This window comes from Staurois parvus, unplaced genomic scaffold, assembly GCF_062004578.1.
Source record: "Staurois parvus isolate SC_StPar_1 unplaced genomic scaffold, SC_StPar_1.0 ptg000199l, whole genome shotgun sequence".
Taxonomy (NCBI): Eukaryota; Metazoa; Chordata; class Amphibia; order Anura; family Ranidae; genus Staurois; species Staurois parvus.
The window spans coordinates 1,662,579-1,716,352 of NW_028317995.1; the positions used below are offsets into that span (position 1 = coordinate 1,662,579).

The following is a 53,774-nucleotide window of genomic DNA, read 5'->3' on the forward strand; positions in this document are numbered from 1 at the left end:
AACCAATCATCCTGTTTGGATTCAGTCAGACAAAGCCACAGCAGATGCTTAAAGAAAACATGGGGGGGGGGGTGGATTCAGGTGTTCCAATCACCTCCATGGCCACAGGTGTATAAAATCAAGCACCTAGACATGCAGACTGCTTCTACAAACATTTCTGAAAGAATGGGTCGCTCTCAGGAGCTCAGTAAATTCAAGTGTGGTACCGTGATAGGCATATGGGCAAGTAACTTAACCCTGTAATCTTCTTCCTAATTATCTCTTTGCTGTGTCTTTATATACATATATATATATTTTTGTGACATCTCTTTGTAAATATTTTATCGCACCTGTTTTGACCCTTTTAGTAATAAATCTTTCTTTCTGAAAGTGTTAAACTGTTTCTAAGCGCTTGCTTGCAATTCACGAATCCCTGCCTTTGAAGAGACGCTACTGTTTGGTCTATCTCTGTATAGCAGGTCCGCGGGCCGTGCTATATAGATCAATATTTCAATCATTATAGTGTATATTTGATAACGGGAGTTTCCCAGTCTCCGACAAAAGTGGTGGTGGCAGTAGAGGGTTAGTTGCGTAATTAACCCGACCCAGTAACAAGCGCATTTAGGCTGCAGGCACCGATTGTAGTCCATTAGCTGGGCAATCGCTGTGCTGGGTGCGGCTGAGTGTGGCCATGTTATGCGCGTCACACCGCGGTTTTAGATCGGCCGGTCCTTTGGTCACGAGTTTGGTGAGAAGGTCTGGGGTCTGACGCCGTGGGCGTGACGTATTACTGTTAGTCGCGGTCGTGCGATTGTCGCCTGTTGGTGGCGGCGATCGTGGATCCGTGACAACACCTATTAGATATTTATTGCTGTCTGTGTTCCCGTTAAGGAGTCTCTCTCTCTCCATTTGTCCTGTTTCCCATTATCCCCAAAAGTGAAAGAAAACCCCAAATTTTAGGTTGTGCCCAGAACAGTAATTGAGAGGAAATCTTCCAATGGGAACACTAGTTCTGGTGACGCCAAGATATTCCCTCATTCTGAAAGGATTTCCTCTTACTTACAGTTTTGGCTATGGGAGAAGGTGTATAAAATCAAGCACCTAGGCATGCAGATTGCTTTTACAAACGTTTCTGAAATAATGGATTGCTCTCAGGAGTTTAGTGAATTCAAGCGTGGTACCGCGATAGGTTGCCACCTGTGCAATAAGTCCATCCGTGAAATTTCCTTGTTACTAAATATTCCACGGTCAACTGTTAGTAGTATTATGACAAAGTGGAAGCAACTGGGAACAACAGCAACTCAGCCACAAAGTGGTAGGCCACGTAAATTGAGAGTGGGGTCAGCATATGCTGAAGCGCACATGGCCCAGAAGTCACCATCTGTGGGGGGTGCACCAGCAGTTGCAAAAGTAGAATCTATCCTATCCTGGACAGAGCTTCATATTTCAATGCTCTACCATGTACATTCCAGGGGTGGAAAGCTGGCAGGTGGATTTCCTCTGTTTTGGATGTAGGGAAATGGTCTCTCCATCAGGAAGTGTTTCATAAGCTCTGTGTTGGGTAAGGGGGATGTTGGACATGGATTTGCTAGCATCTCAGTTCAAAAAGGTGTACAGATTTGTCTCCAGGGAGAGGGTTCCATCACTGAATGTAGTATGGATATCTTGGCAGCTCGGCAGGATGATAATACGTGATATATACCTTTCCCACGCTGAAGCTGTTACCTTTGTCTGCTTAACAGGATCAAGAGCAAGGGCATGACTACCATTCTCATTGCTCTGAATTGGCCTCACAGAGTGTAGTAACCTCGCTCATCTGCTACCTGACTCTCTGGGGCCTCTGCCAGATTGTCGAAAGCTTTTATCTCAGGGACTCCTCTATAAGACTGATTCTTGTCACTAGCGTTAACAACTTGGCTATTAAAACCCTTGTTCTGAGAGACAGCAGCAATGTGTATTCTTATCCCTACAATGTCCAAAGGTAGCCATACACACTACCCTTGAATTGTAAAATGCCTGTACACTCCAGAACAATGTAATATGGGGGCAACCATATGCAATCCAATCAATTCCTATCCAGTCACAGGCCCATATATTATAAAATTATTATTCGATCTAAAAGGGGATTATATAATCAGACTGTATAGTGTATGGCTAGTGTAAAGCTTGGCAATTAACTTCCTGTAAGATTGGTTATTTTACAAAGAAGGCTTATTTACAAATAGTGGGTTTCCCGGTCTGGCTTTTCAATGAGCCATGCTCTAACCTTCAGTAGGTGGAGAAAATGTAGTTCTTAGCACCATCCATTTGAACTGTTGAGACATTTCTTTAAAAATACTATCCTGTTGCGTTTCTATGGGCTTTCACTTTGACTAAAAGAGTTTCTGAGTTATCAGCATTATCCTGTAAGAAACCTTTTTTAATCTCACAGAAAGGCAAAGTTGTTTTGAGACCATGGACCCCTGTTTGCCAAGTGTGGTCTCTACTTTTCCTTTTCAAATACAACTCAAAGGAAAAACTTTTTTTTTTTTAATTTTTGGACAGAGTGAAGAGGGATTATAACACCTGTAAACAAACTAGCTCATCAGAGCTGGAAGCAGAGTTCTTGTTTTTCTTGTTCCTTCTGTTATTTGAGGTATTCCTGGATCATTCCTCACATCCCCCCTTTCCAGTCCTGAGAGACCAACGTTATCTCCTGACAGATGGTGGGGGTCAGCCCAGGAGAAACATTCCTGGTGGGGCCAGCAGTCTGGGAAGCATTGACCCAAAACGGCGTAAGCCCACACATTATCAAACTGACCAGAATAATTGCACATTCCTCAGGTCAACCGTATGTTTCATGTCATGTATTATGAAGCTGTAGTTTAATTCAGTTTCCCACTGACCACTCCCAAAACGTGTAGTAAGAGCCCCCCTCCCCTTTGAGAGGGACTTCTAAGAAGAGACAAGTGAGTTAGAGCTTGACACACACAGAGATCTCCCAGCAACATCGTAACAAAAGGAGATCAAGAAATCACCTTGCTCTACAACTTGGATCTGCAAACCCAGGCATATGGGCAAGTAACTTAACCCTGTAATCTTCTTCCTAATTATCTCTTTGCTGTGTCTTTATATACATATATATATATTTTTGTGACATCTCTTTATAAATATTTTATCGCACCTGTTTTGACCCTTTTAGTAATAAATCTTTCTTTCTGAAAGTGTTAAACTGTTTCTAAGCGCTTACTTGCAATTCACGAATCCCTGCCTTTGAAGAGACGCTACTGTTTGGTCTATCTCTGTATAGCAGGTCCGCGGGCCGTGCTATATAGATCAATATTTCAATCATTATAGTGTATATTTGATAACGGGAGTTTCCCAGTCTCCGACAAAAGTGGTGGTGGCAGTAGAGGGTTAGTTGCGTAATTAACCCAACCCAGTAACAAGCGCATTTAGGCTGCAGGCACCGATTGTAGTCCATTAGCTGGGCAATCGCTGTGCTGGGTGCGGCTGAGTGTGGCCTTGTTATGCGCGTCACACCGCGGTTTTAGATCGGCCGGTCCTTCGGTCACGAGTTTGGTGAGAAGGTCTGGGGTCTGATGCCGTGGGCGTGACGTATTACTGTTAGTCACGGTCGTGCGATTGTCGCCTGTTGGTGGCGGCGATCGTGGATCCGTGACAACACCTATTAGGTATTTATTGCTGTCTGTGTTCCCGTTAAGGAGTCTCTCCCTCTCCATTTGTCCTGTTTCCCATTATCCCCAAAAGTGAAAGAAAACCCCAAATTTTAGGTTGTGCCCAGAACAGTAATTGAGAGGAAATCTTCCAATGGGAACACTAGTTCTGGTGACACCAAGATATTCCCTCATTCTGAAAGGATTTCCTCTTACTTACAGTTTTGGCTATGGGAGAAGGTGTATAAAATCAAGCACCTAGGCATGCAGATTGCTTCTACAAACATTTCTGAAATAATGGATTGCTCTCAGCTCAGTGAATTCAAGCGTGGTACCGCGATAGGTTGCCACCTGTGCAATAAGTCCACCCGTGAAATTTCCTTGCTACTAAATATTCCATGGTCAACTGTTAGTGGTATTACAACAAAGAGGAAGCAGCTGAGAACAGCATCAACTCAGCCACAAAGTGGTAGGCCACATAAAATGACAGAGTGGGGTCAGCACATGCTGAAGCGCACAGGGCCCAAGTCACCAACCATCTGCAGAGTCAATAGCTAAAGACCTTCAATCTTCGTGTAGCCTTCAGATTAGCACAACCGTGCGTAGAGAGCTTCATGGAATGGGTTTCCATGGCCGAGCAGCTGCATTCAAGCTTTACATCACCAAGTGCAACACAAAGCATCGGATGCAGTGGTATAAAGCACACCGCCACTGGACTCGAGCAGTGGAGACGTGTTCTCTGGAGTGACTTATCACGTGTCGCTGTCTGGCAATCTGATGGATATATTTAGGTTTGGCAGTTGCCAGGAGAACAATACTTGCCTCACTGTATTGTACCAAGTGTAAAGTTTGGTGGAGGGGGGATTATGGTGTGGGGTTGTTTTTCAGGGGTTGGGCTTGGCCCCTTCGTTTCAGTGAAGGGGATTCTTAAGACGTCAGCATACCAAGACATTTTGGACAATTTCATGCTCCCACCTTTGTGGGAACAGTTTGGGGATGGCCCCTTCCTGTTCCAACATGGTTGTGCACTAGTTCGCAAAGCAAAGTCCATAAAGACATGCATGAGCGATTTTGTGGTGGAGGAACATGACTGGCCTGCACAGAGTCCTGACCTCAACCTAACAGAACACCTTTTCTTTTCCCTACCCCTTTGCAAAAAGTATGGAAATTTGTAGCTGTATCTTTTAACAAACTTCAAAAGAGCCTCTTATTTTAATTAAAACACAAATAGATGCCAGCGTCCAGAGCTGTAAACAGCTAATTAGTCTTGGCAGGATGTCGGTCTCCACAAACCATGAAAAACACTTTCCTCTGCCCTATTGTAAAACAATAACTCAGTCAAGCAGTCCCATTGATCTGTAAGGCAAATTAGAGCTCTAGGAATGCAGAACGTGCCACAAAATGTCTATTCAACATGTAACAATTCCACATTCAATTCATAGAATTCAACAGGAACAGGGCACAATATTAGGTATACATTTGAATAGGGAATATCATACTGAGCAAATCAAGATCATACATGATGTTAATACATAGGAAAGGGGAGAAAGCAGTCTCTTCCCTCCTGGGTGACAAAGGTACACTGTGTTTGGTATCCCTGAGTTCGGAATATAATTCTGAATAATCTGCCAGTTGCTAGAATACCACCTGCACGTATTGGAAGTTGTTAATATTAGTATGAAACTGTAGTTGGGACTTGGTCATAAATTTAGTGACCTCCTAGCACCCATCCCCTAAACCGGATTATTGGTCAGTTGGTCTCTGTCCACACCCCCTTGATATCATAGAAAAGGGACTGACCAGACTTGTTAAGATTGAGCTCTTGTATAACATCAATCAAGGAACATCTTACCAGACATGAGAGCCAAGGCAACATTTTTGCTCAGACAACTGGGCTCTGCTAAAAGCAGGACTTTGCAAGTATTCTGCCTTCTTAACTCCTTTCATTTCTGTTGCTTTATTGTTCTCTTTATGTCTGTGTAACATCTTTTTCCGTAACTATTTTAATTGCACCATTTTGAACTTTTTAATAATAAACCCTATTTTGAAAAGTAAACTGTCTCTAAAGCTTTTCATGCAAACTAAAGAATCCCTGTCTCTTGAAGAGTGCTACTGTGTATAATAATCCTCTTAATATACTTGTCTGTGGTGACGGTGTGTGTCTTACAGACATTTATTGTTCACATTTGTTCTGGCTAACATTGTGAAGGGTTGATAGTCCCAATACTATCTGGTGGCGGTTTGGCATTCAAAGGGTTAACTGCGTAATTAATTAACCCAGTGACAATCACTCTCAGGCTGCTAACATATATTGTGGTCCTGCAAGCTGGAAAATCTTTGTGCAGGGTGCAGCTGAGAGTGGCATTGTTACGCAAGTGACAGCACAGTGTGAGATTGGCTGGTCCTTTGTCACAAGTTTGTGAGGAGGGCAGGGGTTGGGCACCACATTTGTCACAAGGCCTTCTCGTCTGCAGTCAGTGCCTGACCTCACAAATGCACTTCTGGAAGAATGGTCAAACATTCCCATAGGCACACTCCTAAACCTTGTGGACAGCCTTCCCAGAAGAGCTGAAGCTGTTATAGCTGTAATGGGTAGGCCAACTCAATATTGAACCCTACGGCCTAAGACTGGGATGTCATTAGAGTTCATGTGCATATAAAGGCAGGTGTCCTAATACTCTTGGCAACATAGTGGATGTTGTGAACAAAAAAATATAAACCTCATTAAGAATATGCAACTACCTCACACGAAGTCTAGCAGATAAACCATGTAAGATGAAGACTGTATGAAACAAAACCAGAAGCAAAGTGGAGCAGGCAGGATGGTTTCACTAGCAAAACAAAAAGTGCTTATAAGAAAAACTGGAAGCTGGTTTACAGTCTCTGAAAGAGAAGTATGGGCTAACACCCCCCCCCAAAAAAAAAAACCACCACACATTTATACTCACCTGTGTGGATACAGCATCTAATTGATGCTAAATCTGTCCCCTGCTGGCCCTGCAATGAAAACTAAGTTATCAGACACCAACTGCTCAGTTCTCTGCTCCTCCAGCATGCACTGGAGTTGCTGGGCTGTGGAGGTGACAGGAAGGCTGGCTTAGGCTCTTGACAGATTGCTGAGAGGATGAGCCAGGTGGCACCAGGTCCAGGCTTCTGGATGGATCCTGACCTTATGGTTTGGATCTTTTAGAGTCTGGACCGACTGACTTCAGCAGACAGCAGGCTTTAGCCCACTGTTAGCTGAAAATGGGTCACAGGAGTGCAGATTGAACTGCACTGCTGTGACCCATACGTATTGCAAAAATAGCTTTGGCTATACTATATGCACTATACTATGTGTAAATCAATTGTGAGTGCATTTTACTATACTTCAATAAATTGAACAATTTTGCAGCATACACAGTTTCTGCTCTATTCCATCACACTGGTTTATGTTGTTTCCACCTTAGTCCTCCATAATCAGTTAAACTGACATGATGTAGTGTTTAAATAAGACATCAGGGAAATCCCTGATGTAAAGTTAGAAAGCATGCCTGACCTAATATACATTAGCATACGTCCACACTAAAAAGGCAAGTGCGTGACCAAGGGGGCCATCAACAATTTTTTGTGAGCATCTGTGTTTGGACATTATTCACAGTGGTCATATATTGAAATGAGCTGTACAGAGGAGCAATAGCGAGTAGACTGACTAATTTACAGGTTGCACATCACCAATTGATGGCATTTATGGGATTTATATTTTTGGTCACAATATATGTTGAGATATTAGCAATTTATGTTATAGGATTGCATAATGTAAGAGCTGCACAATTTACATATTAAGCAATGAAAGCAGTTCAAACAAAGTAACATAAAAATGGGACAACTTTGAAATGGAGTTATCAGGCAAAATAAAATGTTCAACATACTGGAAAAAACTTTAAACAAATACAAGATTAAAACAGCGAGTACTGACAAGGAGCTTTGTGGTTGGGTAGATAGCTCAATGAAAAAAATGTACCCAGCTGTGGCCAATATGAATTCTGGGGGACAATTTTTCCAGCCAGCAAATGGAACCACAGCTGCAGACATCCAAACACAACTAGAGGTGCTTGAGGCTTCCTTTTGGAACAGAGCAAACAATTCAGAAGCTGGCAGCAGGACTGACAAGCATTTACAATGAGTCTTTAACATGTGTAACATTTATTTTTTTAAGGTATCAAAAGTTGCCTTAGGTTTCTGGGTGTCAAGCTGACCTCTCACAGGAAAAGCAATTTCAAGCAGCAGAATGTGTGTAGTTCTTTCCCCAACTATAGTGACCATATCAGAAACCAAACACTGGTTTCTGATCACCTTCCCATGTGCTAATACTGGTAACTGACCAGTAACTACAAGGCACTTCCAATCAAATCTGTAAACCTGCAGCTTGGATAGAGAAACTAAGCAGACTGTTAAACAGCCTATGGGCGCACAGGAACTGCATGGAATCCATTCCTTCACAAATACAGCGCTAGTATTTTCTATTTTACTTGTATTTAGAAGTGACAAGGTTTGCAGTTGTCTCCGCAGCAAAAAAAACAAAATTCACATATGTATATGAGCCCTTAATGTCTTCTCATGCAGGAACAATCCGCATAATTTCAAGACCACCACATTTCTCTTTTCTCCACAAGGTTGTCTGTCTCCAGACAGAGCGCATGACACATGGTGCAGATTAAATTTACAGAACTGGTGTTTATAGAGCTGCACCTATCTCAATGGGAGAGGAGGAGGGGGGAAATAGCAGAAATGGAAAATGCCTTTACATTTATGATGAAGTAACTGCATTCAGTTTATTAGTTATTTTTTCTATTAACATTTAATAAAAAAACAGTGCTAAGAATGAACCATATATCCTGTACTGCTGTATCTTCTAAATTCCACGGTCTTCCAGAGTAAGCTGTTTAAGGCACAGCATATTTCCACCCATGACATGCTCTGCATCAAACTACTTGCAGCAATAAATAGGATCAAGTAAAGTCTTGTGAGATGGCTTCCTACAGTCCTATGGTGTATGAACGGCCAGTGGGATTGTGAATAGCAGAGCAGACAGGAGATGTCACCGCCCACTCATACCAGACCTTTTTTCCATTGTTACAACGCCAGAACCGCACACACACGGTGTCACCCTCTCGAACAGGAATAGGTTGCTGTATAACAGAACACAACAATATTAAACACATAGCAAAATACTGTGTTAGCCTAGCAATTTAGGAAATTAAAAATTGAATACATAGCAATCCAGTTGTCGTCCACTTTCTCTACAAATACAAAAGGTCAAACAACACACACACACACACACACACACACACACACACACACACACACACACACACACACACACACGTAGCAGCAGAAGATCAGATAGCCAAAAGGTTACTAGGTAGCTATGGGTGGTCAGCAGAGACAGAACAGATCCATGTGTTGCTTCCAGCCAGTAGCAGCAGCAGGAAGGTGCTTCTTCAAAGCCAAATGTCTGGAAAGATGTCAAAATGCACGTGATACTCCATCCAGCTGACATCGGTGTTAAATCACTGGTAAACCTTCCACGGTAAGCAGGGATTTTAAAAGCTCCTAATGGCTCTGGTGAAAAGTTTGTTCCTGATGCTTGGCTTACACAATTTACAGAGAAGAGGGTCACACCTGGAACTGTGCTGCAACTCCAGACCTGGACAGGGCTCAGCAGCTAACATAGTAGGCAAAGCACTGTGTTGAAAAGGTCACATTTCCTGCATTCGTTCAGCCTAGCAGGGTGCAGGTATGGCCTCCAAAGAAAAGTACAGAAAAAATATCAATCTAGATAGTTGAATAGAGGCCAGCTCAAGCAGGGATGTAATCTATTAATAAAATAAATAAATAGCTAAAAACAAAAAAGGAGGCATGCTGGAATAGGAGGGGTTATACCATTACCAGCATGGCCACAATTTTGATTTGCCAGTGCCTCCTTATATGGCAGTATAACCCAACAGTCTTTGAATTCCTGTGTCCCTTAATGAACAAGAACAAAAACTTGGGCTTTGACTTCTGCACATTTTTGAACCAGGATAACCTGCATGGTTTTTGTATATATTCGCCCTATATTTTAGCATTTCATCTCTCTCAAAATAATGGTTGAGTCAACTTTCTCCCTCCTAAAATTGGTCCTACACTACAGGAGACTATAGTAATCTAGTAAGTGCATGACACTGTACACACTTTTGGGAGCAGAAATGAAATAAGCAATCCCTAAAGAATTTAAATATATATGTTGGAATCAAACTAATTTTAAAAGCCTGCAAGATACTAGATCATCATATAAACATTGGATAAATCCCTTTTGTTGCCCACCTATGCTACAACTTACCTTAATTGGAAACAGAATAGGAAACCATGAAAACATCCCTGGGGAATGCGTCTCGGGGCAGATACCTGCATAGGACACACAATGCAAAAGAAAAATGTAATGTAAAAAGCAAATGTAAAAGAAAGCCATGACACAGTCTGTCAAACAAGTTGTGTGTATGTAATAAAGAGTGGACTGCAATACTAACTCAAAGTAACATCTTTGTAGAGCACGGTCTGAAAATATCCTGCGAACCCATGCAGTACGGTATTCAGCTTTATAGAGTATTTAAGGCAGCAGTAACGATTATTATCGATCACGGCATCTGGAAAGAGAGGATACATTAGATAATTCCATGCATTTGTGACAGGATATTTATAGAGCTGCTTCCAGTCTTCTCTATCTCAAAAAAATCAGCCTAACAAGAACTAAAAGGTTTGCTCTGAGCCTTATTCTACACACAACACACCATCTCCCTGAAAACAGCTACATTTAAGAACACCAGACAATTTTCTTTTAGCTTTGGAGTGGAACTGGTCAGTCATTTGCAGTCTGTGTTCCCCATGGGAAGCTATCATCGCCTCACTTTGTTTCCACGATACCTGAACAAAAGTAATGAAGGTTTGGGGGTTGTTGGAACAGCAGGAAGGCACAGATAGCAAACCCCCCCCCAAAAAACCCACTGTCAGAGGGTTTACTTTTCCTCACGCACACTAAAATATGTTTCATGTGATCACCTGGAGAGATTTCCCATCACCCCAATAGGGACACACACGGCACACAAAAAAAACTTGACAAAGGCTCTAAACCCTTCTCTGCTACTGAAAACAATATGGGTTTTTGCCTGGAGCTGGGATTTAAATATTTCTTGGCAAAATGCAGCTATGACTTGCAAATAGTGTGTGTTAGTAAATTTTGATCACCTTTCTTTTGCCTGATGAAGGTGGACCACAAAACGTGTTGAGAGTACAGCCACCATCATAAGCCCTATATGTGAATTTTTTTTTCTATAAAAGTAAAATTTCAATGCCATTCCACCAGAAAGTTGGGGTCCAAAAATTATTTTCTGTTATATTCATATATTAGGTGCCTGAGAGGTAGAATGAGTTGTTGAAACCTATACCGGATTCTCTTATATAAACCATTTTGTGTTGAACACACAATTATTTAAGGATAATCCTGAGAGCATATATATATATATATATATATACACATATATACATATACATACACATATACACATATACACACACACACACACACACACACACACACACACACACACATATATACATACATATATATATATATATACATACACACACACACACACATCCATACACACTTCATGTTGTAATTAAGAACAATTGTAGTTTAAAAGTTTTTGATTGCTTGCATTCTGGTACCTATAAAGTCCCATCCTTTTTAGGAGACATAATAATATATGATTCTACTTTGGGGATGAAGTGCCCAATGATCACTCCCTGCACCACCAAGTTACATTATATACACACCAATATAAAATTAGAAACTAACACACACCAGTCCACTTCTGAATGTTTAAATATCCTCTTTGCCTTCAGAGTTCATAAAGAAATCACTTGTAGAACGGTTTTACTGACTAGTCAGCAAGATGTATACTTACAACCTCGGTCTGGAGCTGAACCAGGAAAGCTCCACTATAAGTAAAATAAACTGACTAGTTAAATATTTTGAACCCATTACAAGCAACATAATCCTGCTACTCTCTCTGTACAGTAGAGACCTCATTTCACTCACCTGTGTTTGGATGCTTGAATGTAAAACACTGTAATGGTTCTGCAAGCTGGTGGAAGTTGTGCAATCGAACAACATAGGGCATCTCAAACTGGGCCTACAATATAGGCAATAAAAGGTTATTAACTGATTCAGATGGCCCAAAAAAAAAAAAAAAAAAAAAAAGGAGTTTTTCAGCATTTTTGTATTAGCGTTTAGCCGCATTGTTTTTAGAGTTTGACGCAATTTACCATGTTTTACTGCGTTAGAGCGTTTTTACAGCTAAAATAAAAACTCCTCAGGAAACCCACTAGTTCTGGAAGTTTTTTTCCCCAGCCAAAAAACGCCCCTGCCAAAAAACACGGATTACAGTCTATTTCTGCATGGACACATAGGTTAACATACTTGGGAGCTTACTGGCAGTAGAAAAAAAAGTCAAAAGCCAAAACACAGCAGCTGTAATAAAGTCTAGTGTGCATGAGGTCTAAACAAAGTACAAGTTTCAAACCATAGAATATATTACTTGATTTTTTAAAGGTTTACAAAAAGTCACAAGATATTTTTCAATGCACGTATAAAATTAAGGCTTTGCAGACAACACATGCTGCTTATATGTTCTTACTGAAAATACATAGGGAACCCTCAGGGCAGAGAGGTGGGATGGTATGCGTTTCTCCTGGGACTTTAGCAGTGTGCATGAAACTAGCAGATCAAATGTTATACTATTCACAACAAAGAAGTAAAAGGACTCCATAAATGTTGTGGACTGATCTGACTGGAGCACTTTGAAAGATATTTTTGTTCTTGACCTAAAATCTCTTTCTTGGAGTCCATAAAAGGGACACTAGAATAAAAAAAAAAAAAAAAAGCTTATATTGCTGCCTACTGGAGAGTCGGGGCACTGGCAGAAGAGAAAAATAAGCAACACAAGGGCAAGGCAAAAACCATGATGGATGATACTGTTCCATCAAATGGACTCCCAAAAAACAAAAAAAAAACAAAAACAAAAAAAACACCAACACACACGATTTGAAAAGTTTACACACCCCTATGAAAATGTCAGGTTTCTGTGATGTACAAATTGAGACAAATCATTTCAGAACTTTTTCCACCTTCAACGTGACCTATAAGCTGTACAGCTTGATTGGGAAAAAAGAAAAAAAAAACACCTGAAATCTTTTGGGGGGTGTAAACATAAAAAACTAAAATAATGTGGTTGCATAAGTGTGCACACCCTCTTATAACTGGGGATGTAGCTGTATTCAGAATTAAACATATTCACATTCAAAATCATGTTAAAATAGGAGTCAGTACACACCTGCCATCATTTAAAGTGCCTCTGATTAACCCTAAATAAAAGTTCAGCTGTTCTAGCAGGTCTTTGATATTTTCTTAGTTGCATCCTACAGCAAAAGCCATGGTCCACAGAGAGTTTCCAAAGCATCAGATGGATCTCATTGTTAAAAAGGTGTCAGGAGAACTCCTGGGCAATTGCCCTCTCAATCTGACAGATTTGGAGTAAAGACTGTCAGGAAAGCGAGCGCTAAAATAACCAAAGCTGCTATAGCACCAAAAAGGCAACCAAATAAACCTTCTCAAAGACGTACTAATAAATATAAGGTGTAGCACTGAAAGTCTTAAATGACTTCTACATAAAAATCCATAGTGTTGTGCAAATATAATAAAATAAAAGATAAGCTCAAATATATACAATAATGGTGATTATAAAATATGCATAAATTATAATAAAGTGACTGTAAGTGCTGATAAAGTGACAAATGTGATCACATAAAATGGTGTACAATGATTCACCAGATACGCCTCTCTCTCTATCTATTCAAGATGGCCGCCAGACCTGCTCGAGGCTCCGGCGGTGTGACGTCACAACGTACAGCTCCTCCTAAAAGGAGCATAGTGCGGCGGACGGCAGAAGTACTGCAGAAGATCCAAGGAGGGATTCCAGACCAGGCTGTGGACATCCTTAAGGGGACCTCTGGCTGACCACTAATGGATATATATATATTCTATCATTTCCTCCGATTCCTCCACCCCCCTCTGCCAATCCCTCCACTGGCTTCCGATTGCGCAACGGATCAAATTCAAAATCCTAACACTGCCGTACAAAGCTGTCCACCATACTGCCCCGAACTACATCACCGACCTAATATCCAAATACCGCCCATCACGCACACTCTGCTCCTCACAAGACCTCCTTCTCTCTAGTTCCCTGGTCTCCTCCCATGCCCGCCTCCAGGACTTCTCCAGGGTGTCACCCATCCTCTGGAACTCCCTGCCCCAACCCATCAGATTATCACCTACTCTCCTCTCCTTTAGGCGCACCCTGAAAACCCACCTCTCCAGGGAAGCCTATCCCACCCCCTGCTAACTTGCCGACCTCCCCCACTCTTCCTACCACTCCATCCCCCACAGCTTTCTCCTCCTGTGCCACCATCCCCTCCCTCCTAGATTGTAAGCTGGAAAGAGCAGGGCCCTCGATCCCCTCATGTTTTGCACTGTATTGTTATTGTTCTGTCACATGTTCTATCCCCCTTTGTAATGTACAGCGCTGAGCGAACTATTGGCGCGTAATTGGCGAGTGCGTGATCTTACTACCTACCCGGCACATCGCCGAATCATTGTATATAGCATGTGGATCACCGAATTTAGAGATCAATTACCCAGATCTCCACTTTTTTTCACCTTATGGACAGCATATTGTCATTTGTGCAATTTATATCATTTTGGCTTATTGCATTGGACATTTTATTTTGACTTTTAGGTCACTTTGTGACACCATTTTATGTGATCACATTTATGTCACGTTAATCAGCACACAGTCACTTTATTGTAATTTATGTATATTTTATCTATCTACATACATACATACTGTACATACATACTTCTCCGCACTTTATTATATTTGCACAACACTACGGATTTTTTTTGTAGAAGTCATTTAAGATTTTCAGCATTGCACCTTATATTTATTAGTATGACAGATTTGGAGTGTTTTTGCAAGGAAGAGTGGGCAAATATTGCCAAGTCAAGAGGTGCCTTGCTGATAGACTCATACCCAAAAAGACTGAGTGCTGGAATAAAATCAAAAGATGTTTCAACAAAGTATTAGTTTAAGGGTGTGCACACTTATGCAACCATATTATTTTAGTTTATTTTATTTTTAGTTCCCTCCACCTAAAAGATTTCAGTTTTTTAGTTTACATTAAAAGGTGGAAAAGTTCTGAAATGATACATCTTTATCTCATTTGTTATATCACAGAAACCTGACATTAATTTCTCACTCACCTCCGGATCTCTGTCTTTTTCTCTGCATGCTCTCACTTCATTGTAAAGTTTAGATGAAGAGATTGGAGCCAGGTAAGAAGTGTATTCTCCTGGAATACTAACACCACCCTCTGTTAAAACAAGAAAGACTGAGTGAAGCAACAAGAATATGTCATAAAACAAAATGGAGATCATAGAAATTGATATTCAAGAACCTGAAAATGCTCACGCATGGCAAAAACATGCATTTTCTATTGAAATTAATAGATACAAATCAAAACAAGTAATCACAATCTATAACGTGTGTGCAATGGGGAGCATTATAATGCACACTGATGTAAACTGTAAGTCAATTAAAATGTGTGGCTATGCATGTTGATGTATGTTTCACTTGAATCCGTATTTGGCAGATGGCAAAACCAATGGAGTAGGCCTTAAACAAAGTTTAGGTAACAAACAAAACACCTTTAAGGAAATGCTGGGCTCCATCCAGACACTCAGGGGACAATTCGTTGTCTCCAAATGACCCCAAAAGTTCACTGACAACGATATCCGCTTTCTCTGGAGGATTCCACTCCCGCATGTCACTAGACACAACAGTCACTTGACTACCCCAATCTTCATAGCGCCACCCTTCCAACCTGTGAAACAGAACATCGGAAAAGGTAAAATGTTAGGAGGGGTGTCATGAGGTTAGTGATCAGTAGAGATATTTGTTTCTCAAACCCACGTGATTACTGCATTAGGATTCTTCTCCACAGCATATACTTTAATCTTGCGCTCTGCTTGCTTGGCAGCTCTCAGGGATGCATTTACCAAAGGTCCCCGGCCTGCTCCAAGAACCATCAAAATCCTAGGAACAAAAACAGAATTTAGGTGGTACTAAAAGCAAAACCATAAATGGCATATATGAAGCAGTCCGTCATTAGCACTCTAAGTCCTCCTGTAAAAGTAGTTTACCTGCTGATCCTACTGGTATGTTTCACCTTCCTTTAACATCAAGATGTGCAACAAAAGTAGATGTGAGAGGGGCGAGACAAACAATTTAACACTGACAGGGGTAATTACAATGCTCAGCTTTAATTCATTTATATAAAAACCTTAATTCTCAAAAAAAAAAAAAAAAAAAAAAAAAAAACCTGGGTAATTGCTTCAAGTGTGAGCTGGAAAAGTCCAGCGTCCACCTAACACTACCCTCTTCAGACAGTACTGCTGACCAAGTGTATCTCCCTTGCTCTAACAAAGACAGAAGCATAATCACCAGGTGAAGATAAAAGAAAGGCTAAAAAACTGAAAACTAATCCAAATCACAGCATCTAAGGATTGGCAATCTGAAATATTTTTGTTTTTGGATTTAGGTGCACTTTGAAAGTGGTTATAAACTGTCACATATACCCAGTGAAGTGATTGGCCTCAGGTGATACACAGATGAAACAAATCCTCCTACATAAGTTGTACCTGTCAGTCTTCTCTACATCCATTCAAAGTCCTGAATTGATAAGGGGGGGGAGGGCAAGGGGGTAGAGAGCTGCACTCTGCAGAGCTTGGTGTGCAGAGCTCTGAGAGCTGATTGGGAGGGAAAGGACACACTCCCCTTCACACAGGAACAGAGCTGAGGCCTGTCAATCTGCTGGAGCTCTCTCCCCTGTCACCATTTTACTCTTGGTATCAAAAACTTGTCCGAAGTATTTCATGCAGATAGAGGAACGAAAGACAGAAAATGGGACTTGTGGATATGTCTGAGGTTTACAACCACTTTAAAGTGCAAGAACACAGGGCAGACCCAAGATGGAATCTATTAAAAAGGTCAAGGTGGACTGCCTTCCCTCCTGTACTAATCTCACAGTTCACATTTAACTCAGATTTTTACATGCACAGTTTGCCAGGTATATTCTGACTATATTGTTAGATGTGCTTATGGTTCCAAAACATGTACACTTCCAAAATCCAACAGATTTATCAGATATACAATTTGTGAGAATAGAGGGGTCATGTCTCTCTGGGAACTAAAATATTCACCATTCTGCATGGATATCAGACTTTACATGAAGAGTATATTCCCATATATCACCTTAGGTGTTTTATCCTAACAGATTATAGTAACATGAACTTTCATTTTGCAAACAAAAAAAAACCCGAAAACTTCTATACAAACATTTAGTTTTGGGTTGTTTTTATGCTTTAATGGAAAATGAAAAAAGTGCTAATTTACAATCCATATTGTTTTAAAGAGTTATTTTATTTATTTTCATTTATTGAAATCACACCTTGGACCAAGCTGCTGGTGTTTAAGTGCTTGATTAACTTTTTATTTCTCAACAAACTATCACATAGGGTACAAAAATTCACCCATGCGATACGTCATTAGAGAACCTGTCACAAATAGTACTAAAGTTCTCATTAAACATAACTGCGGTGCTAGGAAGCAATCTGTACAGCAGTAGTCACCTGATCGCTTCCATCTGACAGTCAGTTTGTTAGATTTGTAATCGTTTGCAGCAGGAGGGGGTTCACATACACTCCTGGCTGCTAAGAGCTAAAGCCATGACATGTTATAGCAGCTTTTAGTGAATTTAACTGCCTTCCAAAACACAGAGTAAAAAGATACCAGCTGGACTGATCATCTGAATTACTATTTTCACATTGGCTTTATGACAAAAACAAATTCCCTGGCATTCTGGTCAATTTAAGCAAATAACACTTTTTTGTTATATTCCTTTACCCAAAGCTCAAGACTTGTGAAATTAAAGTGTAATTCAAGCCTAAAACCAACTAGTCTTAATGTCCCCTCCTAAATACCTATGCTGACTAACCTGTGCAAAAAGAAAAGATGTATATATCTACCGATTTTCAGCCTGCTCTGGTCACGTGATGTGGTTCCTGTGTCAGCCAGTGGCAGCTGCAGGGAAGAGGAGGGAGACAATGGCTTTGGACACAGAAACCTATGGCTGACGTCACCTCTTCCACATATTCCCAGCAACTGTCAAGTGCCATCTCCTCTACCCTGCAGGCAGAGGGATAACACAACTGGACCAGGCTGAAAAGACGAAAAAAAACAAAAACCACACAAAACCGAAAACATACAATATAAAGACTGATCTGATTGTAAAGGCAGTACAATCAGATAAATTCATACCACTCAACAGCACACTTACTGTATGTTAGTATCCTTTTCTTCCTCTGGGACTCTGTCCAGCAAACACTTATACACAGCCTGAATAGAAAACAAACTGTCAATCATAGATGTTACGCATTAAAGCTCCAATTCGGGCTAAAACTTTTTTTTTTTTTTTTTTTGTTACCTTCCCTCCTCCTTCCACCAACCCATTCTACTATGCATTTTCTTCTCTTTTCTGTAGCCATATGTACCCACCTAAGTACCCCATAGTATGGGTTACTTGTTGGCTGCACAAATGCCACCGATTCTATTGATATAGAACAAAGAGTAGAGACCTCTCTAAACTGTGACCCTCCCGATGTGTGTCTTAGAATACAAGAAAGTCCCTCTGGTTAAAAGTAATTTTGTAGCTGGGTCTTTTTGAGGGAGGGGGTCGTGTGAGGTGATAACATCCACATAACATGATTTCTAAGCCCTCCATTGACTACACATGTAGGGATGGGAATACCCAACCACACATTTACATAGGAGAAGAAAAAAACACCAGGATACAGGCAACATGGCAAAATATCTAGGTTATTGGTCTACTGCAGTTATGCGTAGCTGAAAAAGAAGCCCTCAGCAAGCAGGACATATTCCCTGAACACATTTTGTAGCCTCAGGAGTGTAACATTACATCCAGGAAAATAGAGGGTAAACACTGACGAGCGCGTCAGACCCCTAGCCCTTCTCACCAACTCGTGACCGAAGGGCTAGCCAATCTAAAACCGCGCTGTCACGTGCATAACAATGCAACGCTCAGCCACACCCTGCACAAAGATTTTCCAGCTCACTGGACCACAATATGTGCCGCAGCCTGAGAGCGATTGTTACTGGGTCAGGTTAATTACACAATTAACCCTCCACACTGCCACCACCGCCTTTTTGTACAGCGAAGGAGGAAACTTGCCAATAACACTATGATGTTTGAAAAAGCGTCTCTATACACACTGTCACCGCAGACAGATGTATGCAGAAGTTTAACACACAGTAGCACTCTAAAGAGACAGGGATTCTTAGTTTGCATTTAAGAGCTTTAGAAACAGTTCAACACTTTTCAGAAAATAGGATTACTAAAAAAGGTCAGGGGTGTCTTTGAAGCCAAGGACCAATCGCCTCATGTGGGGAAAGGGTGTAGGCGGAGACCCAGGCTAGTACCAAAAATACCTCCCAAGTTATACCATGGTCAATCACCTTCCATAGGTACATGCAGCATCCTATCCACTGTAGGATAATATGCAGAATGATATTCTGAACGTCCAGACACCAATTATGACATACTCGCTTGGGACGGTTAAGGAGATATCGCTTTCTGCTCTCGGGTAGACGTAATCTAGGGATGTAAGGTATCAGGTGACTCGCATCAAACTGATCTGTCTGAATATATGTTTTGTTTCATTGTACGTTTTTCCTGCGGAAAATTATAAAAGTGTATGAAAAAGTGGTTTTAAATGGGATGTAAGGTTTTACTGCTATTCCATAATGCTTTCAAGCCCAGTGACTGACTGGTTTATAGCTTTACGAGCAGCTCAGAGCAAGAGTCTGCCAGACACACTGGAATCAGCTAATTGCGTTTACAACCATGAAGTGTATCCAGCTGTGGCCGATGCACTCCTGAACTCAGCCACACCATTCAACAGGGAGAACGGATTTGGAGTGAGAATGATACAAAATGGAGGATCTTTAGCAACATGGACATCCGCGTCCATATCTCTAGGTACAATTGCTACAAAACAGAGCATACCAAATAATGTTCTTGAGCTAAGCAATTCATGTATGTTAATATGCAACTATACCTGTTGATACTGAGAGTATTTCACTGGATCTTTCTCAAATACTTCATATGTCTGAGATTCCAAATTATCCATCAAAGGCTATAGAAAAAAACAAAACAAAAACAAGTACATTTATTGTCTATCCATCAAATGACAAAATTTTGTTAAAGGAGAAGTTCACTTTTAGGAACAGATTACATGTTCCACCCATTTTTAGGGTATAACTTGTAACATGTCCCCAATGCTGCAGCCACTGCCCCCCCCCCCCCACCCTCCTCGTGACAGAAGTACGGGGAGAAGCTCCCCGTACTAGCTGTCACTTTCTAAAGACAGCACGGCCGTGCAGGGCTAAACTGATCACTGGCGCAATGCTTTACAGGCTCCTGCAACCAAAAGATAAATGCATATATTTTTACTGCCAAAAAAATGTGCATTTATTATTCTTTGTCAAAAAAGGTGAAACTTACCCTTAAAGGGTACAACTTTCTGAAAAGGCATAGGTGGGCTGCCATTACTGGCCAGCTTCTGAAAATGGTAGATGCTCAGCTTTCTGGCTTTAACCCCCTTTACAAAATCGCCTAACGCGTGGAGGCAAAAGGATTGGTTACAAAGCCCATACGCCACACATGAATTGCTGGGTCGCCGGTATTTCTGTGCTGAACTCACACTCACAGAGCTGTTAAAAGACAGCTCCTGTCCCCGCTAATGATCAGTAGCCAGTGGGACCAGTTCCCAATCATGTGACCACTGTGAAAGTTGATCACATGATCAGACCTTTTTAAAGGGAAACCAGGGCACGATGGGAGGGGTAAATACTTTGAGAACACGAGACCTGAAAAAGCATGTCACAAATAAAATTCAGAGTAAAGTCTGACCCTAGCCTTGCTCTGGGTTTGGGACTCAAAGTACTGAAGCCAAAAACACTAGCATGACACACTAATAACTAGCATTTCTGGAAGGAGAGGTCAGCATTTTTTTTAAAGGCATCATGCACACTGGACATTTTTACAACTGCTCCTAAGGGCATCCGGTCTCTAAACTCCCCTGCATATTATCTTGTGTTTATGCACACATAGGATTTTAGCAGCATTTTGTGGCAGGAGTTTGGTGGAAGAAAAAAAACCCACTGCCAGAGCATCCTGGAGCAAAGGTTTGGCTGAAAAGACGTTTGATGTGCTTGAACTTGTGCCTAACTTATTTATTCAGGCCAATTACATTAACACCCAAATGCTTGAAGGTGGTTAAACACGTGTAAATGTGGTACACACTTTTACAAGCGTCAAGCTTTTTTTTGGCCAAATGCTGCTGGCTTCTAGGGGAGTTTAAATAATTGGCAGTGTGCATGAGGCCTAATGAAAAAAATGAATTACCTGTAGTGGGGACTGCAAATAATCCTCATATCCTTTGGCAAACATCTCGTAAGCATTTGGAGGAGGTCGATTTTGACTTAAATACTCTAGATACTGTAAATATGAACAAAAATCTTTCTCCGAGTGATGATGTGAGCCCGAAATCACAAACTGCACCTCCAGCTGTAAAGCAGAGAAACAAAGGGTCAGTATAAGCAGTAGAAAATACTTATGCTTTCCATACATGACATGAATTTTTGCCGATCTCGGCAAACAGCCAAAATTCAAGCCTTAGGTGGCCCTGTCAGCAGCACCCAGCTTTACTAACTGCAAAAATTGAAGGAGCCAGATGAAAAACTGTCAGCAAAACAGAGACTGCATTCAATCGGATGCAGTCACCGTTTGGGTATTCAGACAGATGCAGGTGCCTACTGCCTAACTACAATAGGCATCAGTGGAGATTTCTCCATCCATGTGGTTCAGCATGGATATAGGAATCTAGATTTTGCTTATTTCACCTGTGAGCTGAAAAAAAAAAAAAAAAAATCTGTGCATGCACAGCTAACTTTATATTCACTCTCCTAAATAGTGTACAGTCTTACCTTAAATAATCTAAAAATAAGGCGCTGGTGCACTTTGGATAGAACAGGAAAACCTTTCTTGTTGGTTAGAAAAATGGTAGTGGGGAGAATGGCTGCCTTGATGGGTTCTCCCAACCATCGGTCAATAATACTGCCACTAGGTAGGTCAGCACCCACTTCAATAGCTAAGGGTATAAAGAATAAGAGCTGGTCAGAAAGGTTTTAAAACAAAAAAATTATGTACAGTTAAACAATTATAAGAAACGTGTCCATATACAAAATACTGAACATGGTCACTGCCAGCTAGTTTTGGAAGATGTAGAGTACACCTGAAAATGAAAAAAACTTTTCCTTTCCCATCTTGGATAGAGATGAGAGGGATTAGAAGACCTGTAGGGTTTTTATGGCTGTGTCCCAGCACATTTTGGGCTGTCCCCTGGAAATCTTGCAATGGGGATGCTAGTTCTGGTGACCTAGAGGAGCACCAAGGGATTCCCTTATTTTGAAGAGATTTTCACGTTCTGTTTTGGCTATAGGACAGAAGTGAAGATATATCTTCCCAATAAAGTCCGGTGATTGGGATAATACATGTCAAAGGGGTGGGGGCTGCGAGACCATCGATGTCACCAGGCTAACTTTGTGCTGCTGGAGGACAGGGAGAGCAGTGAGCTGAATACTGCTGTGCCGAGGTGGAGAGATCAGCTATGGTTGCTCTGTTATGCTCTTGTAGATTATACATCTATGAAGTGGTTAAAACACTCTCACCTTTAAAATTGCATGCTCGTGGAGTGGCAACAAAACTATGGTACTTAATCTCCATAGGCGATGCTTTAACTGCCTCCCGCCCGCCATACAGTACAATGACGGGCACAAGGCGGTTCTCTCGTTCTGGAAGGACGTCATATGACGTCCTCCCATTCTAACCGCGCATGCGCGGCTCCGGGAGTGCAGCGATCTGTGGTGCGCTGTTTCCCTCGGACACAGCGGATCACCGATCAACAGAAAGAGCTGAAGATGTCACCCAGAGGTGATTAAATACCACCAAAATAAAGCTGTCACAAAAAAAAAAAGATACAAATTTCATATGGGTAAAGTGTTGCATGACCGCGCAATTGTTATTCAAAGTGCAACAGCGCTGAAAGCTGGAAATTGGCCTGGGCAGGAAGGGGGTATAAGTACCCCATAGGCTAGTGGTTAAAGGCCTTTACAGGTTACCAGTTTACTACACAGAGAGTCTCATGCTAAAAGTATTGCCCTCACTCTCATTTGCAGCTATACCTCAAAATGTGTGCACAACCCATGGATATGTTCACCTTTGCATACGAGCAAGTTTGTTTTTAAAATGTATTATTTTTACACTGTGTCTATAAGACCCCAGATCTCTTCTGCAAAGCATCCGATTAAAAAAAAAAAAAAAAAAAATGAAAAAAAAAAAGGTCAGTTTGATCAGATGCTTTCTCATGCCAGATAATTGCTTGATTACATCTTACAGAAACCAGAAGTGACCAAAAAAAAAAAAAAAACTTGCACATCCGGTTTCTTATACCATAGAGATGACGGGGACGTTCTGGTACATGATCATCTCTATGGTATGCCTGCTTCAGTCCTGGGCTCCCTGGTGGAAAAAGGAGAACCTTGGAAGATGGTAACCTGTAGCTGTAGACATGGTGTCAGTTCTTCTGTTTTATATGTGCTGCACTTGGCTCATATTCAAGTCTGAATATTGGATGGCTCTGAGGAATCGCTGTAAAGGCTGCATTGGTTTCCTCTCTTTTTTATTTAAAGGGTATACAAGTGCTTTTGACCTTTTACATTTTGAGGTCTGAATTGAAGGCGAACAGCCTAATTTACCACCGGTGGCAACTGCACGAAGGATATATGTTCGAGGAGGTGGTTTGCGTCTAGCACACCAGAAGAATCACTTATTGTGGAAGTTTGGATAATTCACTTGGGATACATGGTTTATGGCACAAATGGGCTTTTAGTGACTGATGAACTTTAATGGGATACTCTAGTCCAAAACTTTTTTTTAATCTCATTTTGCATATAGTCCTACTTTAATTCAAAGCTTGGCAATTCGCTATCCCACTACAAGCTAGTAGTAGGTAAAGTAGAAATTCCTGACCTGCATGCTTGTTCCAACTTAATGTCTTCGTAAATAGCAAAGCAAAGATGATCACCTCAGAACTTCTGCCTTCTAATACAAGTCATCAAGATCATATTTCTAACATTACAGGTTACTTTTATAGACAATACAAAGATGCATAAAATTTTCTTGTGACAGGGTTTATAACTAAATGTACTTTGATATCTCACCTAAAGCAGTTCTTTTGTTGTAATCACATAGGGTCCGGAAATGATGCCACCTAGGAGATATGTTAAGTTTAGAAGCACCAATCACCTGGAATGTGCCATACATTGCTATTTATGCCAGCTTACCAAAGCCAAGTCCGTTCTTCCCCACTATTATCCTCCCCTTCAGACTGAGGTAATGGTTCATTGTCTATGAGGTCTTCTCGCAGATCATCTGGAGTCATTAATGGAACTCTCATCCAGAACTAGTAAGCAGACAATGATGGTCTTAGCAAGTGTAAAAGAGAGCAAGCACTATATAAAAAGGGACAGCATATTCTTACCATTGTGGAATGATGACCAGTGTGAATGTGATTTGTTAGGAGTCGAGCCAAGTTGCTGTTATCCTCACACGCAAGAGGTATAAGAAATGCAGGAAGTCCCAGGTATGCTGAAAAATTTAGCTCCTGTAGCAAAGCCTGTAACAAATAAGCAGTATACTTTTTTTTGTCAAGGAATGGACACACCCACCACATGTTTGCTATAATTTAGTGTTTCACATCATTTTGTTTCTTCTTGACGAATGATTTGGGGTTTTAGACCAGACAAAGAAGGTCACATATTATATACAGATATATTTTTATTGGTGGTTTTGTATGAAACAAAATAGGTTATATGACCACAGTTCTTTTCTTATTAAATGGCAAACAAAACATATTTCTCTAAAATCAATGATCACCTCTACAAGTGTTATGTTGAAAATTATTTCTGACAGAGCTTTTATCCCTCTAAAGAGGCACAAAAAATAAAACCAAGGACCAGGTCCACCAAGTACTAATCCATGGCAAGATGGGTTTGCTGTTAGGGATGATTCAGAGTAGGGAAGGGTTATAATGCTTCAGTCTTTTTGCTGTCTATACAGTTAAGGATATTTCCCTTCACTTCCTGTTCCCCGGACACACCAGGAAGCAAGATGAAATCTCATACAAAGCAAAGAAAAAACTACTCTCTTAGAAGAGTTGTCAGAGAAACACATGTCCCCATTGGAATAGTTACCCTATCATTGTAACAGTGACAACAACACAGGACAAAGAGGTGGTGACTCTTTAGCAGGGAAATATTAAAACGTGACAGGGGCCAAGCTCTTACCTACTCTCTAAACCCACCCAAATATTTCTGCGTATATGTATACTTTAACCGCCTTTATACATGCTACACACCATTACGGTTCAGGCCATTTTTAAATCAGTAAAACCCAAAAAGCAAACTTTTTTTGCAGCTTTCCAATTCCAGGATGTGATGGCTGCATTAGTTTTCTTTTATAGGCTCTCTTCTATATTATCTTATGACCCAGCCAGTAAACTGTTGTCCAAAAGAACAAGCTGTTTTGCAGATGTATCTGTTACAGAAATGAGACAATCCATTTAACACTGGCAGGGGTGCTTACAATGGTCAGCTTTTAATGTAAAACCGTTATCCCAAAATGAGAAAACAAAAAACTGCCGCTGTATACAAAGCAAAGGTTGGAGTTCAGCTTTAATTTGTTAGTGTATTTAAATATGCTAGTACATCTAAATAGTTCCCTTCCCCTAGACGGACAATGCTGCTGTCCAAAAGGTACACCCTGTGCTCCTTCATCCAGATTGGAGTCACTTTAATACAGTTGTGTTACTGTTCAAATCACCAGGTGAAAACAGAGGGGAAAAAAAAAAAAAGAAAAACACGAATGCAGCCACCACATCTAATGGATTGGTAAGCTGCAACAGATTACCTTTTTGGTTTAATACCGCTTTAAGTTTTCAGTGCAGTAAAAGCTTGACTAAAAACTAGCCATGCAACACTGAACCCAAAATTTTTCTATCTTGAGACAGAGCTTTCTTTTGGTGGTGTTTAATCACCACTGGATACAAAACACCCCCCAAAAAGCACACATGCTTGGAAAATAGACACCTGAAGGCGTTTGGTAAGAAGCAAGGTGAGTATTTAAAAGATTAAATTTTTTTGCCACAATTTTACAGAAAATGGAATTCATTGTCTAAGATTTCTCACACACAGTATATGCATACTTACAATTACACCACAGCACATTCTGCTACTCCTTCCGAGAATGGGGATACTACACGTGTGGTGTCTGAAGTGCCAGGACAATTGAAACACAAAATAAAATTTTTTAAAGCAGACGCCCCAAGGTGAAAAGGCAAACACTGGTTGCAATTAGCAACAACTGAAGCTCTGGCTGTAACCAGGCAAGGAGCTCTGGGATATTTGCACAGTGACCCTGACTGTAGTGCTGTGTGAAAGACAAATAAAAAGCTAGAAAAATCACTGGCAGTGTTTACACTTAACTGGTCAAAGAGATCACAAAGTACAGAGCGCCACTCTCACAAACTCAACTCGCAACACAAATATTCCAAAAGGCCATTTCATTACAATGGCCAGTCCTATAGGGAATAAGAAGCCAATCCTAAAATGACCAATACACAGGTGTACCTGTTTCAGATAACCCCATTAAGCATCATGGTCGGTCCCTTCCCTGATACTTTAAGACCTCATGCACACTGCTGCTTCTAAACTGACATAATTGGGGCTTTTGGCGGGTTTTTTTTTTTTACTAAGCCCCTGAACGAACCTCAAATGCATGTGTCCATGCACACATAGGCTTTTAGAGGAAGTAAAAGTTAATTTGCATAAACAAAGAATTGAGATCAGGAGAGGAGCTTTTGGGCATTAAAAAAAAAGCCAAATGCTAGGCGCGTTTAGCACTTCAGAGTTTATTAATTTCAATGGTCAGGATAAATTTAAATTCTAGCCTATGAAATAAACGCTCAAACACCAAACTCACCTAAACGTTTTTTTTTTTTTTTCCCTTCAAAGAACACATTTAGATGAGTTTTTAACATAGATTTTCTCCTATCAGGAGAAACTGTGTTTACATGTGTGCATGAGGTCCCAAGTTTGTTACCAGTTGTATTATGTTCAAGGTATATGAGTAAATAGAACCCCCATAACTTTCTTATACTTACAGCTTCGGAAGTTTTGCGGATTTCTGGAACCTCTGAGTCCACCTTTATCCATTCAGACAGCTTTCCTACAATAAGCGTATTCCAATCTGAGGAGAAAAAGTTATGCATTTTTTCACTTGTATTTATAGTAACAGCAGGGCAGCATAGACAATACTGAATGTTAGTATACTGTACATCACATTAGCAATGTTACTGTATTGTTTTCCCACCTCTTTACCAGTGTCTGGAAATATATTTATAAAAAGCAATATTTTTTCTTCTTGTAGCCTAAACCAGGGTTTGAAATGAAATTTCCACTCGCCTGCTCACCAATGGCGAGTGGAAATTATGGTGGGGGCGAGTGTGTCCCCCAGGGCCATCTTGCTGAGCAGGCTCGGAGCTCAGGCCGGATCTGTCATTGGCACTGGGAGCAGTCAGACTGCTCAATAGCTGAGTGCAGTGAAAGCAAAGGAAGGAGTGTGTGCTGTGCTCTCTGCCTCCGCCTAGAGTGCAGTACCCAGCTCTGTGAGTGAACAACGAAGTAATGCAACTTTTTATGGGTGTGGGGGTGTGTCTGCATGTATGTACATGTGTGTGTCTGCATGTATGTACATGTGTGTGTCTGCATGTATGTACATGTGTGTGTCTGCATGTATGTACATGTGTGTGTCTGCATGTATGTACATGTGTGTGTCTGCATGTATGTACATGTGTGTGTCTGCATGTATGTACATGTGTGTGTGTCTGCATGTATGTACATGTGTGTGTGTATGTATTTACGTGTGTGCACGCGCATGTTTGTGTATATGCATCTGTACGTGTGTGTGTGCGTACGTGTGTGTGTGCGTACGTGTGTGTGTGTGCGTACGTGTGTGTGTGCGTACGTGTGTGTGTGCGTACGTGTGTGTGTGCGTACGTGTGTGTGTGCGTACGTGTGTGTGTGCGTACGTGTGTGTGTGCGTACGTGTGTGTGTGCGTACGTGTGTGTGTGCGTACGTGTGTGTGTGCGTACGTGTGTGTGTGCGTACGTGTGTGTGTGCGTACGTGTGTGTGTACGTACGTGTGTGTACGTACGTGTGTGTACGTACGTGTGTGTGTGTGTGTTTGCTGGTCGCGAGTAACTCTTAAGGCCTGGCTAGTAGCTTGGGACTTGAAATTTTAAGCCCTGGATAAACGACTATCTATATACATGCTACAGATGAAAGATTATAATCTCTTGCAGTGATTATTAACTTGTGAACACAGGGTATACAGACAAAAGACAACTGTCACATGATCTTGCAGATTGCTGCGAGACTAGAATATTAAGACACACAATTTGCAAATTAGGACATAATGGCTTCCCGAAGTATTGTCTCCAGCGATGCAACACCCACACTGTCCATCGTCCAGTCCCCAACATCTTTAGCCAACCTTCTTCCTGGTTCAGCACCTTCATCTATCTTGATTGGCCAGCCTAGGATGTCTCAATCAAGCATGAGAACAGCAGTCACTTCATCCCAGTAACCAAGCATGCAGAGAATGTGCAGCTCTGTGTACAATTTGAAGAAAACTGCTAACAAGTAGAAAATAGCTTTTATTGCAGAGGAAACTGACTTCTGGCATAAAAGCCTACCTTCTACCAATTAAAACACTTTAGTGTCATTATAAATTAAATTTCGTGGACAATTTCTATTGCACTGGCATTTGATCATCCCACAGTCTGTCAAAGTTTCTCAACCCGGATCCCACGGAAGCCTAGGGTTCCTCCAAAGGTCACTAGGGGTTCCTTGAACATTGAGCAATTTCTGCATCTCAGATAAGTTCCCATTAATCTTTTTAGCTCTCTGTAAAAGGGTAATTCTTCCAAATGTCCACAAGTGTGAAGAGCATTCTTCCCACTGACCATCACACTAACTGAGTTGTAGATATAGTAACTTTTAGCAGGAGTTCCCTGAGAAAGGAAAGTTATTTAGAGTTCCTCTGTGTTGAGAAGGTTGACAAAAGGCTACAATATGTCTATAAGGAGAACGATTTCTCCTAGCAATAGAGGAACTGTAATCCCCCCCCAAAGCATCCATACCTCGTCCAGAAAGTAGGAGGTCTGAGCGAGTCTGGGGCCCACATCGAGACTTGGCAGGTTCTCTGTAAAATTCTCTTTTAAAACGTGGATGGAAGATGGGCATACACAAAAAATCAAACCTGCAGAAAAGTACAGGGGAAAAAAAGTTAATGGAGCCGGTTTTAGCTTTAGGTTCTTTGCAGTCAAGAATTAAAAACAAAAAAAATATCCCCAAGGTATTTCATCCTTTTCACAAGATTTCATTTGTGAGTAGATACTGGCAAGATGCATCAGCTTCCTATACCTCTTAGGGAAAATGAAGGAGACCTCAGTATTGTAGTTTTTAGCTGCATATTGCATAACTGAAAAAGGTTTTTTTAGGTCCCAGTGGACAGGTAACCAGAGTGTCTAAACCATTTCAGCTAGCATCTAACCCAGTTTAACATTTACATTTTTATCAACAGCATATGTTCTTCAGCTTTCAGTATCAGAAAGTAGTGCAAATGAGGCGATTATCCGCAAGGATTAAATCACTCAGCAAAACAAGATTAGAATTACTCTAACAGTTTAGCCCTTAAAGGAAACGAATGGTACTGGATGATTTTTTCTTTTAGTAAAGTTTGTACTTGGAATAGTTATATAGGTTTTGCATGTCATTTGCAAGTTTTGTCTGCTGACATACACATTACTATAGGACACAGTAGGGACATAGAGGACAGCAGTAGGAAGGAGAGTACAGGGGGAGCCAGACATCCAACAAACCCAGAAGTATGCTGAATTTTGAAGATCCAATAGAATTTTCTCTGAAAGACAGCAGAATTTGGTGGTGCAGATGAAGAGAAGGGTATGTGTTAAACCTTTTCCTTAAACTTTGGCTTAGCTTTACTTTTTTAAATAAAAAAATATTGTTAACAGTTATAATTCTCAAATAGTGATTGTATTTGCTTATACCTGTGCATGCAGCACAACTGTCATCTTTGAGGTCCATACTTTTAAGAGTGCTGCTTCACACCACGTGGTGCGGGAAAGGCATTTCCAGCACCTCATTCAAAAGGCACTGCCTTAGCAATCTACTGAGGGTGCCAATACATAGTTAAGGGTCATTCCAATAGCTGCAGTGGGAAATTGGCCCATATGTGCTGTGTAGCGCAAATGGAGGAATCTTATTTTATTAGTTCAATCAACAGGCTGAACAGATGAAATCTGAGTATAACTAGCTTTAGAAAGAGCCCCATCAAAATTATAGTACCGTATTTGCCGGCGTATAAGACGACTTTTTACCCCTTGAAAATCTTCTCAAAAGTTGGGGGTCGTCTTATACGCCGGTATTATACGGCATACTGACACTTTTCAGGGGGCGGCGCGGTGCCGCCGCAGCCACCCCCCCCCCCCTTCCAACGGAAGAGGCACTAAGTACAGGGATGGGCAGGGGCTGTTTCTTACCTGGCTCCGGTCCCACGACGATCCGGTCCAGGAAGCGCGGCTGCTCCTTCAGTTCGGCCACTGGATGTTGGCGCGGCTGCTCGGCTCCGCGTCCTCACCGGTGATTGGCCGCCAGAACTGTAGCTCAGGAAAGGCACACAGGCGGCCAATCACCGGCGAGGGGGCGGAGCCGAGCGGCCCCGCGAAAATCGAGTGCAGGACCAGCAGGTAAGTGTTCAGTGTAGAGGTGCTGCTGCAACCACATATGCTGGCTGCAGCAGCACCATACGAGAACAGGGTCAGCAAGTGTCAGTGGGAGGAATAGTGCCCCATCATTGGTGTCACTGATACCAATGATGGGGCACTATTTCTCCCACTGATACCAACGATGGGGCACTATTCCCCCCCTCCACTGACACCAACGATGGGGCACTATTCCCCCCCCCCCACTGACACCAACGATGGGGCACTATTCCCCCCCCCCCCCACTGACACCAACGATGGGGCACTATTCCCCCCCCCCCCCCACTGACACCAACGATGGGGCACTATTCCCCCCCCCCCCCCACTGACACCAACGATGGGGCGCTATTCCCCCCCCCCCCCACTGACACCAACGATGGGGCGCTATTCCCCCCCCCCCCCCCACTGACACCAACGATGGGGCGCTATTCCCCCCCCCCCCACTGACACCAACGATGGGGCGCTATTCCCCCCCCCACTGACACCAACGATGGGGCGCTATTCCCCCCCCCCACTGACACCAACGTTGGGGCGCTATTCCCCCCCCCCCACTGACACCAACGTTGGGGCGCTATTCCACCCCCCACTGACACCAACGATGGGGCACTATTCCACCCCCCACTGACACCAACGATGGGGCACTATTCCACCCCCCACTGACACCAACGATGGGGCACTATTCCACCCCCCACTGACACCAACGATGGGGCACTATTCCACCCCCCACTGACACCAACGATGGGGCACTATTCCACCCCCCACTGACACCAACGATGGGGCACTATTCCACCCCCCACTGACACCAACGATGGGGCACTATTCCACCCCCCACTGACACCAACGATGGGGCACTATTCCACCCCCCACTGACACCAACGATGGGGCACTATTCCACCCCCCACTGACACCAACGATGGGGCACTATTCCACCCCCCACTGACACCAACGATGGGGCACTATTCCACCCCCCACTGACACCAACGATGGGGCACTATTCCACCCCCCACTGACACCAACGATGGGGCACTATTCCACCCCCCACTGACACCAACGATGGGGCACTATTCCACCCCCCACTGACACCAACGATGGGGCACTATTCCACCCCCCACTGACACCAACGATGGGGCACTATTCCACCCCCCACTGACACCAACGATGGGGCACTATTCCACCCCCCACTGACACCAACGATGGGGCACTATTCCCCCCACTGATACCAACGATGGGGCACTATTCCCCCCACTGATACCAACGATGGGGCACTATTCCCCCCACTGATACCAACGATGGGGCACTATTCCCCCCACTGATACCAACGATGGGGCACTATTCCCCCCACTGATACCAACGATGGGGCACTATTCCCGCCACTGATACCAACGATGGGGCACTATTCCCGCCACTGATACCAACGATGGGGCACTATTCCCGCCACTGATACCAACGATGGGGCACTATTCCCGCCACTGATACCAACGATGGGGCACTATTCCCGCCACTGATACCAACGATGGGGCACTATTCCCGCCACTGATACCAACGATGGGGCACTATTCCCGCCACTGATACCAACGATGGGGCACTATTCCCGCCACTGATACCAACGATGGGGCACTATTCCCGCCACTGATACCAATGATGGGGCACTATTCCCGCCACTGATACCAATGATGGGGCACTATTCCCGCCACTGATACCAATGATGGGGCACTATTCCCGCCACTGATACCAATGATGGGGCACTATTCCTGCCCCTGATACCAATGATGGGGCACTATTCCTCCCACTGACATCAATGATGGGGCACTATTCCTGCCACTGATACCAATGATGGGGCACTATTCCTGCCACTGATACCAATGATGGGGCACTATTCCTGCCACTGATACCAATGATGGGGCACTATTCCTCCCACTGATACCAATGATGGGGCACTATTCCTGCCACTGATACCAATGATGGGGCACTATTCCTCCCACTGATACCAATGATGGGGCACTATTCCTCCCACTGGTGTGCATTGGAAGAGGGGTAGTCTTATACGGCGAGTATAGCCCAAACACTACATTTTAGCAGGAAAAGTAGGGGGTCGTCTTATACGCCGGCAAATACGGTACTTTCTGATTTAATGCTGCCCAGCAATAGCTGCATCACATTTTCCTGATGACATCAGCGGACCAAGTCTAAGTATTGAAGCGGCCACTTGAGGACTCATTCACACTGGCACTCCAATAGTTTATGCATCTTAGATCATTTTTAGTTTAGTTGTTCCTACTTTATAGCAGATTTAGATGCATTTACACCTGTTCAATTCCACAAAACTAATAAAAATACAAGAAAGCAAATTTCTCTTGATTTGGAAAGCACATTTAAAATGTCTAGTGTACAAATGTACATAGAAATCCATAGGATGTGTAACTAGTTGCCGACCGCAGGTAGCCGAATGACTGCTACACTGCGGCCGTCCAGTTCTGGGAGGGCGTCACATGACGGCCTCCCAGAATGCGCTCACCTGCGCGCCCCCGGGGGCATGCACCCGGCGATCTCCGTGATTGCTGTGTCCTACAGACACAGCTGATCACGTGATGTGGTAAAAAGGCCAATCACAGCAACCTTTTACCACGTGATCAGCCGACACGCAGATTACTAGGAAATGCAATTGCCAGTTGTTGGCTGCACTTTCCTCACGCCGTCAGCACGTGAGGAAAGTACTGCTGAGAACCAGTTGTCAAGAGCAGGGATCGGCACTGATGATCAGTGCCCTGATGATCGGTGCCCAACAGTGCCACCCACCAGTTTTGCCCACAAGTGCCCAGCATTGCTGCCCACCTGTGCTGCCCAGCAGTGCTGACTATCGGTACCCATCATCAGTGCCGCCTATCCATGCTGCCTATCAGTGCAGCCTCATCAACGCACATCAGTGGAGAAAAATTACATTGTAGAAACAAATTTTTTGCTCTTTTTTTGTTTATAGTGCAAAAAATAACACCCAGCGGCAAGTAAATACCACCAAAAGAAAGCTCTATTTGAGAGAATAAAATTATAAAGATTTCATATGAATACAATGTTGCATGACAGCACAATTGTCATTCAAAGTGTGAAAGTGCGACAGCGCTGAAAGCTGAAAATTGGCCTGGTAAGGAAGGGGGTACAAGTTCCCAGTAGGCAAGTGGTTAAATCTGTTACTTTGTGGACCTAAACGGTGTACATGAAGCCTTAAAGCTGGCAAAACATGGATCGAAATTTGGCTGGTTCAGCAGAGATTCGATCCCTGTACGGGCAGGGGCTGATTGTATCCAAGTCAATCCACCAAATTGATGGTGGTAGTAATCGTGTTCTGCTGGTCAGGAAGGCCTCCCATGCCTCCCCCCCCAGAGCACAAGAGCACTGTGGAAGGGAAGGAAAACAAATCATGTGGGCTGCAAAAAATGGCCTGGTCAGGGAGGTAAATCCTCTGGAGGGTGATTAAACTCACTGTGGAACCTAAGGGGTTAAAACCCCACATTGTGTAAAAATGGTGTTTAATCTAATCTTCTCTATTCCTCCCCTTCTTCCACTGTCCCCAATATATTCCTGATAGAGCAGAGGCTTGGAGTCACTGCACATGTTCAGCCTGGTCTGTATTGCTAGTGTTTTTTTCTTCTTTTTTTACCTTGGAAGAGTGCATGTAATCAGTAAAGGACCAACCAGCACTGTCCAAAGAGAGGGTTAGGGGTCCTGCAGTATCATAGGAGAGAAGGAAAACTCCCCCTACAAGCTTTAACCAGTGCTCTGCTGGACACTGATAGAAGTCACAAGACTGCTCTAACTGCTGATGAGAAAGAGTATTTAGCAGTTTATATTTACTAAAATAATTACACTTTTATGTTTTGTACTGTGGGAGACCAGATATAGTGAATGCAGGGTCCAGGGTTTAGTAATACTTTAAAGAGATTTTTTTTTTGTTATTAGCCAACTGATAAAAAAAAATTGACCCGATTCCTCCATCCACACATTTGAGGTGGACGAGGGAATCCTTCCTGCTGTACTGTTGCATTCTGACTGCAGGACTCTTCCACCATTAGAATATACCAATCAGCACTGCAGCTGATTGACTGCAGCACTGATTGAGTGAAAAGTTTCCAACAAGCCAACTCGAGAACAGTCAGTCCTCATCTCAACTGCTCTCAAAATGGAATAGATGGATTGAAATTCAGCCAGTCAAATTTTGATCCACATTCTCCCTGTGCCTGCGTGGATTTCCTTTGCTTTCCTCCCACACGCCAAAGACATGCTGGTAGGTTAATAGGCTCCTGTATGTGTATGGATGCAAGTTGGGGACCTTAGATTGTAAGCTCCTTGAAGGTTATGGATTGGTGTGAATGTGTAATAAATAAAGTGCTATGTAATTTGACGGCGCTATAGAAGTACCTGTAATAAAAATCTATGACCAGCTTTACTTTGCTCCAGCTTGGCAAAATCTACATATGTATTTCTTATAGCTAATGTCTGCTGGGGAAGCTGGAAATCACTCTAATAGTTGGCCCCCTGGCACCGACGGCAGGGCACTATTCCTCCCCCTGGCACCGACGGCGGGGCATTGTTCACTCCCACCAGGACATTTTCTTCTCCCACTGGTCACAGTCCGGCCCCCCTAAAGTTTGAAGGGCAGTAAACCGGCCCTTTGTTTGGAAAGTTTGGAGACCCCTGCTGTAACCCATTTATTTGAATAGGCTGCAGATCGCACTTGGAAAGAAGAAATGCTAGTGCATGGACTACGCTTTAAAAAGCACACCGCATCAAATTGCATGATACTGCGATACCATGTGACTCGGTGACCACAAACATTGCATTTTGGATCCAAGGTTTGGGTGTCTTTAATACATTTGCTTTTCCTGGAGCACGTTGTGGTGTGAAGTGGCCTTCAGGCAATGATCACTCTCACTGACACCAGGCCTGGGGCATATTGGACCCTCACTGGCCACCATCCGACCCCCTAAAGTCTGAAGGACAGTAAACCGGGCCTAGGTTAGTAAAGTTTAGTGAGCCCATGTCTAGGGGGTACCAGTCATGTGACCGGCAGGTACACAATAGAAGGATCTGTTAGTAGGTGATGGGTCTCCTCATACAGAACACGTGTTCTCCATCCCCGAGCCTTCTGATGTCATGGCTGCCCTATAACGGTCCCCCCAATGTGACGGTCCTCTACAGAGCTCTCATTGCTGGGGGTCAGGTACACAGAGCTGCAGCTCCGGTCTATGAGGAGAACGGCTCACACCTGCACCGCACATGTCTCCTATCCACGTTGTCTCTCCTCCCCTCTTACTCAGCAGACAGGGCGGCCAATACAGCGGACTACACAACCTCACCCTTGTTTGGCTACAGCACCCAACGTGTCTGGCACCTCGGGGACACAGTTGAGATCCCGTCCGCTGGACACCCGGCCTCCCCCACTGCCAGCTGCCGCCATCTTGACCATAGACTCACTCCACGCGCGCTACACAGGTCACTCCCCCTTCCTCATGACAACTGTCAACGCCGGCCAATGAGAAGCGAAAATGGGCGTCAAGAGGAAAAATCCAAACACGTCATCAGGCCTTGCAGCTGGTCGACGGTGGCATGAGGCTAGTGGCGCCAACCAATTAGAGAGAAGAGTCAGTGAGGGGCGTTAACGTTTTTAGAAACTGGTCTTTATTGGGTGTTGGACCACGCCTTTAAAACAACCATAGCAACATGCAAACGCACCAATCGGAGTCAAAGGAGGTCTTCCTTATTAGATATGCTTGGAGAACTGTGTTCGTCAGTGGGCCAGTGGCGCAATGGATAACGCGTCTGACTACGGATCAGAAGATTCTAGGTTCGACTCCTGGCTGGCTCGGAATGACATTTTTTTTTTAGGTTCTCAGATGTGTAATTTTTATAGAGGTGTCGCAAAACGGTTTAGCCCCAGTTCACAGTAATGTAGTGTCAGAAACACAGCGAATCCTGTGCGCTTCCAGTACTGCATTGCAATTGTATGGCGTCCATGCGATCTTGTACAGGTGTCAGCCTGGGTTTACACTTGTGCGGTGCGACATACCGCATGTGATTCGCGTAGGAACCACATTCCTGTGCAAATCGCATGCGAATTCTGTGCGGTGCCATTTCAACTAAACATTTTGTATGGCTCCAATCGCAACCAAAAAGGTGCAGGACCCTTTTTTTGGTCCGCACTAGAATCGGATCGCATGGGTGTTCATACCTATGCAATCCGATTCTGCACACTGATTTCAAACTGATTTCGGGGTGTCGTTAACCTAAAATACACACCTGCAATGGTTCGTGTGAATGGGGTGCAATTATGATACGGTGCGGAAAACGGTGCAAATTTCGCACAGCATCAGTGTGAACCTAGGCTCAATGTTAAATCAACGATACCCTGAAACATCGCAAAACGCAGTGCGATTACCAGAATTTGCATCATGTGGGTGTGAACAACCATGCAATGTGAATCTGGTGGGGAAAAAAAAGGATCCTGCACCTTTCTGGTGCGGATGCAATGCAATTTGAGCCATACACAATGTATGGCTCCAGTCACACTGCACAGACATCACATGTGATTTGCACAGGAATGCGGTGTGGTTCCAGTGTGAATCACGTGATGTGCCGCACCGCATTAGTGTGAACCCAGGCTTAACCTCCCAGCGGTATTCCCGAGTGTAGCTCGGGGTAAAATTTCTATACCAAAACGGTAACCCCGAGCTACACTCGGGCTTACCATGCGGCGTTGCTCAGGGATTCCCTGCAGCACTTACCTTGTCCTTCGCTCCCGCGATGTGTCCCCTGCAGAGTCCCCGGCCATCTCCTCCGGCCGACGCCGGCATCCGGCTTCTGTGTTCCGGTCCCTGTGACGTCGGGACGTACGGGCGCCAGAACCGGCGGGAAATTTGAAATTTTTAAAAAATGTCATTTTTGCTGTCATTGCTGTTTCAATGCATTTCACATATATTTTGTCCCTACTGCTTTGTCCTGTGCCCTGCCTGCATTTTGAATGTTCTTTCTGCCTGGAAACTTAGAAAAGTCCATGGCGTCCAAAAAGCGTCCCTTTATGTCAAAAGCGGTTTTAGAACAGCGATAGTAAATCAGAACCACTTGCAGAATTGAGTGATAATGATTCGTGGGGAAAGTCGTCATCAGACACTGAAAACGATTTTGCGCCTTTGCTCAGCGATGTGCGAATTTGCCTCTGTATTTCAAATTTCAGTGTTTTTGGTTTGATTATATTATTGAATTAAATTTATTATTATTATATTATTATTTTTTATGATTATTTATTAAATTATAATTTATGATTTCGTGTTTCAAGTTTTATCATACCCGGAATGTTTACTAGACTCTTGTTCGGACGGATTTCAGTGAGTTATTCCTAAATATTACAGCCTACAATAAAAAACTACATATTTCCATGCAAAAAAATGGTACCGCTTTCAGCACAAAAAATCGGAAAGAATCATACCGCCAAGGAGGTTAAAGACGTTTAATAAAGCAGTAGTGAAGTCCCCATCAGAAACTAAAATAATGTGCCCCTTGCAGGCTTAAGCCATAATGTACTAGTATGCACTGCATACTAGTACATTATGAGAGACTTACCTACAGAGACCTCAAACGCTGGGCTGGCATGGCTCTCAAAGAATCCCGGCACTTCCATCTTAACCTGGTCCTACTTCCCTTTTTCGAATCTTCGCCCGCTTTATTGGCAGGTGCATGGGAGTCACACCTTTTCAGCACACAGAGTGTGGGTGGGCGGGGGCAATTATGACAAAAAAGACCTTCTGGTATAAAAACCCCACCTTTCAGTAGATTTTTAAATAAAGCGGAGTTCCACTCATTCTGTAAAAAAATAAAAGTCAGCAGCTACAAAAACTGTAGCTGCTGACTTTTAAAAAACAGCCACTCACCTGTCTCATGATCCCGTTTCACCAGCTGTCCTGTATTCCAGGCGCTGGCATCTTCACTGTAGGCACCCGGCTGTGACAGCTTGCTGCTTCCCAGCCGGGTGCCCACTGCACATGCACGAGTAGCGCTGCGCTTCATGAATGGTCCTGTAGTCTTCTGGGACCTGTCACATGTCCCACAAGACTTCAGGGAGGGATGGTAGGAGGACAACTTCCGCTTCCGATCGCCTAGGCGATCGCAGTGGAAGTGGGAGCGGGTACCTGTCAAATTCGGGTACCAGTTCCCCCCCACTCCCCAAAGGTGCCAATCCTTAATTGGGAGCGGGGGACCAATCTTTAAAGCAGAACTTCCCCTTTTGGGTGGAACTCCGCTTTAAGTAGAATTCTCTTTTTCTGTTAGGGCTCAGTTAGGCCCTGTTCACATTGGCAGTCCATTTTTCAGGAGGACCTGACAGACCCTCCATTCAATGGGCAGTGAGATATAAACGGACCGAGTGATTCGATCCAGCAAAAACAAACAGAAGGGGATCCGTTCCTCTCTGCCTGGCCAGATCAGATCGGAGGACAGTCAGGTGTAAATACAGTAGGCAGGTCTGTTTACATCTGACTGCCCATAGAGGAGACTGGGCTCTGTTTGTGTCCGCTCTGCATAAACAGAGCGGACACAGACCTGTCATCCGCCTGCTCAGTGGGGGATCAGCAGACAGATCCCCCGATGAGCAACCAGATCACCAGCGGAGTCCGCCCTGTGTGAAAGGGGTCTTAGACATGCAGCCAGGGGATTGTGACAGCAGACAGTTGAGCCATGCAGACGCTCGGCCGCAGCACATTTGAACCACTTCTCGTTCAGCATATAATGTAGGGCAGGTGCTCTCCAATTCTGGGAAGACAGCCCTGGACCCCCTGGGGCATGCAGCAGCTCGATCTTTGACACTGAATCATAGTGCTCTGTGCCACTGTGAATGGTCCAGGTACCTTGTGATTGCTGTGACCAAACATGTGATCAAAAGTAAAGAACTGTCATGAACTCCCATTGTATTCAGCAGACCATACCAACGCTGACTGCAACCCATTCACGTGAATGGGGCTGCACAGCAATCACCCTGCAACCATGTGTAATGCATGCAGTTGAAACATGGTGAATACACAGTATATGCAGTAGACAGAGTCTCAATTTGGAGGATGGATCCCAGTACCTGTCTGAATGAGCCCTTAGGCCCCATTTAGACATCGCATTGCGAAAATGAGCCCTTCTGCATGTCACGCATATGGCAGTCCATTCACTTCAATGGGCTGCCCTATGCATGTTTGTCACCCAAAAGAAGCTCCTGCTCCTATTTGGGCAACAAGCTTAGCGTGATTTTTAATTGCGCATTTTGCCATGTGATTTTGACACACGACACTCGCGGCAGACTCACACTGTGTTTGGGGTGCCATTAATAATGAAATTGCAAGCAGAATCACAGCGATTCTGACCACTATTTCAAATCATCTAATGTGAACAGGACCATAGAGGGTCACAAGGGATATCACATGTCAGAATGAGCCCTTAGTGGCACAGATCTATGGTTGTGTTAGGATCTGACGATAGTATGCGGATAGTAAAAGTGTTATAGGCTACAGTCCTGGCCAAAAGTTTTGAGAATGACACAAATATTAATTTTCACAAAGTCTGCTGCTTCAGTGTTTTTAGATCTTTTTGTCAGATGTTACTATGGTATACTTACAAGCATTTCATAAGTGTAAAAAGGCTTTTATTGACAATTACATTAAGTTTATGTAATGAGTCAGTATTTGCAGTGTTGATCCTTCTTTTTCAAGACCTCTACAATTCACCCTGACATGCTGTCAATCAACTTCTGGGCCACATCCTGACTGATGGCAGCCCATTCTTGTATAATCAATGTTTGGAGTTTGTCAGAATATGTGTTTTTTTTTTTATTCACCTGCGTTTTGAGGATTGACCACAAGTTCTCAATGGAATTGATGTTTGGGGAGTTTCCTGGCCATGGACCCAAAATCTTGGTGTTTTGTTCCCCAAGCCACTTAGTTATCACTTTTGCCTTATGGCAAGGTGCTCCATCATGCTGGAAAAGGCATTGTTAGTCACCAAACTGTTCTTGGACGGTTGGGAGAAGTTGCTCTTGAAGGATGTTTTTGTACCATTCTTTATTCACGGCTGTGTTCTTAGGCAAAATTGTGGTGAGCCCACTCCCTTGGCTGAGAAGCAACCCCACACATAAACGATCTGAGGATGCTTTACTGTCAGCATGACATAGGACTGATGGTAGCGTTTTCTTCTCCGGACTAAGGTTTCTTCCGGATGCCCCAAACAATCAGAAAGGAAATTCATCAGAGAAAATGACTTTGCCCCAGTCCTCAGCAGTCCAATCCCTGTACCTTTTGCAGAATATCAGTCTGTCCCTGATGTTTTTCCAGGAGAGAAGTGTCTTCTTTGCTGCCCTTCTTGCAGGACCAGCACTATCACTAGGCAAATGAGGCAGCTGCCTAGGGCACACTGCTACCTAGGGAGCAGTAACTGCTGCTGGGAGGGAGGAGACGAGGAAGCATCCAGCAAAAGTGACAAGCCGGCGGAACAAGCCATCTGTCTGCGGTGGCATGGATTGATTAGAGAGTAATATTGTAGAGAACAGTTTGGTATGGCAGTCTATATTAGTGGAGTGTATAGGGGATTGTGGTGGGGCAGTGCTGTGTGTCAGTCCGGTAGTTCAGCGGGTAGCAGTAGTGGGGAGTGAGGGTAGAGGAGGGTGATCAGTGGATGGAGGAGTGGGGCTGGCAGTGGGGTAGTGACGTGGATGGAGTTGTTGATCGGAGATGGCGGATCCCAGTGATTCGTACTGTGCCCAACTCTCGGTGACTGACACAGAGCAGCGGCAGCTGATCGGAAGTGAATGGGGGCAGGGCACCGCACAAGTGTAGTGCGGCGATGGCTGTGTCCCTGGATCCCTCCCTTTTGTCCCGATCCCCGGGTCCCTCCTTCATGATGCCAACTCACCCCCCAGCCAAGCGGATGTGCTTCAGAAACTGAACGGTCTCTGCTGCTGCCCAAATCGTGAGTACCAGCTGCCCCCTCTCTTGGCTCTGATCCGTGCAGAAGGCTCTGATCCGAGGTCAGTGTTCACCCTGCCAACACCCCATAGAACCCTGCACCCATCACTGTTCACCCTGCCCCCACCTCATAGAACCCTGCACCTGTCACTGTTCACTCCCCCCACCCCATAGAACCTACACCCCTCACTATACACCCCACCTCATAGAACCCTGCACCTATCACTATTCACCCTGCCCCCACTCCATAGGACTCTGCACCTGTCACTGTTCACCCTGCCAACACCCCATAGAACCCTGCACCCATCACTGTTTACCCTGCCCCCACCTCATAGAACCCTGCACCCGTCACTGTTCACCCTGCCCCCACCCCATAGAACCCTGCACCTGTCACTGTTCACCCTGCCCCTACCCCATAGAACCCTACACTCACTATACACCTCGCCCCCACCTCATAGAACCCTGCACCCCTCACTGTTCACTCTGCCCCCACCTCATAGAACCCTGCACCCCTCACTGTTCACTCTGCCCCCACCCCATAGAACCCTGCTCCCCTCACTGCACACCCCGCCCCCACCTCTTAGAACCCTGCACCCATCACTGTTCACCCTGCCCCCACCCCATAGAATACTACACCCCTCACTTTTCACCCTTCCCCACCCTTCACTATTTACCTTGACCTACTCTATAAAACTCTGCTCTGCTCACTATTCACCAAGCCCGCACACTGTATAACACTGCACCACTCACTATTTACCCTGCTCCCACCCCATACTTCCCCAGATTGTTTAACAGTGCACCCCAATTATTTACCCTTCTCCAACCCTATACTGATCCATTCTGTTTAACACTGCACCCTGATTCTACAAGGGAGCACCCATCACCCCAATGTATAACACTGCACCCATTACTATGCACCCTTCCTCCCACCCTATGCAGCTGCTTTTCATATTGGGAAGGCCAAATTTGTATAACAATGGACTTTGGTATGTAACCTACTCCCTTCTTTTACTGGGGGACCCACTCTTTTAAATACTGCACCCATTTACTGTAAACACTGTCCCATCATAGTACTAGGGAGCCACATTCTGCATAACCCTGCACCCCCTTACTCTGTACCCAGCCACATGCCCCCATTAGTACTGGGGAGCCCTACTCAACTGTACCCCCTTACGTGCCCTGCCCCATCTCATTCTGCTCACTAGTAGTACTAAGATGCCCCACTCTCTAGAACACTGCACCCCTTTCTACTTACCCTGCCCCTCCTCATACTACCTATTCTTGGTACTGGAGAGTCCGATCTCTATAACACTGACTGCACCCTGCTGCAGTATACCCCATCCTTACCACAATACTACTTTCTCATCTGCTGCAGGTATGGTGGCCCTACTCTTCAAAATACTGCACTATGTAAAATTTACATACCTCTCCTTCTCTAATTCTTTGTTGGGGGTGGAGATGAAATTGCATTGGTGGGGGGCCCAAGAAAATGTTTGCCCAGGGTTCAATCAATAATAAAGATGGCCCTGGAAAGCAGTGACAGCTGGCGGGAGAAGGATGCTAGGAGCCGGACATCTGGCCGCAGTGGCAGGGATGGATGACAGGGCTGTTTTTGACAGGAACAGGAGTGGTGCTGGTTGTAAGAGTGGGAGTACTACTGGTGGGGTAGGAAGTGTGAGGGAAACTGGAACAGCCATTTTATATATCAAACATTTTAGTTTTGATTAAGTGGATATATATTGAATGTGCATTTTGTTATTAGAAGTCTTATTGTGTAACAACTGTATTTCTTGTGTTAGAATGCTATTCACACCTCCAGCTGGGAAGATTGCTATCTAAAGAAGCAATGGGGAGTAGGTTTTTTGTGTGAAACTCCACCAGAAACCAGAATGTAACTTCAAAGCAGTCAACTAGATTCCCACTTATCTTAGAACATATAAATTGTATTAGCTTTCCAATGCAGTTTAGAGCATTACTTTGAATCCCCACTATGTATTTGTTTTGCTCTCACTGTATGTAGTTCTAGCTACATGCTTGTATAATAAACATCTACTTTTCAATCTAGCTTCAGCAGTCAAAATGTTACTGAAACCCATGAGTTTTGGGTTTCCCCATCAGGAAGGAACACTGAAACAGCACTGAAGGGGTGTAGATGATGCAGCAGTGATGAGGGCTGTAGGAGTGGGAGTGATGCTAGCGGGGATCAGGAGGAAAACTGAAGTAGTGCTAGAACACTGGGCGGTGTAGAGGGAATCTTTCTGGCTGGTGGATAGGAAGAGGATGGTGGCTATGGGGAAGGGGGGAGGAGGACATTGGAAGGGGAGATACTGACCAGACAAGAGTATGTCTGAGTGTCGGCTATGCTAGCTGAGGCAGAATTGAAAAGTGAAATTGGTGCCACTGGGTTTAAACTTGACAGGTGGGTGTGGCTGAAGAAGTTGACAGATGTGGTGGCGGGCTAAGTCCCTGTTTGGAGATGGCACATTACACCGAAGGTTGAGTATAAGATATGTGGGGAAAATTCACAAGAGTGCTGGAGGGGGTGTGGAAAAATAGGCACGTTATATCATATATGGTGGGAGTGCCCGAAGATCCAAGGTTTCTGGGAGATAATTGTCCAAATAATTGAGAATATCTCTGGGATAAAGATAGGACTGGACCCAGAAGTATGCCTACTACATAGTACAGAGTTATCAGTAAATAAATATAAAGACTCTGGTATATGGTGTTACCTGAATGCGGCGAAGGGTCCGATACCTAAGTTTTGGCACAGACCAGAGGTGCCAAAGATAGAGGACTGGGTGGAAAGAACGAATCAAATATGTAAGATGGAGAGATTGTGTTATATGCAGGAAGACAGGATGGGGTTGTTTTCTAGGAGGTGGAGAAAATGGGAAGAATTTATGGTGAAATATATGAAGTAGCATTGTGAGAAAGATGGGAGGATTTATAAACCCTATATGTTAGTTGGGAAGAGAGGTAATAGAATAAGGCAGAGTGGGTGGGTTTATGTGGGGGGAGGGAGGTTTTATTTAGGGAGGTGGGGAAATTAGATAGTAAGAAATGTTAATAATGATATGGAAATGGTTTTTGTATGAGAATAATGATGAAATATGTATTATATATGGAAAATAAATAAAAATTTTAATTAAAAAAAAAAAGTCCTTGTTTGGAGAATATGGTGAGGATAATAGGGATATGCGAAAGGTGACTTGATGGGGAGAGTTTTTGAGGGGGTTGGGTGCACGTAGCTGGTCTTGCCCAGGGCGCAAAATAGTCTAGTACCAGCCCTGCCTTTTTGACACCAGGCTATCCTCCAAAAGTCTTCGCCTCACTGTGCGTGCAGATGCTGCCATTCCTAAGTAAGCACTGCACTTGCGGTGCCTCGATCCCGCAGCTGAATCAATTTTAGGAGACGCCCTGAAGCCTTCTTCACAACAATTGAACCTCTCTCCTTGAAGTTATTTCTTTTTTTTTTATTATTATTATATCTTTTAAATTTTTTTCCATTACAAAATCAATATAATAAACCATTTACAACAAAAGAAAACACATATTTTAACTCCCCTTACCTTCACCCCCCCCCCCCCCCCCTCAGCTCTCTTCAACTTTTTCCCTTGCTATCGTCTTTTGCTTCAAGTTCCTCTAATATTCTTATTCTTTGGTTTCTTCCCTCTGTTTTGGACTAGGTCACCTACAGACCATTTACCGTAATCTACCAGTGAGCCAAATTAATATAGAATTACATGCACATGGAAGCCAGACACTGACATTGTTGCAGTTTGCCAACTTCCTAAAATTCTGTTTTATTGAGGAACTAACAGTATCATTTACAGGCCTTATGATGCAGGCAAAGCATATACATTGATTGGGTGAAAAGTCCACTGGGTTTCTGCGTGTTCTTCCATCCGTGTTGATATCTTCCAATCATTGTCCCCAAAACGAATCATTCCCTTTTATGGGGGTTGTTTACGTTAAAGTCACCTAGGGTGAGACTCCAGATGAAGGCGCCATCTTAATTATCATCATTGTTCTGTCAACTTATATCTGATTGTTTTCTTAAGAGAGTAAGGAATTTAAAGAGCAAGAAGCAGAAAGTAGCAAGACTATAAAATTGTCATTTTACTGATCATCTAATAAAACGTGGACTGTCTATCACAATCCATTACACCTCCATCTACCTCTCTTGTACCCTCTTACAGGATCTTCTTTTCAAATTAAACTCTCCCAACTCTTTAAGCTCCTACTGCTTCAAGAAAATTCTTTGATGTTTTAAAATCCTCCCATCTTCCTCAAATTTGTTTTAATTTTTCTATTTTATCCTCATCTATGTGATATAATTCCTCCATCTTATAAATATACTCAGTTCTATTTATCCAATCTTTTATTTTGGGGGAATCTTGTGCTTGCCAATATTTAGGGATAAGTCCTTTAGTCGCATTTATTAAATGGAATAACATTATATTCTTATATTGTTTCACAAAGACCTCTAAATTATGGAATAAACACACCCATGGGTCCTTCGGTATGCAGCCCTCAATATCTCCTCTACTTAGTGACGTATTTTTTGCCAAAACGTCTGTATTTTGTGGCAATACCACCAAATATGTGCCATTGTTCCCTTAGTCCCAGACCCCTCCAACACAAAGGTGAAACTTCTGGTTGTTGCTTATGTGCCACACTAGGTGTAATATACCTTCTAGCTATACATTTATAATTAATTTCTATTGTGTTCATATTTACCGCACCATGTGTTAACTTAAATATTTATTTTTTTTGTTGCTCATTCAATTTTGTTCCTAGCTCCTTTTCCCATTTTTCTAAGAACGGTGGGAAATCGAACCTTCTATTTCTGTAAGAATCGTATATATCCCAAAGGTGACATGTTTTTGGGTTGTATTTGAACTGAACATTCAGTCCAATGAATACATGTCTTCCACTGTCCTTAGAGGTTGTGCATAGCAACAATATGTCTTGGTTTTTTATTCACTCAAAAATACCTAAGTGTAATTTTTTTTTAGGGTCACAAAAAAAGACCCTGGAAAATATATTTGGAGCATGTGAAACTTATATAAGATTTTTGATATTATTACCATCTTGACCATATTATATGACCTATCCATGACAGCCGTCCTATAGACATTCTATACAATTGTTCCTTTATCTCATTTATTAATGGAATATAATTGACCTGATATAAGTTTTTTTATCAACGGGGTTAACTTTATTCCGAGGTATTTTAATTCTTTTTCCCTCCATGTGAAGGAGAAATTTGATTCCAAGTTCTGTTTCTCTATCTTTGGTATTTTAATATTTAATATCTCTGACTTGGAGGGATTAATTTTCAGATTTGATAATTCTCCATAATGTTTTAATCCTCTCATTAAATTGGGAAGTGTTAATCTAGGATTTGTGATGTAGAACACCATATTGTTGGCATATGCCGCTACCTTATGCTCTACGTCACCCATCCAGATTCCCCTTATACTGTATCTACACTTTTTTTGTATTGTCGCTAATAACGGTTCTAAAGATATTACAAACAGCAAGGGAGAAAGTGGGCATCCCTGCCTTGTTTCATTATACATTTTAAAGTACTGTGATAGGGACCCATTAACCTTCACCACTGCTGATGGATCACTGTATAATTTTTTTATCCAACAAAACATTTTGGGCCCAATTCCTAATGTCTCTTTCATGAAACCCCAATCAACCTTATCAAAAGCTTTTTCAGCATCAATTGATAAGCTCACAGTCATTCACTTCTTTTTCTGCAGGTGGAGCAATGTTATCAATCCATTTTCTCTTCCTTCTCTGCCGGGAATGAATCTCACTTGATCTAAGTGTATCCAGTCCAGCATAAGCTCTTTCATTCTCATTTTTAGTGTTTTAGTGTATAATTGTGTGTCTATGTCTATAGCTAGCACATTGAGACCCATCTTTCCCCTCTTTAGGTATAATTGTGATATATGCCTGTAACAATTCCTCCTTCATTTCCATTCCTTCTCCTAACGCATTTTTGGGGCAAGTTGTTTTTTAAATTTTTTATAATAACCCACTGTCTATTCATCTGGTCCGGGGCTCCTTCCTGTAGCTGTACTCTTCAAAGCTATGCTAATTTTCTCATGTGAGATCGTTTTTTCTAAGGCTATTAATCTTTCTTCTTCCTGTCTTGGTAGGCCTGCCTCCTTTAAATACATCTGTCTTTTTCCCTTTCTTTCTCCCTCTGTTTCTTTCTGGTTCTTAAATTTTGCTACATATAGACTACTATAATATTTTTAAAAGACATTAGCGATATCAGTGGTTGAATGTACCATTTCTACTTTTTCGTCTTTAATTTTTTCTATAAAATTCCTCGATTTCTCTTCCCTTCATTTCCTTGATAGATATCTCCCTGATCTATTCCCCCACTGATATCTTTCTTTTGAGACCCTATTAAAGATCCAACAAACAAGAAGTCCTTCAGAATTCCTATTAAAGATCCTTCTCGTTTCTAATTCCATAAGATCTTTCAACTCTTCTCTTTTCAAGATTATCTTCTGTTGTATATCTGTATCTATTTTCTTTTTATGTGATTGCTCTAAGTTATATAGTTCCTCCATTATTAGCCTTATTTTCTTCCGCCCCTATCGAGATCAGAATCCTCCTTATAAATGCCTTATGTGCTTCCCATACTGTAGCAACTGATACCTCCTCTGTTTCTTTGGACAGAAAGTATTGCTCAATATCCTTCTTTACTCTTATTTCTGGTTCAAGATCTTGTAAAAGCATCTAATTTAATGCGGAGTTCCAGCTGAAAAAAAAAAAAATAAAAGTCAGCAGTTACAAAAACTAGCTGCTTACTTTTAAAATACAGCCACTTACCTGTCCCTCGATCCAGTGGTGTCCTCACCACTGCTGGTTTCACCGGTTGTCTTCTCTCCCTGGCGCCGACATCTTTAGTGTTGGCTCCCGACTATGACAGCTTGTGGCTTCACAGCTGGGTGCCCACTGCACATGCACAAAAAACGCTGCGCTTTGTGAATGACCCTGTAGTCTTCTGGGACCTGTCACATGTCCCAGAAGACTACAGGGAAGAAGGGGGGAGGACAAATTCTGCTTCCGATTGCCTAGGTCAGTGATGGCGAACCTTTTTGAGCCCGAGTGCCCAAACTGCAACCCAAAACCAACTTATTTCTTTCAAAGTGCCAACACTGCAATGAAACCTGAATATCGAGCTTTTGGTGTAGAAAAAACAACTCGTACAGTAGTGCAAACTAATTAACAGTACAGGGATGACCAGAGACTGCGGACAGTACAGGGATGACCAGAGACTGCGGACAGTACAGGGATGACCAGAGACTGCGGACAGTACAGGGATGACCAGAGACTGCGGACAGTACAGGGATGACCAGAGACTGCGGGGACAGTACAGATGACCAGAGACTGCGGACACAGTACAGGGATGACCAGAGACTGCGGACAGTACAGGGATGACCAGAGACTGCGGACACAGTACAGGGATGACCAGAGACTGCGGACACAGTACAGGGATGACCAGAGACTGCAGACACAGTACAGGGATGACCAGAGACTGCGGACACAGTACAGGGATGACCAGAGACTGCGGACAGTACAGGGATGACCAGAGACTGCGGACACAGTACAGGGATGACCAGAGACTGCGGACAGTACAGGGATGACCAGAGACTGCGGACAGTACAGGAGATGACCAGAGACTGCGGAAAGCACAGGGATGACCAGAGACTGCGGACAGTACAGATGACTGCTGACCTTTGGGGAGGGAGGGGGAGCGGGTACCTGAATTTGACAGGTACCCGCTCTTACTTCCGCAGAGTTTTTTTTTTATCTTACCTGTTCCTTTATCCAGCCGCGCGCTGTCTTCACGGCTTCTGTAGTGTGGGCGCTCGTCGGACAGCCGGATGCCCAGTGCGCGAGAAGCGCTGCGCTTTGTGATTGGTCCGGCGGCTTCTGGGATCTGTCATGTGTCCCAGGTACCGCCTTACCATTCACAAAGAGCACTGCTTCTTGCGCATGCGCACTTGGGACCCGGCTGTCACGCACACTACAGAAGCCGGGAAGACAGCGCGCCGCTGGATAGAGGGACAGGTAAGATCCCACTGCAGAGCTGAGCGGCCGGCCCGGTATTCTGACACGGCGGCGGTGGAAATACCGGACCAGCCGCTCTATATTCGCTCCATAAGACGCACTGACATTTTCCCCCCTTTTTTGGGGGAAAAAAAGTGCGTCTTATGGAGCGAAAAATACGGTATTCTCCTGGCGTGCCCACAGATAAGGCTCGGCGTGCCGGCTGTGGCACGCGTGCCACGGGTTCGCCATCACTGGCCTAGGTGATCGCAGCGGAAGTGGGAGCGGGTACCTGTCAAATTCGGGTACCCGCTCCCCGCAGGTGCCAGTCCTTAATGGGGAAGCGGGGGACAAAGTATTAAAGCGGAATTTCCCCTTTTGGGTGGAGCTCTGCCTTAATCTCCACATATTTATTCTATTCTGTTCCCCATTCAACTGTAATCTCATTATGAGAAGGGCATGGCCGATAAAGACATTATCTCTGTTAGATTCACCAGAGACTCCAAAAGTCTATGTTCAATCTTAATATAATCCAATTGTGAATACATCGCATGTGCCGAAGAGAAGAATGTATAGTCTCTTTCTCTTGGATGTTTAACTCTCCAGGTATCTATCAATTGACACTGATGTAACATCTTTTTAACAGATTTTAAATTATTACCGCCCTCTCTCTGCATACCTGAGGACGCATCCATCTATGGATCTATGCAAACATTAAAATATCTTGCCACAATCAGGTTACCCCCCTTGAAATCCATAAGGTTTCTTAGTATACTCTACAAGTATGCCATTGGTTTTTTATTAGTGCAATAAATATTTGCTAATGTACATTCTACTCCCTGAAGACTTCCTCTCAGGAATAGGAACCGACCTTCTGGATCCACCATACCCTACTCCTTGATGAATCTCACATATTTTCCAAACCCAATTGCCACTCCTTTTGCTCGTTTTATAGGTGAGTCGGCATAGCACCAAGTTGGATAGTAGTTAGAGTATAACTTAATATTTGTATCTTGAGATAAATGTGTCTCCTGTAGAACTGTAGAAACACTACCTCACTAAATCGTTGATGTATTTCCCTGAGATTCTTGTGCCTTTTAGTTGGGGTGTTCAATCCCTTCACATTACATGTTATAAAATTAACCGTATTCATTACTTCTACTATTTCTTTTCTCCTCGATATTCCCATTTGAGGTAATGTAGATACAAACCACTTGAAGCAAGATTTCCTCTCTATACTCTTCCCTTCCCCCCTCCCTCCTCCTCAACTCCCCCCCCCCCAATTCCCTCCATTCCACCCTCCCCTCCTTCCCAAAACCCTTGGCCCAATTCTAGCCCTGGAATCAGTCGTGGTTTACTACCACTATCGATTCCTTTCCCAAGGTAAGACTCTAAACACACACCCAGTCTGACCCTTTTTTCTCATCATTGGGTCGTGAATTTGGTAGCATGTTTAGCCTCCTAACATCCTGCCGCCATCTTTCCTTTCTTGGCTCTTCTTTTTTCTTCCTTCTCATCTTCAGCCTCCCACCTGGTCCTCTGCTTCTCTCTCATCTCTCCCCCCCTCCCCCTCCATCCTCCCGTATCCATCCTCCATCCCGTTTCACAAGCCAACCCCTTCACAAGAGAGGTAATCTATAACAAATGGGAAAAAGGGGAAGCAACAACCGAGAGGAGCGGACAATAACCAAAAGGGAGATAGAGAGAGGGAAAAAAAAAAAGGAGAACCAAAATTGCTGCACTTTGTCATCGCTCTCTTTACGTTTTCTTTTTAGAGACTAGCTACCACCTCTCTTTTCCCAACACTTCACTCTCCCTAACCCTTCCAGACCATCCTAGAATGTCCACCCTCTGCAAGTCCAGTCTATTACAAAACTCTTCAAAATCTTTTGGGAATCTTAATTTTGCAGATTTTCCAACTTTCCATCCAATCAGGCATGCTGGAAAATACTTGGCATATCGGACATTTTTCTCCCTCATCTGATTCAGCAATGGTCTCAGAGATCTTCTTCTAGCTAAAGTTTCTGCTGCGATATCTGTAAATGTTTTCAGATTTGTTTCTTCATATTTTTCATTTCTGGCATCCCTCGTAGCTTTTTCTACATGTTACATTTTTCTTCATAGTGATGAAATCGCACTCTCTTGGTGAATCTGATGTTACTCCTTGGGGTCTCCTTATCCTATGCACTCTATTTTCAGGTGTTCTGTCACTGGTCTGCCCATTATTGGATTAAAACACTTTTCTCACTTTTTTTCTTTATTTCCTCTCTTTCACTTTCTATATTTCTGGGATCTGTGATCCGATTTCCTTCGTGTGTCCCGAATGATCCCCATTATGCTTTCTTTTTACTTCATGTTGTTTCTCTGGGGATTGGTCCTCTGGGCTCTTTACTTGGGGAGGCTTATACTTTCTTATTGTACTTGTATTTAAACTTGGTTGGGGTGTTTTGGAACCACCCCCTTTAACCAATCTACTCTTCATGCTGTTAGAAGTTTACAGTTGATGACTCAAGGCAGATTAATTTCCAAGTATACTCCACTCTACACATAAAATCCAATACCAGTTTTCCTCACTTTCGGATTGCTACCAGGAATTCCAGCCAGGCTTTAAATCACCTTGTCCTATGCCCAGTCCGCTCTCCTCTTTTTCTGAGGTACTCTGACACAGACTGTGTGACCCCTCCTATATTTTTATAGAAAAATAGGTCTTTACAGTCCAACCTGCCCCTCCGATTACCAACAAACTTCATTTATTTAAAAAGGCATATCAGAACGTTTATGGCAGATCTTGCAGGTTTACCGCTAGCCATGGTGACTCACCATCTCTGCCCGTGCTCAGTACTCAGTGTGTGAGATTGCTTGCTTTCTCCTTCTCAGTCCGTTCATCTGACCAGAATTCCTTCCTTGTATTGTCTCCACCAGAAGTCTCCAGTGGATCTCAGGAAATACGGCAAGGTTTAGAATGTAGAATATAGTATATAGGGGAGCTACCCTCCATATATACCGGCACTCTGCTGCCTCGTGTCATCCTCCCTCCAGCAGCTCGAGCTCACCGGCTCCCAGTGCTCCTGGTGTCCTCTGCTGCTGTCAAGTGAGCTTTCATGTGACCACTCCCAGCGTCCTCCTCTCCTCCACCACTACCTCTCATGCTCCACAGAGGCCCCAGTCTGCACCAGACACAGACTCCAAGAACCCTGGGGCACTCCGCTCACAGCACAGCCGAGCCAGGTAAGGACTGGAACATATGCCTTTCATCCATAATATTTGCAGCGGGGGTCTGGGGCTCTTATAGCATGCTACCTCCCAGCACCATGTTCAGGCCCCCCCCCCTCCTTGATGATATGATAAATGGTTGATGTAGGTGCAATGTTAGTAACAGCAATATCTTTGCCTGTGAATCCCTTTTTGTGCAAAGCAATGAAGACTGCATGTGTTTTCTTGCAGGTAACCATGGCAAACAGAGGAAGAACAATGATTTCAAGCACCAACCTCCTTCTCTGGCCTTGTCCTCGCCTACACTGACACCTGTGTTAATGAATGAATCACTGACATGGTGGCAGCTGGTCCTATTGTGGCAGGGCTGAAATGCAGTGGACATTTTTTTTGGAGGGATTAAGTTCATTTTCATTTCAAAGAGGGACTTTGCAATTAATTGCAATTCATCTGATCACTCTACCTAACATTCTGGAGTATATGCAGAGTAAATTGATATCCAGTTCTATATTGAGTCCCTTCGGGCGCATACATTCCATCAGGAATATCCATTTCGTTTCCATTTGCGAGACTGCTCTTTTTTTATTTGTTTTTTATTTTCCAATGCCGAT

General features: G+C 43.4%; 1 protein-coding gene and 1 non-coding gene across 2 annotated transcripts; one reads left to right on the forward strand and one right to left on the reverse strand.

Annotated features, from left to right (window-relative positions):
* Nucleotides 1-8,423: 8,423 nt before the first annotated feature.
* On the reverse strand, nucleotides 8,424-36,382 carry PRMT5 (protein arginine methyltransferase 5). Its single transcript, XM_089678191.1, has 17 exons — nucleotides 36,229-36,382; nucleotides 29,234-29,352; nucleotides 27,193-27,278; nucleotides 24,514-24,648; nucleotides 24,317-24,435; nucleotides 24,194-24,243; nucleotides 21,899-22,062; nucleotides 21,318-21,479; nucleotides 19,969-20,046; nucleotides 18,171-18,229; nucleotides 15,746-15,868; nucleotides 15,481-15,656; nucleotides 15,037-15,146; nucleotides 11,758-11,851; nucleotides 10,187-10,303; nucleotides 10,000-10,064; nucleotides 8,424-8,806 (listed from the first exon to the last, which is right to left on the reverse strand). Exons 1-17 carry the CDS (start codon nucleotides 36,336-36,338, stop codon nucleotides 8,654-8,656), a joined length of 1,920 nt encoding a protein of 639 aa, XP_089534317.1. The 5' UTR covers nucleotides 36,339-36,382; the 3' UTR covers nucleotides 8,424-8,653.
* Nucleotides 36,383-36,664: 282 nt separating this feature from the next.
* TRNAR-ACG (transfer RNA arginine (anticodon ACG)) lies at nucleotides 36,665-36,737 on the forward strand. Its single transcript has one exon. It is a non-coding gene; the product is annotated as a tRNA-Arg (tRNA).
* Nucleotides 36,738-53,774: the final 17,037 nt, after the last annotated feature.

What these genes read in the sequence shown, in the direction of transcription:
- PRMT5 (XM_089678191.1), bottom strand. Translation starts at nt 36,338, where the DNA reads ATGGTCAAGATGGCGGCAGCTGGCAGTGGGGGAGGCCGGGTGTCCAGC. An exon ending in GAAGAACGGACTTGGCTTTG is followed by an intron (nt 24,244 to 24,316) that starts GTAAGCTGGCAT and finishes CATATCTCCTAG; the next exon opens with GTGGCATCATTTCCGGACCC. An exon ending in CAACAAAAGAACTGCTTTAG is followed by an intron (nt 22,063 to 24,193) that starts GTGAGATATCAA and finishes TTATACCCTTAG; the next exon opens with CTATTGAAGTGGGTGCTGAC.